This window comes from Ochotona curzoniae, unplaced genomic scaffold (assembly GCF_017591425.1).
Source record: "Ochotona curzoniae isolate NIBS_2020 unplaced genomic scaffold, NIBS_Ocur_1.0 scaffold_4763, whole genome shotgun sequence".
In the NCBI taxonomy this organism is placed as follows: domain Eukaryota; kingdom Metazoa; phylum Chordata; class Mammalia; order Lagomorpha; family Ochotonidae; genus Ochotona; species Ochotona curzoniae.
Window position 1 is genome coordinate 10,392,630 of NW_024467123.1, and position 60,948 is coordinate 10,453,577.

A 60,948-nucleotide genomic window follows, 5' to 3' on the forward strand; every position below is an offset into this window, starting at 1 on the left:
TTCTTGAGTGGTTTTCATAGTTCTAAGAAGTTGTTATTTCGCTGCTCCAGAAAGAAAAAATCTTTCAAAGGTCTGTTGGTTGACAAAGTCCACCCTAGTGCATCTACACACTAGGAACATGCTGCAAAGCTTGGCCAGTTTTGCTTTCCATTCTCTGATGAAGCAGTTAACATCACCTGCAAGCCTAGATGAGCTGGCCATCATGCCCTCTGTGGGCATCAGGACATACTGTTCACCAACTAGGCATCTGCAGCTGAGGAGGCCCAGTCCCACTCCAAGCACTCCAAGGTCATCTCACTATAATTTTTAAGGACCTACTTGTGATTTTTACTTTTTTGCTTTTGCAGTCTTAAGTTGTATGGGATTCACAGTACTTTTTTTGTGGCTAGTAGGGGAAGGATGATCCTGGTTCCACTGAATGTGAAATTACTACTAGTAATCTAGCCAGTTTGGACTTTTAAACTCAATGGACTAATAGGCAGATATAGGGATTATCATAAAAGTTGCCTCTCTAGGTTATTCAAAAGAGCTAGGATTAATGTTGGATAGTCAGGGAAGGAATATACCTGAAATTAAGGTTTTTTTTTTAGTGTTTCCATGAACAATTGTCAGCTACAGAAATCAAGATCTAAAAAGGAAAAGGAGGCAAGGGATTCAGTCCTCAGACATGACAATGTGGATCATCCTATCAGGCCATCATTCAATACTAATTGAAATGCATCCAAGAGTAAGAGAAATATAGATATAACGGCAGAGAAAATGTACCCAATTACAGCCAAGGCCCAGTCACACTAAGAGTCTGTGCACTTGAGACAAGCCTCCAAGTTGGTGGAGTTGATTTAAACCAAGTCACAACTGGAGCCAAGCAATGGAAAAGGAAGACTAAATTGCCTTCAGACTGGGTCCTTGCCTCATATCTCCCTGGCTTATCTTTTTACTCTATTCACTGCTGCTATTTACTCCATTGCATTGCAGATATGACTTGAAAACACTGTTCTTTGCCACTGCGCTAATTTCCTGTAACTAGCTGCTATAATAAATTACCACAAACTTGTTGGCTTAAAATACCATGAGATTTCTCTCTTACAGTTGTAGAGGCCAGAAATCTGAAGACTTGCAGGGCTAACTCAAGGTGTTGACAGGACCACACTCCCTCTGGAGGCTCAAGGGGAAAATTTGTTTCCTTGCCTTTCCATTTCTTTGGCTACTTTTCTTGGCTCATGTCTCTTCCTCCGTCCTCAAAGTCAATGGTGTCACACCTTCTCTCTCTGTTTTCATTATGTTGGCAAAGGTCTCTCTTCCAAGGACACCTGTGATTGTATTCTGGGTCTGTCCAGACAATCCAGAACAATCTCCCCATTCTAAAGTGTTTCGCCTAATATCATCAGAAAATTCCCTTTTGTCATGGAAAGTAACATTTGTAATTTCTGGAGATGAGGACCTGAATATCTTGGGGACCAGTCTTCCAAGATGATCATTGTGTGAAATGCCCAAGGGGATCTGCCCAGGCCTTCTGATATGCATAGATATCTGAAAATGGGAGGGAACTAGTGACCATTGGGGATGTGAGTTCATGGCTACTCCTCTAGGTCTCGGGAAGATGACTGCTTACACACAGCTCCTCAGAATAGCTCTAGCAGGAGGGGCCTGGTTGACCACAGTGGTTACCCAGTCCAATAAAGCAGTAAGTTGTAAGCCCTTAAACATCATCTCCAAATCTCTCAAGGTTCTTTTCAGTTTGCACTACTTGCACAGTCTTATACCTACTTTACCTCTTTAGCCTGTCTTCCTGGAGATTGAATAGAAAGCTTGAGTCCAGCCTGTCCCAAGACAAACCCTGATTCCTTCTCTCCCAAAATATGTTTCTCTTAAGTCGTTCCCATTTCAGTATAAGGCAACTCCACCCCCATAATAGTGCAGAGAAAAAAACCTTTGCATCTTTCTGGTTTCTTATGTCTTTCTCACGCCCTACCACTTTTACATCAGAAAAATCTTGATTTGGGGGCCAGTATTGTGATATAGTGGGTTAACTTGCCTCTTGTGACACCCCCAACTCATATACCGCAATGCCAGTTTCAACCCTGCTACTCCACTTCCAAACCAGCTCCTTGCTAATGCACCTGGGAAGACAGCAATGGATGCTAGCCTACACTTTTGGACCCCTGCAACCCATGTGGGAGACTTGAATGGAGTTCTTGATTCCCAACAACAGCTCTGGCTATTGTCGCCATTTGGGAAGTGAGACAATGAATGGAAAATATCTCTCTGCTTCTCTTTCTGTCCCTTACCCTGCCTTTCAAATTAAAAGTCTAAAAAGAAAAAAAGTTTATGTCTTCCAAACATATACTTTCTATTCTTCCGCTTTCTCAAGTCTCAATAACTCAGCTGTATTACTGTGATAGCCATCTAACCTTAGCATCCTTGACCCCTTGCAAGCTGTTCTCAACATGGAGGCCAGAAAATTCTTTGCAAACTTAAATAAAGGAGTGCTCCTCCCACATTCATGGCCTCTGGGATTCTCTTTTCTCATTCCAAATAATCCAAAGCTCATCTAGAAAATCTTACACAACCTGACCCTCACTACCTCTTTACCCTCTTGCTCCGCTGCAGCCACACTGCTTCTTTGCCGTTCGTGAAGTGTTTTCCAGCCTCAAGGACTCTTCTCATACTGCTCCCTCTGACCGGCCCTTTCTGCAGATAGCCAGGTGGCTGTCTCTTCCTTCAGGCCTCTGCTGAGCTGTGCCTTTATCAGCACAGACTTTCATTGCCCTGTCTCTTGAGTTGGCGTCCTTCTTGGGCCTCTCACCATGCACGATGGCACTGCCATATGCACACATATATTGCTTATTTTTAAAATCTCTTTGGCATGAAAGGAGCTTCCTGAGAGCAATGCTTTGGTTTCCTGCTCTCCACCAATGACAACACTTGGCATCTTTCTAACACGTGAATAAAGAGCACAGTAGATACTACGATATACCTTATTTGCAGCAAAGGAGATACCTAAGGCAGCTCAGGAGAAGAACTTAGATCCTTTCACTCACTTCCGTGATTTCCTGTCACCCCCTTAGAAGGTGGCTGCTGTGCTTGAGGCAGAAGCTCCAAGATAAATAAGATTAACACCCGTGTTTTCCCGGACTTTGCAGGTACCCCCAATCATTGTGAGAGTGGAAACAGCACGCATCTGTGGTTAGGCTATGGCTAAGAAGTTGGGTACCCTGGCAGGAATCAGAATAGTGATACAGCACATTTCTTCCCAGGTTCATCACAGAGCAGTGCCACTCTGGTACCAACGTGAAAGGAAGGACTGAGCTTTTGGAAGCTGCTTTTATATCTTGTTGAAACTTTAGGCTGCCAGTCAGCACAGAATTCTGGAAATTAAGGTTTAGAATGAAATCCAATATGAAATGAGGGCACTTAACATAATATAATTGAGAATTTTGGTTTTACTAATTATTTGATCTCTTAAATGCTTGGTAAACATTACTTGAGGGGCCAGTACCATGGCACAGTAGCTTAAGCCTCTGCCTGCAGTGCTGTAATCGCATTTGGGTGCTGGGTCAAGTCCTGACTGCTCCATTCTAGATCCAGCTTCCTGCTAATGTGCCTGGGAAAATGGTGGAAGATGGCCCAAGGCCTTGGGTCCCTGAACCCATGTGCAATATTTGGAAGAAGCTCCAGGCTCATGACTTTGGATCAGCCCAGCTTCAGGCGTTGGGGTCACTTGGGGAATGAACTAGCTGATAGAAAATCTCTCTCTCTCTTTCTCTCTGTAATTCTAACTTTCAAGTAAAAGAAATAATTTTCTAATTACTTGAAAAAGTTTCAGTATATGAAAAAATACTTTGAGAAATTTGATTCTCATATTCTCCATGCATTAAAATATCCGCTGCCACCACTACCACTCACACACACAAAACCAGACTGGCTTTGTTTCAGTTTCCCATTAAAACTTTTCTCTCAACTGAAAGCCAAGTGTTGTCTAAAGTTGTTTATTGTTGCAAAACAAACCAGCCTTTGATGTAGCCACTTAATGCCAGGACTTCACTTGTGTTAGGATCTGGGTCCATGAGCTGGCTGGACAGTTCTTTTGCCTGTCTCCCTTTGCTCACTCTCTCAGTGCCTTCAGCTATATAGCTGCCTGCGCTTACATCAGGGGTTAAAAACTTTCTCTGTGAAGGGCTAGACATTCAATATTTTAGGTTTTGATAGCAATATATTGTCTCTGTTGCAAATACAGTCATCCTGCAGGGCCTGTGGAGGACTGGTTTCAGTACTTCTACAAAGCCCCAGATCCAAGGCTCCTTGACTTCCGTGTGTAAAATGATACAGTGTTAGCATATAGCTTATGCATTCCCTCTCAACTGAATCTTCTCTAGATGACTTTCTTACTGCCTAATGCCATGTAAATACTATGTAAACAGCTGTTCTTCTGTAATGGCAAGAAAAATTGTCTGCACATGTGCAGTACAGCCTTTTCCCACATTTTTTCAACTGTGGGTGATCAAATCCATGGATGCAGAACCCATGGAGTCAGAGGGCTGACCGTACTCAAGTCTGCATAATAGCACAAAGCAGGGCCCTGCGCAGTGGCGCAAGTGGTTAAGGTCCTCGCCTTGCACCCACTAGGATCCCATATGGACACCGGTTCTATCCCGGCAGCCCCGCTTCCCTTCCAGCTCCCTGCCTGTGGCCCAGGAGAGCAGTCGAGGACGGCCCAAAGCTTTGGGACCCTGCACCCATGTGGGAGACCCGGAAGAGTCTCCTGGCTTCAGATCGGCATAGCATTGGCCGAGCATTGGCCATTGCGCTCACTTGGGGAGTGGATCATCGGACGGAAGATCTTCTTCTCTGTCTCTCCTCTCTGTATATCTGCCTTTCCAATAAAAAAATAATAAAAAATAAATCTTTAAAAAAAATAGCACAAAGCAACTGTAAACAACAGTGTGACTGCAGTCAGTGCCATCAAGCCTTATGATGACTTGTGAACTCTGAAATTTCAATTTTATGCGAGTGTTACATGTCCCCAAATTTTCTTCTTGATTTTTTTTCTAACCATGAAAATTATTTTTTAAAAAAAAGATTTTATCTTGTAAACCGTACAAAAAACAGGCAGTGGACCCCATTTGGATCACATTTGCCTATCAGTTTAAAAAAATCAAGGGTGGTCTGACTCTGGCAGTTGTTGCTGATGTTGGTGGGGGTACCCAGCTCCCCTCTGCTTGACCTCTCTTCCCCTAGGAAGCTGGGCAGCTTCTCCTGATGGCATTCTCAGGACAGCACTGTAAAAAAGAGAAGGGACCATGCAAGAAGCTGCGAGACCCTGGGCCCAGGCTGCTCCCTTGGAGTCGTCACATTCCCTTCTGTGAGTCAGAGTAGATCACAAGTCCTGCCTGAACTCAGGTGGGATTGACCCCACCTTTTGACAAAATGAAGCTGTCGAATACTGAGGCTGGCTATTTCAATCTAGTGCAAGGATTAATCTCCTGAATTGCCCCACCCGAGATTACTACATGGAAGTCCTGATCCCCAATGCCACAGAACTTAAGTGTATTGGAAAGCAGAATCAAACCAGATCTGATTAGTTACAATGCGCAATAGGTTGGGTCCCTATCCAACACGCCTGGTGTCATTATCAATGGGAAGAGTACAGGAACCCAAAACTCTATCAGAACAAATGTTAATTCTTAAAGCTCTGTGGCTGGCACCTAGGGCACACTTTGGTGGAAGAACTGCCAAGGACTTGGGAAGCCACATTCCCACAGCTTTCCTGGTCAGAGTTCACTCTTCAGTTCTCAGAGGTTGGAAGCTCATCTCCACCAGACATTGCCTTGGTGGGGGCTTTCGGTAGAGATCCACCCCTATGCCAGGACTCTGCCAGGGCTCCCACGTTGTGCAAGACATCCCTAAAAATATAGGCAGAGGTCTCAGAGGCAGGGATATCACATTAGCAATCACTCTCTCCCAGGGGTATCCACATCAGCTTCATTATGCATTGGCCTATCAGGGACTCCAACCCTGCCTGTGGCACAACATGGCCTGAATTTCCAGGCTCTCCTTTGAAATCCTGGTGGAAGCTGTCATGACTTCGTAAGTCATGCATTCCAAACACCTACAAAGTCAGCATCACATGGATGACTCCCCATGGACTGCCACCAACACAAAGTATGCCTGGACCTGCTTGAACCAGGTCTGCAGTCGCCTTGGAGCATGTCACCAACAAGCCAGAACCCAACAAGCTGTTTGGCAAACAGCATGTCCCAAGGCTCTTTCCTGAACAGACTTTTCCCTGAAAAGTTTTTGAAACAAATGTGTATTTCTGAACTTCTGAGCCTTTGATTGGAACAGGTGGCCCGAAAGATCTCTGAAATGCCTTCAGGGTCTTTCTCCCATTGTTTTGTCTGTTAGCATTTAGGCTGATTTTAATTGCACTTTTTCTTTTTAAAGATTTATTTATTTTTATTGTAAAGGCGGATTTATAAAAAAGAAGGAGGTAAAGAAAGAAAAATCTTCTATCTGCTGGTACACTGCACAGGTAATCGCAACAGCCAGAGCTGAACTGATCCAAAGCCAGGAACCCGGAGCCTCCCCAGGGTCTTCCATGTGGGTGCAGGGACTCAAGGCTTTGGGACATCCTCTACTGTTTTCCTAGGCCACAGGTAGGGAGCTAGATGAAGTGGGGCAGCCGCAGCCAGGACACAAACCAGCGCCCATATGGGATGTCAGAAGTTGCAAGGCAAGGATTTAGCCATTAGGTTATTGCACTAGGCCCCTTCCTTTCTTTTTGAAAGCAAGATTTACCTAACCAAAATGCAGAGTTACAGGGAAAGAGGCAGGAACACAGACATATCTTCCTTGCCGTGGTTCTCTCATCAAACGGTTGCAAAGGCCACAGGTGGGCCAAGCCAAAACCAGGAGCCCGGAGCTCTGTCCTAGTCCTGGGGCCCAAGTGCTTAAGCCATCATCTATTTTCCCAGGTGGATTAGCAGGGAGCTGGACTGGAACTTGAGAATCCAGGGCTTCAAGTGGCACCCATATAAGTTATCAGTGTTGCAGACAGCATCAGTGTTTCAATGCTATCCCTACACTCATGTCTTTACCAAGCAGTTTCAAAACTGTATCCTTCCAAATTATGATTTTTATTTGCTCCCTCTCTGGCCAGGCTGAGAGCTTTCCAAATCTTCCATTTTGCTACTGATCTTCAGGGTAAAACTTATTAAAACTGGTTAACAACACCAAATTCTGCATAGTGAATGCTTTTCTTTCTTCAAATCCCTACCAAATAAATGAATCCATCTTTACCTCTAAGCTTAGCCTCCCCAAAAGTATCAGGACTGGGACCCAAAAAGGCCAGGTTCTTTGCCATGATGTAAGAAGGATGATCGTCCGTCTTGTTCCCAATAGGAATTGCACTTCTGCCCGTAACCTCCTTCAGCTTGCCATTCTTATCCACATTTTTACCTAGCTTCTAACATCTCACTATAATCACCCCCAATGCTATACAAACATAGGTTTTCTCTATCCTGCTCTTCCAAACTCAGACTCTTATTTATCCAATCTTCTCCACATCTTCAGATATACAATAACAATGCCATTCCTCAGTGCTGTCTTTCTGTATTAGCTTCTTATTACTTCAATGAAATACCTAAGACAAATTATTTATGAAGGAAAGAGGCTCATGGTTTTCAGGGTCTACTGCCCAAGACTAGGTCAGTTCATTGACTTGGCTTCTGATGAAGACTGTAGGGATGTAGCACAGTGTGAGGACACAGAAAGGAACACATGGCATGCCAGGGAGCATAGAGAATGGTTGGGTCCAACTCAGGCTTTCATCACCAATCCTGTTACAAGAATTACTTTTAACAGCTTACACTCAATGTCTTAAGGGTCTGACTAACAGGTTTCACCTATATTATTATTATTATAGTATTAATATAATATAAAAGGGCAGTTTCTGGGCCTGGCGCGGCACAGTAGCCTAGCAGCTAAAGTCTTCTCCTTGCATGTGCCAGGATCCCACATGGGTGCTGGTTCTGATCCTGGCAGCCCTGCTTCCCAGCCAGCTCCCTGTTTGTGGCCCCAGAAGACAGTCAAGACAGCCCAAGGCCTTGAGACCCTGCACCTGCATGGGAGACCCAGAAAAGGCTCCTGGTTCTTGGCCTAGGATCAGCTCAGCTCCAGCTGTTGTGGCCACTTAGGGAGTGAATCAGTAGATGGAAGAATCTTCCTCTCTGTCTCTCCTTCTCTCTGTATATCTGCCTTGCCAATAAAGAAATAAATCTTTTTTTTTTAAAGGCATTTTCCACCCTTTTAGAACCAACAACTTAGAACTTTGTGACTTAACCTCCACATAAATTTTGGAGATAAATTTACTTAAACCATAGCACAGAAAAAACGTGAACACAAGTCTTCAAATTCCACACTCAATCTACTTCCTACTGTGCCTCAACTTTTTCTCTAATATTGAAGGAATGTTTTCTCAGAGGTTCAAGCCTGATGGACCACAGAATTGGGGGATTTAGGGTTAAAAGTTGTAAAATCAAAGTTTCATGGTGAGTGTCATATTTTGCATTTTCAAAGCAGTGAGATGGCACTAGTAGGCTAACTACTCAGGTAGCTAGAGCATTCCAATGTTAGCTCAGGCTAAGCTGATATTGTCTGCATTTTCTCATAGATCATTCTAGACTTAGGTTTGGTCAGCCTTGGAATCAACTGACATGCTTTCCTTTAAAAAAAAAAAAAGATTCATTTTTATTGAAAAGACAGATTGAAGAAGAGACAGAGAGCAAGCTCTTCCATTGCTGGTCCACTCCCCAAGTGGCCACAATGGCCAGAGCTGAGCCAATCCGAAGCCAGGAGCTCCTTCTGGATCTTTCCTGTGAGTGCAGAGTTCCATAGCCCTGGGCCATCCTCCACTGCTTTCTCAAGCCACAAGCAGGGAGTTATATGGAAAGTGGAGCAACTGGGATGTGAACCAGTGCCCACATGGGATGAACCACAGTGCCCGCTGGTGCTTACAAGGGGATGATTTAACCATTGAGCTATCGTACCAGGCCCCAGTCAACCTGATTTCAAACCCCAGTCGTACCATTTGCTAGCATGACTGATACTGTTTTGTTATTGAATCTTGGTGAGTCTAGGGTTTCCATATATGAAATGGGAGTGATAATAGAACTACTAGTATTGTATTCAGCATATAGTGTCTGAACAAGTTTTGGTCATCAATTATTATTAATCTGAAGTATATTTTTATTTGGAAGGTATATTTACCCCCTTGTAACAATGGAGTTCAGCAAGCACGAGCAAGGAAAAGCACAAGCCTCATATTTAAAATGTAGTGAGATTTGGATACTGTCATAAAGTGTGGATTTTCCTGACTCTCATTAACAGGCTCAGAGAACCTGGAGAAGTCTCAGGATTTCTGTGTGACCTCTCCTGGAGTTATTTGGACTGGCATGAAGCAAAGCAAAGGTGACATAAAGGTGGGCACAGTACTGCCATTCCTCATTCTGGTGGCCATTCAGCACGCTGAACCAAACAGAATACTTTTTCTTTCCCGGACTACTGCTCAAAATGTTAAGCCCATCATGATCAATGGACCAGAGTTGGCCAAAGGGAATACGTTCCAACAGCACTAAACAAAGGTTCAGACCCACTGTGGGCCTGAGTCATGGCTCTGTCACTTGTCCACCTTGGCTCCTGGTCTCTTTTTCTGTTCAAATGGAACCAACAGCCTCTAAGTCAGAGTTCTAGAAAATATGCAAGAGCTTAGCTAGCAGGTGTCACAAATGGTACAGGCAAATCTAAATAGTTCACGCTCTGGGGAGGACAAGTAACGTGTCCATCTTGGATATTTGTCACCAGCTCTCGGAGCTAATTTTCTCTCTACCAGGATCCTTATTTTGGCAGCGTTTACAAATCCAGATGTGTAGGAGAGAATGTTTCCTTCTCAAGTGTGTGACTCTGAACTAATGACTGAACCCATGGGCATAGTTTTTCTCTCTAACCCAGGGAAAGAGTAGATCTTTAAAAGGTGATTTTAAGATTTACTTAGGCTAATTAAGCATTTGTCCCAGAGCTTGACATGTAATAGGTTTTCAACAAATACTGAATGGGTTGGGTTGAGGGGAAAGTCCCATTACAATGCTTGCTTTAGGTAGGTTTTCATAACCAATATTACCATTGTACCATGTTTTTCCTTTAATCAATTTTATCAGACAAGAATTTTATGGGAAAAGCATCCCTGCTTTGGTGACTTGGATTCTTGACCAACCCTTTACCTTGCAAAGACACAAATCACAAAAAGGAAATGGGAAAAAAAATGAGCTGCTCCCCTAATTATCAGGGTCTTTAGCCTGCCTCCTCTGCTCTTTACCTGCAACCATCAGCGGTGTTGAAGTTGGTGCTGCTCATTTTGAAGATTTTCTGGGGTTCTGGGAGGATTCAGCAGAAGTAAGTCCCCCTGAAAACAATAGAGAAATGCTCAATTAATTAAAGCTCGTTAATAAAAAGGTTATGTCTTCATAAGTTGACTGAAGGTTTTCCAATCAGCCTTTTGCTCAAGGATCACCCTTGAAAGAGATTTCTCAGATGGATTAAATCTCAGGTAAACAAAAATCATGCTTCATTCTCCACTCTCAGGAATATGAAAGTGAAGCGTTTCAGAAGGTTCCTGGTTTAGCCACAGCAGGAAATGATAGGCATACTTGGCATTTCAGAACTTTGATGTGGCAATTTTTTTCAGGATGGGTTTTTAAAGTCTTTCAATAGTTTCATTGTTGTACTTGAGCTTTTCTTATCCAGTGGATTTACTCTAATTATCTAAATGGTGCTAAAAAAGAACGTTTTCTTTCAGCGAAAGCACAGCAACAGTGATTCTAACAGAGACATGAATGTAAATTGCTATGGGGTGGAAAATTGACTGTACTGTAACAAGTGGCAGCTGCATAAGCTGCCTATGATAAACAGGATTCTGACAAAGTCATTCTGCTTCTTTCTAACCTTAAGCATCTGCCTGTAAGGTGTTCCAGTGTTTGTGATGGTCCTGAACTTCCCAAGCGATATGCTGAGTTCAAGTATCGCCTGGATACCTGGTCTCACCATGACTGAAACCCATGACCGTATTTGGGCCTCCTGAATGTTCGCTGCATCAACAGAAAATGCATCGCAGCAGCCGGGCCAGCAGTCACTGCCAGAACAGAAGGAAGGAGAGAGGAAGTGAGGGAGACAGAGGGAGCAAGAAAGAGGGGCAAATAACCTTACACTGAGCGATCGCTCAGAAAGACAAGACCTGCAAACCGCAAGATACAAACAGCTGCACACACCAAAGAGAGGAGAATGAAAAAATACTTGGAATAGAGAGAGACAGACTTGAAATTAGTCGGTAGCCATCTCTTTGCAAATGCGCACACGAGTGTGCACACATGCACATGACCTTAAAAATGTCAGCAATGTGCAGACTGAGAAAAAGCTATGTATGGGTTGCATGCATTTTTGCATTGAAATAAGACTTACCTCTTGCTGACAATGACCTGGTAGGGTCTCTGTTCCTATCCCCACAATCTTCAGGTATTTATTTGATTTGAATGTAGAACAATATCGAGAGCTCGGCACAGCAGCCTAGCAGCTAAAGTCTTTGCCTTGCATGCGCCAGGATCCCATATGGGCACCAGTTTTAATCCTGGCAGCCCCGCTTCCCAGCCAGTTCCCTGCTTGTGGCCTGGGACAAGACAAGCCCAAGGCCATGAGACCCTGCACCTGCCTGGGACACCTGGAAGAGGCTTCTGGCTTCAGATCAGCTCCAGCTATTGTGGCCACTTGGGGAGTGAATCAGTAGATGGAAGAATCTTCCTCTCTGTCTCTCCTCCTCTCTGTATATCTGACTTTCCAATAGAAATAAAGAAATCTTTAAAAAGAAAAGGAAAGGAAAGGAAAGGAAAGGAAAGGAAAGGAAAGGAAAGGAAAGGAAAGGAAAGGAAAGGAAAGGAAAGGAAAGGAAAGGAAAGGAAAGGAAAGGAAAGGAAAGGAAAGGAAAGGAAAGGAAAGGAAAGAAAAGAAAACCAATTCATTGTCTTTAGTTTTTATTAAAAGATATGTTCTGAATGAATGCTTAGCTGATTTTGCCTTTACTATCAAGTCGAATTGTATCCTCTAGAGATTGTTTTAAGAATCCAGGAGTCCAGCTTATTTTTTCCCCGACCTTCCTGGGCCCTTCCCTCCACTAACTCAGTCCCTACTGCAGAAGACATCCTCTGTTTAAGACCTGAGTGCCTTTGACCCTTCTCTTTGCTATGGATTTCTCATCACCTGAGAGATGCTCCAACCTTCATTGTTACTCTCAGGTCTAAAATGAGTTGAAATTAAGGTTCTGGAGCTCTTGCTATCTTTATTTCCATTTCTAGCTGAAGGAGTTGATTTTCCTTGTACATACTTCTTCCCTGGATTCACGTCTATGACCCTGGACAAGTTAAATATCAATCCCTTACAAAGTTTGGTTGATTTGCCATTTTCTGATATTGGATTGAGTATGTTAGAGGAAATTTACGAACACATTACCCTAACTGGCGAGAACCTTGAGTTCTTGAGGATTTCCTGTAGAGACACTCCAAGAACCTTCTGTGGCTTTTTGTTTTTCCTTTGGATGTGGTGTGATTTTTTTTTTCATGGTCTATTTGTTAAAATGCCTCCCTGACGTAAAATACTCATGTAGCATAAATAACCTCTGTCTGAAATACTTCAAATCTTTCCAATCTGGATGTCTGAGCTTGAGCTCCCTGCTTTAAATACACTGCAGACAAATTAGCCAAATGAAGAGACAGCAAGTTCCCATTTTGTCGTTGGGTGAAACAGTATTTTTTTGAAGCTATTTTTACCCGTTCTTAGCATGCCTCAGTACACAGATTCAGTATTCAGAGACTTTGGGGCTGTGCTGCTTCTTGCACAAAATCATTAGAATCACTCCTTGGATTGTGTCTTCCTTTTCTCATTGTCCCACCTGGTGCTTTTTGCTCTGGATTGTGTCTGATGCAAAATATTGCCCCTTCTGCAATTCCAGTGGCATTTCCATAGTACCACTTTGTTCAGTCCTTTATTTGTAAAGTTCACGTGTCATTCTGATGTCAGCATATCTCTTATATAGAGCATATTGCTGGATTTTGGTTCTTTTTACACGATATAAGAATTTTTTTTAAAAAGACAATTTCTTTTTTATTCATTTTTAGGATTCTAATTCCTCCTTTCTCATCACTGATTTTTGTAGTAGAATACATATATCAAAATTTACCATCTCAGCCATTTTAAATGTAAAGGTCGATGCGATTAAACACATTCATAATACACAATCACCACCATCCATCTCCCTAACTCTTCCCTCTTTACAGAACTGGAACTTCTTTCCCATTAATAACTGCCTATTTTCCTTTCCCCTGAAAATCACCTTTCTCCTTTCTGTCTATAATGTTCACTACTGTAAATGCCTCATGTAAGTGGAATCATATGGTGTTTGTCTTTTTGGTTTACTTCACTTACATGTCCTCAAGATTTACCCATTTTGTTTTCTGAATGCGTCAGTTTCTTTCTTTTTAAGAATGGATGATATCTGCTTGCGTGTAGATACCACATTTTGCATATTCATTCACTCATGGATGGACATTTGGTGTCACCGACACTCTATTTTGAATACTACTATCATAAGCGAGGGTGTTCAAGCTCCTGATCTGAGGTTTGTTTTTTTTGGCTAAGTAGAAGAATCATTGAGATAAAAGAGGCATTTAACTAATATCTGTTTATTGATTTGGACATCTTCCTGCCACTTAGTTTCATATTTATCGCTGTTTATTTACTGGTATGTTCAGCAAATATTTTCTAGGCTTGCTTGGTTCTCAGATATGGGGTCTTTGCAAATTACAGATGAGTTGTGGTTGTAGCCGTGGTGGTTGTAACCATGGTGATGTTGATGAATACCAAAGGGCGCTTTTGATAGAACATCTTGTTCTGAAGTTAATGATGTCAGAACTTGGTAAAGCCTCCTGATAGAGACTGCAATGGGCTCAGTTTAGTTGTGATAGGGTTTAAATCAATTAAGGTGCTCTGGATTTGCGGTCGAACTTGACTCCCAACCCCAACGCACACACATAGGATACTGCCTGTATGATCGTGGGCATTTAATTAACCTCTGCACCCAGTGATTCCCTCATTTGTCAAACTACCAGTGTGATGGAGAGGATTAACTGGAGCTGCATAGAAAAACACCTTGTACAATTCTGGGCTTATTGCAGTCTTAACAACATCATCCACATAAAAAGAAAACATCTTTCTTGGTTTGCTGGTTTGTGGTCCGTTTCCCTTTTCGGAGCTGGGGTCTGGCTGGTATGCAAGAAAAGGAGAAGGCATGTGAGCTATGTTATCTGCTTGTCATCACAAGAGCCAAGTGGCAGGCCACAGATTGGAGCACATCCGGAGCGCTGGGGTGGGCCTTGGAATGCTACGTTGAAGACTGCTAGATAAGGAAATGCCAAGGGTGGGGGATTGCAGAGTGGCTTGTACTTGTGCTGCTGGGAAGTCACATGAGAATGGACGGTGGCTCCCAGAGCCCCCAAATAAGGAAGAACATCATTTTCCTCTGCTTCATCTAGGTGTTTATGTTGGCAACCAAGGCAGCCCATCATCCCATCCCATCTCTACATCAATCCGGCATCTTGCAAATAGAGTTTGGAAAGGACCAAAGTGTCAAGTTGAGTGGCACCATCAGGAAAAGCAGACAGACCGTACATTCCCTTCACTTTCTGACTTCTAACTTCAAACGTTTTTCCCCTTATCCTCTTTTGCCACACCTCATTCACCTAGATGCAAGGACAGCTGTCCTTGAAAGGCAGGGAAGGTCCCCAATATCCCTAGGTGCCTGCACTCTCCGTTCCCATGTGGTGCTCAGCCAGGTCGGTGGTTCTGTTGCTAACCCAAACTGACTCCACAGGGAGCTGCTCCCCTGTGCCTCCACAGGCCACTTCCTTGCCAGACATTCCTTTTCAGTGAGAGGACGTGCTGGGCCCCTGGTAAACAATCCCAGCAGCAGCCGCCTGCACACAGCGAGGGCGGAGGGTGCCTGTCCCTCTTCACGCTGCCCCCTTCATCCCAAGCCGATTCTAACCCCAGAGGCGTCAGTCTGCTCTATAAATCCCTTTGTGAAATCTGAGCTTTGCTCGGAAGGGGAGCAAAGATCTTGGAGAGGTTACAGTGCCTCTCCTTCCCCACAAGATCTGCTTGTCTTGGCAGCAGCAGAATCTGTTTTTCCAAATAGCCTCTTCAAGTTCTCTTGTGAATTAAGTTGAGAAAGCTCCTTCTGTGAGGAAGAAGAAAGATCACCTCTCTACCAGGGAAAAAGATGACCTGCCTGGATGTGTGTGGATGGGGTTAACAGCCTCTGAGTCTGTTCCTCAGGCTGCCACACGATGGGCAGTGGCCTGGCTCCACTCTCAGGAGAAGGGGAGGCTAGCTCGCAGCCTCCAAGCCAGCCCTGGAGGCTTGCAGAAGCGGCAGTCACCCAGAGCTTCATGTGCTTTTACTTGCAATCATGGTAGCATTTTAAAAGAGACAGAGAATTTTAAAATAAAGGAAAAAGAGAAGGAAAGGAGATGTCATCAGAAAAACAGTGAGAAAAGAAAATCTTTTAGTTAACTGAGCCTGTGCTGTGAATTTCCCTGCCATTCCACTAGCCTCCTCCTCCATCAGCCTACTCATACTTTAGCTACTTCTTAATATGTTGCATTAATTCCTAGAGTGTGAAAAAGGGGTAATAAGCTATCAGCTTCTTAAGACAATGTATTGTTTGGGTGGCATGCCAGTTTCATCTTCTCAGGATCTCACAAAAAGCATGCTCTATGGGACCTCACCATCCTCCAGGTTTAGCAGAGCCATTCCAGCTTTCCCTTGAATATATGGGATGGCTGAACCAGTGCTTGCAAGCCGGTGCCTTTGTTTCTAGAATAGTGACATCTTCGTGCCTTCCCTGGTTTGATCTTAACCATGGCAAGAAAGCAGATCACAAGGAATGAATCTTCCTTCTCCAACTTTCTGTCCAGCACCAAGAGAGGATGCAGCTGAGAACACACTGTTTACCCAAGCTATCCTGCGACCTTCATGTGGCTCCAGTGGGACCTCTCATGAGGCTGAGAGTCTGGGCATCAGGTCAGGTAGAGCTGCCCACACTCTGGCTTCTGTCCCCTTCATCTGGCCCCAAGCTTGGGCCACATTCTTTTTGTTTGTTTTGCACTAGGTACATAGTTATTGAGCAACTATTAGATGCCAAGAACTGCTCCATCAATGAGAGATGCCAACATCCCTTGCTTCCTGGAAAGTACCTTCTAGGATTCCTGATTTACAAACACATTTATTTTACAAAATTTCAGACACACAGAAAGCTGAAGGAATAGTACAGTGAGCACCTTACTCACTTAGACCCATCCCTTGTTAATGTTTCAGAGTTGTGCACACCTTCGCCATAGTATGTGTGTGACGCACCATCTGAAAGTATGACATCTCATTCCTAAATACAGAATATGATTTTCCTACATTCCAACGAAGCCATCGTAAAATAAGAGAACTATCAATAAGTCATTAATACTGTCTAAAAGAATCACCTACTTTATATGAGTGAAAAAAAAAATGCATGTCTACAAATTGTCCCAAAAATACATCCTCTGGCTTTTGTATTTCAAATGTCAGAAGCCAAATGAGGCTCATTTCTTTTAACTTTAGTTTTCTTAAATGTAGAACAATCCCTCACTTCTTTTTCATGTTGCCCCCTAGTCATTGACCTTTTTGAAGATCTTGTTGCTTCATTAAATCTCCCACATTCTGGATTTGTCTGAGTATTGCCTCATGACTGGATTGAGGTGAAACATTTTTGGTCAGAGTTCTGCATGACCAGATGAATAAACGACATATATGTACAGAACCCATTCAGATGCTGCTTGTTCCCAAGTGTATTTAGGAACAGGAACATCTCTACATTCCAAAAGTCTACATTCTAAAGCACTTAACAGTAGCTACTTATGAAAACCGTTTTGGACTCGTGGGCAGGCAGCTCGTATACTATTTCAATGGCAGGAACTTCACCTTCCATTTTCCTCTGGACTAGTCAAAAATCATTGTGAAAACTACTAAATAGATGTTTTTGATGGTGATGATCTTTCCTGACGCTTGAACGAGACAAACAGATCAACTTTCCAGATGTAGAAGCTCTCTTGCCTTGAATGTTTAAGCTTCTAAATGTTGACAAAGGGAGGTGCTGATCTTTAAAGTAAAACGCCCTGTAGCTTGAGCCTTAACATCCTGTGAGTAAATGGGCTGGTCCTCGATTCCTCAAATTCCCAACGAATTCAGAGTTAAGATGTCTTACAGCATTTTCTCTTTTATTGGGAAACTCCAAGCTATACCAACAGCATGCTTTTTTCCCCTCTTGAAGTTAGAAATTTCATTTTAAAAATAATTCCCCTCTGCTTTAATAAGTGCCTAAAAAGGTTAAATGGATTTTTCTTTCTATGTTTGCAGTCACAGAAGCACTTATCTCTCACCCCAAGAGCAAGCCCTGTGTAAATGGCTGTGAAGTAATTCCAAAGTCACATCAGAATCTTTTCAGTGTGCTACTATGACAATCAGACTTCATTTTAAGAAATCACTTTGATGCCAACTGTCCATCATTTCTCTGTCCATTCAGTGACATTTCATCTCATGAAATAAATTTGGCTTTTCATGGAGTTGGGGGTGTGGGGTCGTTATGCATTCGCATTCTAACTGATTCTCCCCCACATGTACATTCTTCTGCAAGTTGTACTGGACAGTCTCCCCTTCCTTATCGCAGCCTCAGAAGGCAGACAATCAGACGCTCTGCCTTACTAAGACAGGGGAATTAGTGCACGGGCCCTAAACAAGAGCCCATTGTGTGAGCAAATAAGAATTTTAATAGAAACTCAGGGACAGTCTTCTGGCCACTTATCATGCCTTCTCCACAGGGACGGATGCCAGTGAAGGTCAGAGCTTTTGCTGGGGCTTCACAGGGGCCAGAGAGAAAGCATGAAGCTTATCACTCTCTCCGGAAGCATATTCATCACTGCCACAGCTGGGGTTTGGACTTCGCCCCCAGCTGATTTTGAAATTTCTATTTACGTTAACAGAAGGTGTGAGGTTTGCATGTTTATCAAATGGGTATATATCTGAAAGATAATTGAAATAGACTGGGTGAGTGAACGTTTTAAGGACCATTTCCTTTTATCCAGGGCTGGAGGAAGGAACTTGGTTATATTCCTAGTGTGACTGTGTATTTCTACCTTTTGATTCAGGGATTCGGAGATCTCAACAAGACTTCAGAGCCCTAGAAATCGCTTTGTTCAAAGCTTTCCTTTTCTAGCGTTGGTAGCTGAGATGGTTAAGGGGTGAGAGAGGACTTGCTCATGCGGATACAGAGCACAGCCAGAACTGGCCGCCAGATTCTCCGATTCCACACTCCTCGTCCTTTGCACGTCCCTATCCACTGCCTTCCCTCTACCTCTCTGGCAGGGGCAACATGTGACACTGTTTGCTGTTGCTCTTAAATGCTTTTCTGAGGCTGTATAAACCCCAGGAGGGCAGCGGCATTTTTTGTCTCTTACTAGCATTGGTCTATTTCAGCTCTAGAAAAGGGATTTGACATCTTGTTGGACTAAATACTCAATGAGTAAGTTTTATGTGTTTATTTCCCTAGTCACTGGTAGTAAAGGCAGAGTCTTAAACAGCCAAAAAGGATGGGGAGACTATCTCCTATAACTTCTAGAGTATACACACATATGATTACATGTAAATTCATTTCAGACTCTACTAGGAAGAGATTGGAACCAGATGGAAAGTATTTTACACCCTGATACTGCACCTTAGAGCAGAGATTTGGGTTTTATTTACGTGGGATTACTTTCACAGAGGAGTTTAACATGCACATGGCCTTGAGAACCACTACCCTAGGAAATGTCAGTTCACATCTGAGTAGCCATAATGGAGAGATTACACCGGAACAGGAAGCATTTAAAAAAATGCTCACAAATCCCAGGGAAGGCAACCATAAGCACTTCAACCTCTTATCAGTATCTTGTTAGGATTAGAAATATTTATAAATTATTTCTCATCGAAAGGAGAATTCCTAAATGTGGTTTGCTAGAAACACAAAGAATCCTGCCAAGTCTCAGCTTGAAGATTTATGTAGCCCAATGTGTCAGACATTTCGGCGTTGTTAGCCCAAAAATCTCAGGCTAGGACTAGGTCAGACCTGGTGTTAAGATACACACGGAAAGAACTGTGTCTGAGGAGACTAGAAAATCAACTACAATTTGCTGCTTCAAGTGAGCCTGTCTCAGTGGGCCTGTTTTGGTGGCTGAGCCCTGTTTGAATGTGTGGCAGAATTGTACTGAGACACATTCGTTTGTGCTGGGACACCTGCTATAAGGTGTGTGGGAGATGCATGGCCTTCACTTCCTTCTAATCATTAGGTGGCTGCCAATAACTGCAGAAAGGAACCTTCTCCTGGGGGTGGCCCAAGTGGCTTAGGGCAATTTGCATGCTTCCTGTCCAGGGCCATGGGCTGAAGGACCTTAATCTTGACTTTGTTCTTTGAGAAGAGGTGAAGACAGATACCACAGTCAGGCTCAAAATGTTCCCAGTACTTTTTCGCGTTCCAAATACAGGTGATTCAATTCCTGGTTGGCAGGGGAGAGGAAACAAACTTGAACCTTGTTTATGACCTCCCTTTGGCATTTTCAAGTGTGTAACTGAGCCGTGGCTTGGCTGTAGGGACATTTGGATTCCTGGTCAGGCTAAGTCAGCCATTTCTCGGAGCCAAGGAAGGATGAGTAACAGCCAGGACCGGGAAGGCTATTCAGGATGGCACAATGAGCAATCACAATGACAGAACATGGGGTCTTCCAAGGTAGGACCTGGCTACAGTCCTTGGAGTGCTGCCTTTTAGTAATCAAGGTGGACATCCCAAGGAATGTTAATGTAATAAAACTTGGTATAAGATGCCATTGGTCGTAACAAATAAAATTATCATCTTGTAAAAAGCCTAAATGTCCATCAACAGGAACACAGTTAAATAAAAACCAGCATGTCCATACATGCCATCATTTAAAATAATGAGATTCTGCTAATGAAAGACCATCTCCAAGATACTACTAAGTAGGATAAAAAAGTCGTTTCAAATCTCCACACAGTTATGTTTAAGCAATATTTTGTCATTTACAAAATAAATGTGTATATTTCTTATATAGTTAAAAATATAGTGGGCCCGGCACGATAGCATAGTGTTAAAGTCCTCGCCTTGAATGCGCCGGGATCCCATATGGTTGCCGGTTTTAATCCCAGCAGCCCTGCTTCCCATCTAGCTCCCTGCTTGTGGCCTGGGAAGCAGTCGAGGATGGGCCAAAGCCCTGGGACCCTGCACCCGCATGGGAGATCCAGAAGAGCTCCTGGCTCCTGGCTTCGGATTGGCTCAGCTCCAGTCGTGGTGGCTACTTAGGGAGTGAACCATCGAGTGGAAGATCTTCCTCTCTCTCCTCCTCTCTGTACATCTGCCTTTCCAATAAAAATAAATAAATATTTTAAAAAATATATATATATAGTAAGAAGAAAAAGTGAAAAGTCAGGTCCAAGTAAAAACAAAACTGCCCTTGGAGCCTGGCTATGGCACACGAACGTGACTGGTGTCCAGGCACCTCTTTCAATCCTTCCATGAAGGTAAGAAGAGCTTTAGGCTCTATCTGTCTGCCCATCACTTTCTGCAGTTTGAAGTAGGATTTAAGTTCTGGTCTGTTGTCGTTCGCTCATCGCCTGTGTGAATCCTTAGGGAGGTGGAAAGCTCTGGAATCATCCCCTAAATCGTTCTGGTTGCAGATGGTTGATGCTGAGTTCTGAATAAACCGGAGGGCCAACCAGGAGACTGCCGTTTTAATTCACATTGGTAAAGAGAGTTTATAGCTAGTTTGAGGCTATGATAAAGCCAAATATACATGTTTCGGTATTTAGCCCACTAGATGACCTTCTATGGGGAAGAAACTTCTTTAAACAAAAACGACAGGGAAAATTGCTGGAGTGAGAAGTTATGTTCTTCATTTTGATGAGTACCAATATTTGAAAATGCAATCTGTCTCACGTGTTGGGAGGGAGCTAAACACCCAGGCCATTTTCTCAATGCTTTTTCTAGGCCATTCACAGGAAGCTGGATTGAAAGTGGAGCAGCTAGGACACAAACTACCACCCACACGGGATGCAGGCATCAAAGGCAGCTGCTTTACGCACTAGGCCACAATGCCGACCCCTACAACCTCTTACTGAAAAGCAGAAGCTCTCCTGTTCAATCATGACGGTCTGGGTCGCGGCCGGCAGGGAGTGCTCTGCCGTGGCCCTGTCTAGGTTACCCACACAACCTGTCCTTCGGGGCTTCAGAGCTACTTCTCTTTTAGTGCTACAGATCACAAAGTTGTTTTTCCGGACTTCCTGGAGCTCCTCAATAGAATCAATCAGGTTTGAAGGGATAATTAAATGACTGGAAAGAGGAAAGGGCTGGGTTAGCCTCCCTACCCACTTGCTTGCATTCTTGGAAGCAAACCTTTTAATCAATCCTGTTTGAGCCCTGAGTGGGTCTAGGAAGTGCTCCAGGAAAAATGCTCTAGGCCCAATAATTTTCTATTTCTTCATGAATACAATCAAATCTCTTCCACGTGGCTTCCGCTACAAGTTACCTAATATTTCGATGCCTCTCTGTGAAAGCAGGACACTGTTCCTGCTCAAATTTGAGGGCACAAAAGCTGAATATTCAGATTTCTTAACCCAAGATCTTTCTTCAAACTACCACCTAGTCAGGCATTTAGTATTGTGGTTAAAACAGGTTAAAATGCCATTTCCTGGACCCAACGTGGTAGCCTAGTAGCTGAAGTCCTTGCCTCGCATGTGCTAGGATGCATGTCTTTGCTGCTTCACTTCCCATCCAACTCTCTGCTTGTGGCAGTAAAGGACAGCTCAAAGCCTTGGGATCCTGCACCTGCGTGGGAGACCTAGAGGAATCTCCTGGTTTCAGATTAGCTCAGCTCCGGCTGTTGCAGCCACTTGGGGAGTAAACCAGCTGATGGAGGAACTTCCTCTCTCTGTCTCTCCTTCTCTCTGTAAATCTGCCTTTCCAATTTAAAAACTGATTAAAAATGAATAAATCTTAAAAATAAAAAGATGCCCAGGTCCCATATTGAAGTATCACCGATCTCTGGCTTCTGATTCCAGCACTCCTGCTAATGCAGTCACTGGGAGGGCAGCAGTGATGACTTCAGTAACTGCCTTCCTGCCAGCCATGTTTGAGAGACGTGGATCGAGTTTCCAGCTCCCAGCTTTGGTTCCGCTCAGCCAGTTGCAGCTCTCTCTCTCTCTCAACCTCTCTTTCTCCTAGTGTCTCTGTATATCTCTTTCTTGGATGTCTCTTAGATAAATAAATGCTAAAAACATAGATATGCCACTATGTTTTGGTTAGGGCTAAAAAAAGACCATATCTCATGGCTATTCCCCATTGCTTTGATGAAGAGCTCAAAGAAAATAGTGTTAGACATATCCATCTCAAAGGAAAGACTAGGATGTTTTCTTTAATTAATTTCCTGTTAGAACAGAAAATTAGGAAATCAGAACATGATACAGAGCTGGTGCAAAGGTCCCTCACTGTCAAAGTTTTGGGAGAGGGGCATCAATTTCTCATCCAGAAAGTTGTAGAAACACCACCTATGTTCGTGTCACTTCAAAAAGGGAAGACAAGAATGACAGCTTTGTTTGCTAAAGAGAGGGTCTGAAGAGAGACACAGAAAAGTCAATGGAACATTCTAACCAACATTCCTTCCAGTAATATTCTTCTATTCCTAAAAGGGGAGGGGGGTTGGCAATGACTGATAGGAACCCTAGTATCTCCTTGAACTATAAGGAAACCTACATGTTTTTCACAATTCAACACCTCAGAGATGCGAGCTTAGAAATGCAAGTCTTTGCAAAGCAAGGCACATTGCTGCCTAGCACTGTGTGTCCAACCTTGATGTGGCAGAACCCTCTGGATGCTTTGAAAAAGACAGATATCTAGGAGTCAATTAAAATGGACAAAGCCCCTGGAGGGGGACCCTGAGGTATGCCTTTTTGATAAGTTCCTACAGGGACCTGAGAACTCCTGGCTCAACTACCTGATCAAGGTCATGCTGCTGCTAATATCTGGTCTCACGTAATCCAGCTCTGGACCACTCTGATCCACTTTGAAGTAAAAATGCTCAGTTAACTGTGCTACTTTAGAAACACAGTGAGCATGTCATGTGCTAATTATGGCCAGTGACACCTTAAAATAAAAGTGCATTACTGACTGCTTTCAGTTTCTTGTAAGGATGGGAAGGTGGCATGTCATGAGGCCTTTTTAGCCCCAGACATCACTCCAGAGAATTCCAAATAGATATAGATAGAAAAGTGCCATTAGGACTTAAAGCTTTTCCTCTCAGGCTATTTATCCAGCAGAATAGGAGGTCCTAAATCAACACTTCCCCCCTAATCGAATTGTTGATAAGCCTGGTTATCAGAAAGATATTACTGGGGGTGTGATATGTAGGACATTCACATTTTCTTGATAGGTTGGTCATATGAGAGCTGACAAAGAAGGAAAAGGAGCAGTGATGTGGTGCAATATTCACAGACAGCTGTCCTCTGGCTTCACGATAAATAGGATGATTCGCATTGCTGAGCAGTGTGGTCACTGCCAAAGGCATGGCCCTCTCACATTTCTTCCTGATTCACATATTCAGGGGGAGGTGGTGGAGCTTGTCATCCCCTCCCTCTTGGGCTTCCCAGACACTGAGTCTGGAATGAAAATTCACCTGCCTCTGAGTTGGCTACTGGCGGGGGCAGGGCTGTTACTTGGCTTCCCAGGTTGGAAGATTATCTCACCCAGCTCCAACTATATAAGCCGAGCAGTGCGGAGGGATTCAGTAGGGCCAACTCCAGGGACTCATCCCACAGGAGAAAACCATAGAGGCACTGCAGCCAACATGATGATGTTGAAGGTAGAGGAGCTGGTATGTGAGATGCCTTAATTTTATACAATGAAAACGGTTGTCTTTGCTTTTCTTTGAAAATTGAAATCGCCTTTTTTTTTTTCAGGCATCATGCAAGGTAACTTAAACAATGTTATATATGGAAAAATTTGGTTTACATGATGAACCAAGTGAAACCGAAAAAAAATTGGAGGAGATAGAAATAAGTGTATAGTTCCTATTTATTATTTCCTCTTTCGGTTTTATTACTATAACATGGACTCACATGTACTTACCAAAATGTCTTAGGTAGATATTTTATGGCAAAAAGATATTTGGAAAAATCTACAATTCAAGGTCAAGAGCTATCAAAATTACCTCATGTGAAAAAAAATCTTAAATAAGCAGAGGAGTTTGTCAGTTTCCTCAGAGAAAGGTGATTAAGCAAATAAAGTAGATTGAAATATGTGAACTCAGCCTAAGCCTTGTTCTAACCAAGAGGTCAGGTAAGCCCTTGGCGGTACCTGAGTGTACCTGGAGCCCCATGCTGCATCCTGAGATCTGACAGTGCAGCACACACGACGGCTCTCACCCTCCACAGCATCTCCAGGGTGGACACCACCGCTTCTGACGCAGCCACATCCTTCCCCTGCAGGTCACAGGGAAGAGGAGCAGCCTCGAGGGGACAGGGGAATTCCTTCCTGCTGATTTTAGAGATGGAGAGTATGAAGCTGCCGTTACTTCAGAGAAGCAAGAGGATCTCAAGACACTCCCAGCCCACCATGTGATCCTGGCAGAGCAACAGTGGGAAAAGGAGAAGCAGCGGGAGGCAGAGGTAAGACATTTTCATAGGATCTGCTAATGGGAGGTTGGGGTTGATATGGTGGAGAGATGGAGAGAGGAAAGAAACCAAACTACATCCATTCCGAAGGCATTCCCTTTATACAGTTCTAACCACAGAGACAAGCTTTGTGGAAGCAGTTTAGAAAAATAATTATTTGATGAAACTATGACCTCTGAATTCTGAATCAATTATTTAATGTGCTGTGATAATGCTTTGAGAGACAGATTTCAAAAGTAAACATATCTACTGAATCTGTAATGTCACACACCATCTAGTTAATCCCTCTTAATAATGTGGTTGGCAGCCTATGGGTCATTGCTGCACTGTATCTGCTTTCTGTGTTCCTAAGTAAATTCTCATTGCCTACTAACATATATAACATGTGCCTTAGTTAGCTGCAGTCCCTGGGTGGTCTGTTTTAGAGATCCTACTTGGTGGGCACTGATATGTCAGAGTTTAATATGTATTATCAGACTCTTTTGAGTTAACAAAATTTAATTCTTGAACATGATTACAAAGACTACAAAAGTCTGGGGCTTGTTTGTAGAATTAATCACAAAATCATCACTTAGAGACCCAATCGTGTCTCCGGTTAGTCAAGGGCTGGAGAAATAAAGGAAGTATACTTGAAGCTAATTAGTTGAAAATTTGATTCCCCAAAACTTAAAATCATTAAGTCTAAGTCAAAGATATATTTTAAAAGTTTGATTTTTTTTTTTTTGCCCAAACTGTTCATACTTATCTGAGACAGTATGATTTTGTTTAGACACCATCAGGATGCTTGTCAGAACTCACCACATTTTTTTTCTGAAATCTGGATTTCTGTTTTTAGCTCAAAAAGAAAAAACTAGAGCAAAGATCAAAGCTTGAAAATTTAGAAGACCTTGAAATAATCATCCAACTGAAGAAAAGGAAAAAATACAGGAAAGCTAAAGTTCCTGCAGCAAAGGAACCGGAACCGGAAATCATTGTAAGGCCTCCTTGGTTTTTCATTATCACACCCCCAGGGTTGTGCTACAAGGGAAAAAAAGGTCTAGGCAGGGTTTGGTTGAATGCTCATGGTAATTTTTACATTTTTTATTCCTTTTTCTGCTATAGACAGAACCTGTGGATGTGCCTAGCTTTCTAAAAGCTGCTTTGGAGAACAAACTGGCAGTAGTAGAGAAGTTCTTATCAGACAAGAACAACCCAGATGTCTGTGATGAGGTAAGGCTCATGCTAAGCATTGCAGAATCCATCTCACTGACTTTGTGCTTCTTGTGCTTTATAGCACCTTGCTAATATACAGTGCCAGTCTTGCCACCTGAAACAGTTCCCCCTCCCCAACCCAACTGTTGTCATACCTGCCAGGGACATAACAGGAGAATGTAGAGGTTAAAAAAAAAATGTAGATTAGTAGTACGGATTATTTGTTTATTGGTTATCGGTACTCACATACTTATGGCTGATTTTCTTGTTTGTCTTTAGCTTCTTAGGTCTTTGGGATAAACTTTAGTAAGGAAGGATCAGAGAATCATGTTTGATTAGATCAAAATATACTGGCACTAGATGTAGATTCGAGAGTGGAATTCAAGGACCAGCTCTACTACTGTTGGGCTATTTGATTTTGAGCAGTTAATGTGTGCTCTCTAGGCCTGCCTCTTCATCTGTAAGCACAGGGAACTGAATGAAAGGAAGCCTTACTTGTTTCAGTTCTGGTATTAACTCATTCATGCGAAGGCAATTCACCAAAAATTGCTAATCTTGTATGATTTTACCCATTAGCTAAAACTGGGTCAGGGGAAGCACTTCTGAGTTTACATGCGAAATATGAGCCTCCTATTTCTTTAAACACAATTGAATACTTTTGAGAGTCAACCTAACAATCACCCCATATAGGAGAAAACCGATCTGTATAGAAAACACTACAGAAAGGTACTAAATATAAGAATAGGAAATGTCATCATTTAGGTAATTCTGAGCCTCTAAGTTCCCATTTGACAGTGCAAATCTTTGAAGACTTAGAAATGCATGTTGCAAGAAGTTCAAATCTTAGTTACAGGATATTTGTTTTAATTCTGTAACTGTAGTTAAGGTTGACACTCCTAATTCATAAGGAAGCACTTGCTTTTCTGTCACTTGGGTCATCACTGTCACCAACTTCATACCTCTGAAAGAATTTATGCACATTTTTATATGCATTGCTGTCTTCTCTCTTTTTCAATCTCTATTCTGACAGTATAAACGGACAGCTCTTCACAGAGCATGCTTGGAAGGGCATTTGGCAATTGTCGAGAAGTTAATGGAAGCTGGAGCCCAGATTGAATTCCGTGATATGGTAAATATACTTCTTTGCTTGGAAATAAGCCAAAATAAGTAAACCATATAGAAACTCAAGAAAGCCAACAATGAAAAACTGGGATGATTGGATTGAAAATTGATCTGAGAGGAGTTGGCAAAAGCTCATTTCTCCATACAAAGAAAGTTGGGAGATGGGACTAGATCATGTGGAAAATACTTTCCATACATACAGAAAAAGAGATGAGGGTTTCAGGAAGAGAAGGAAGCAAAACCTTCTGAACAGAATTCAATATCCTGAGCAAGTTTGGTCATTATCCACTAAGTTGCATTTCTGAGAAGTAATACAGTTTACATTTGCCTTTCAACACTCTGTTCTTCCATTAAACATGGAAGCCTGCTCATGGCCCCTGGGCTACCAGTAACTATAAGAATTCCTTAGCTATGTACTTTATGTGATAGATGCCGATTGCCACTGACGAGGTTGTGGGCAGACTACATTCTAAATGAATTGCATTTAAGGAAAGTAGCTGCTATGCAGACAATAATTCAGCCATTGTGATTTCTATCAAGACCAGTATATAACATATTTTATCAACTGAGCTGTGAAAAGGCTTTATTTATTTATATGAAGCTTAATTTGACTCAACAGCAAAGTGGCAAGGGGGTACCATAAACATCCAAAGGATGTGGGCTAAAATCAAAACCAAAGAACACATTGAAAAAGATTAAGGAAACAAATACAAAGCTTGCATGAAAAGACTGAAACTGAGTGTGGGATATGGGAGCCTAGGGATATACCGAATAGAGCAGTGAGAAGGAAGGTACAATATGCAGTGAACACAGCTAAGAGACAGGGCTGTGCTAGGCTCCATGACAACAGAGAATCAGAGAGCAACAGGGACCCTGGAAAAGGTATCAGATCCAGATTAGAATGCTCTTCTAAGGAACTGCTTCTACTCTGCCAGCAGTTTTGAATATGTGTGCCTAGATTTTTTGAGCATATTTAATAAAAGGGGTTAAAAGTTTCAGATGTTTGAATATCTATCCTGCCTCTTACTAGTTGTGTTTCCTTGGGCAGAAAAGTAGAACTTTCTGGATCTTAGTTTACTTTAACTGCAAAATGAGCCTAGTAGCACTTACCTTCCTGAAGTTGCTGGGAGAGTGTATGGCGTACTCTGGGGGTATTTAGAGTATATAATATGTACAGTGTACATGTAGAGTGTATAGTGTACTCTAGAGGTGTGTAGAGTATGACACCAGGCTGGCAGGAAGTAATTGCTATTTTACATGATTGTTAAATTAATAGCTCAATGACACACACATATGTGCATACATGCATGAATGCATATGCACATATACTGACAGAGCCTAGCTAAAACATTTGGTAAACAACTGTGCATTAGAATTGGTCATGCAGATGAAGCCAACCCAGGGCTACCATGTACACCCTAACAAATCTGGCTTCTGGGCTTGAGAAATCAAGTATGGATTCCCCTGCCCAGATTCTTATCCAGGTTGTGTCCTTTCGCCTTCCTGTATAGCTTGAATCTACTGCCATCCACTGGGCATGCCGTGGAGGAAACCTGGAGGTTTTAAAACTGTTGCTGAACAAAGGTGCAAAAATCAGCGCCCGAGATAAGGTACCTGTCCTTCTCCTTCCCCTCCCCTTCCCAGCCTCACCTCTCCATGACGGTCATCTGGAAGCCCCTGCTATGTACAGACATCCTGACCACTTCTCCTGCTTGCACATGCCTTGGGGTCTGGGACCGTGCTGTCCTCACTTCCAGAGCATCAGCAGCCTTTTCTGATTTTCCAGTTGCTCAGCACAGCATTGCACGTGGCAGTGCGCACAGGCCACTACGATTGTGCAGAGCACCTCATCGCCTGTGAAGCAGACCTGAACGCCAAAGACAGAGTGAGTAGTTCATGCTGGGCGGCCTACAGCTGCATTGCTCATTTGGACTCACTCCTGCAAACTGGGGGATTCTTTCAGGACCCACTTCCAGGCTTCAGACTCACTGTAGCCTGCTGTTTATTCTGCTTCTCTAGGAGGGTGACACGCCCCTGCATGATGCTGTGAGACTGAACCGTTATAAGATGATAAGACTCTTGATTATGTATGGTGCGGACCTCGGCATCAAGAACTGCGTGAGTACTTCAAATAAGGGGCACTGAAGGCAGGTTTTCTGATTTCTAGAAGCATTTCTTAAATGCTTAAGGCTACCCAAGGAGATAGCATTTTGAGAAGTCCTCTGGTGGTGTCAATGTCCCTCTCCATTTCCATAAGGACAATGTTAACTTCCACAATGATGCAGGTTGCATGGACAGAGAGAGAATTCATGTACTGCTATGACTTTGATTTAATAATTCTCTAGAAAACCAACCTTTCCTCATGGTACTAATTCCAAACACCATGCAATATAAGCTTGAAAATACCATCCAGCTAAAGAGGGATAAATGACTGAAGAAATGATTTTGAAGATTTTAGAGAATTACCTTACAAAAAGGGAGGAACGAACCATGCCATCTTATCAATATGAGTATTTTTTTCCTTGTTTATGTTACTAGAGACTGAGGGGAGCATCTTATTTTAAGAAATCTTGTTTGGTGATAAGGGCAAAGAGCAGCAGTAGTAAGTGATGACCCCTTGGGTTGGCAAAGCGTTAGCAGTAGGGCGCTCTCCTGTACAATTCTAGGATTGTCTCACCAGGTGACTTTTTAAAGCAATCAGAAGGATAGATTCAATGCAATCTCCATAACTGTAGAACACCTGAAGCTTTTTAAAAATTTTCAAGCAGTAGAACACTAGCAGCAGAGATAAACAGCATACACATTTGAGGGGACTATGTAAGTAGCCAGAAAATCAGGAGCTAAACTTCAACAGAGAAGATGGCAAGAAATTTGTGGAAGAATAACCCAAAATACACAGAGTGCTCATGGCTCTGAATTATCAGTTAAACTTCAGCCAACAGGTGGCTCTCCCCACTAGTGTACAGATAGCACATACTATTCTATTGTTGTCCAAACTCTGTCTTCCTGTCTACTGAGGGCTGTTCCTCCAGAAAGGCATTAGAGAGATGGAAGTTCTCAAATACTTACAGAGATCCAGGCAGGTCACACACATGGCTTCAATGGGTCTTTGCAACTCTTCTAAAAAGGTGATAAATCTTCCTCAATTCAGTTCTTTGTTCCTCTTTGGCCCAGCTCTACTGATTTTCTCATAGAATCACAGATCCAGTTGGGAAATGTCTGGACAACCAACTGTTGTCAATTAATTCTAACCTTAAAAAAAAAAAAAAGCTTAAGCTGTTTAGGCAACACCAAAATAGGGGTATAGACGGATTTGCATCTCCAATCTGTTACTTTGCAAATTCTGGGTGAAAGAAACGCTTCAGAATGCGCAGAGATGTAAAACATTAGGACTTCTATCTCAGTGGTTTTAGTATTTGTAGATATCTGAAGATGTGTGCCTAATGGAAATCATTTAATCCCAGAAAAGTATTTATTTACACATCATAGGCATCAACTCTGTGAGAAATAAATTTGCCAGGAGTTCACAATGTAAATTCTGAGAACTGAAAAATCTGCTCCCAGAACAGGGCAACGCCTATTTAAACCAAGGTGCTGAAGCAGATCTTTAAAAGAAGGATGATTTGCTCATTTATTTGAAAGACAGAGAGAGGGAGATTGTCCATACACTGGTTCATTCCCCAAATGGCCTCCATGGCCAGAGCTGAGCTGGTCCAATACTAGGAGCCAGGAGCTTCATCCAGGTCTCCCACATGGATGCAGGAGCCCACTGAGATGGGCCATCATCTACTACTTGCCAAGTGCATTAGCGGAGAGCTGGATTGAAAGTTCAGTAGCCAGGTTTTGAACCAGCATCCTTATGGGATGCCAGCACTCCATTGCTCTGACTCTGGAAGTAGCTCATTTACCACCAGCCCTTATCAATCACAAATGATTTTACAAATTGATAGGACTTAGTTTTTGACCAGAAGGAGCACCAACACCTTCAGGAGCCCATTCTTCAGGATACTGGAACTGAAGAGGCAGTTGTGAGTTTAAAATGACTTGGGGTGCTTCTGCTGCTTATTGTGTAGGGATCAGCTATTTTATCAACACCTAGGATAGTCCCATAGAGGAAAAGATGGATGCTAATCTAAAATGCCCAAAGCATTCCAGTGCTAAATGAGGATTGGCTTGAAGATAAACTGCAAGTAAAACACCGATAACATACACCCAGCCCTTCCTTCATTAAACATGCAGCAAGAATGGAGTTTAGATGCTTCTTGCCTGGAAGTCAAATTTTCATTCTTTTTTTTTTTTTAAATTAGGCTGGAAAGACCCCAATGGATCTAGTGTTAAACTGGCAAAATGGAACCAAAGCAATATTTGACAGCCTCAAAGAGAACTCATACAAGACCTCTCGCATAGCTACATTCTAAGAAAATGAGACAATCAGCAATTGCTTATTGGCACTTTGAAGGCATGACCTGAATGAAGGGCAACTTGCCAGAGTCCAACATCTGTTCATCAACCTGCTGTGAAGATGCAATCAACAAAGTTTCAAGGAAGCACGGGGTTATAAGGTGTTTAAATTTTCTTTAGCAAAACCCAAACTATTTATTTTAATTTATTCCACTTTATTTATTTACTTTGATGATACTGATCTCCAGACCTTCATGAACACCCATTTGGTAAGCAAAGCACTTTCTGTATACAGCATTTCCCAAGCTTGATAGTTCAACTGTGGGAAACGAGCGATGTTCCGAGTGTCTAGTCAGGTGTCTCCTCACGCGTGTCAAGATTTCTTCAAGGTGTTTTTAAATGAAAAGGGTGACTGTTACAGCTCTCTTTTCTCCTGAACTTTTAATGCTGAAGTTCAAATGATGAAGCAATGAAAGGCATGTAGCGACAGGAAGAGAACAAGACAATGAAAGTAATTCTGTGAGAACCACAGGAAAGCCAACCATTTCCCCCTGAGGCCTGGTTTTGTTTTGTTGCCAAACGATACAGAGTTCCAAGGTGAAGAGAATGTGGTGGATGTAAGTGCAGGGTAGGGAAGGGGTGGCCTATGGGGCCACCAGGACTGAATGTGCTTAAAAAAACATCAAAAACTCAACCCAACCAACCAAACACAGAAATGCAAGCTGTAAATGTATAAATGTATATTGTGCTGTATGTATATTTTATATTCATAATAAAAGGTAACAAACACTATGTCTCTTTTCAAGTTCTTAAATATGGTGAAAATGTCCTGTAGCAAAAGGCCACTCGGGAAGGGTTCTGTTCCCAGTGTTCCAAGGCTTTAAGATTAGGGCTATCCTGTACAGCAGCACCCTTGTTGGTACTTAATTAGAATGCAGATTCTGATCCTGCCAATCTTATAGGCAGGGCCCGAGATTCCTCACTTTCTGACAAGTTCCCCTGGTGCGGAGAGACATCTAGTGGGCACAGGGACTACTTCAAGTTAAGTAACTGCTCCCTAATTAGTCCCCCAACAGGATTTGACCAGAGGAGCTTGAATAATTCCGGTGGTGTGTGTGGGGATCCCTGGTGCTCTCCAAGGCCACACAGAGAACACACTGCTTCACTGATTTTTGGTCTCCAATGGGAGACTTCTTGCCAGGTACTAAGAGTTGTCTCTGGTAAGAAAAACAGTGTCCCTGCCTTGCTCTCCTGGAATGGATAAGCACTGAAGAAACAGATGCAGTTATCAGCCTGCGGTACGCAGAATGGAAGGAAGGAATACAGGGTGCTGCATGTCTGTGGTGTGGAAGCATATCACTGGATAAACAGGAGGAGGGTATCCAGAAAGTCTTTTTGGAAGTGGCAAGATTGAATGCCAAGTCTCAAACACATGAAAACTCTTCATTTCGTAAGAATGAGCAGGTGCATTCATGGTGGACAAAGTTTTCAAACAAATGCTTCACGTTCATGATCCCATTTCTTCAAACTTTCACCAAAAGCTGTTTTGGTTTGCAGCTGATTTGGAGGCAACAGTTTTGACACCCATGTAGCACAAAGTTTGCTCTATTTTAATTTTTTTGGAAAAGATTTATTTATTTTTTTATTGGAAAGGTAGATTTACACAGAGAAAGAGATACAGAGAAAGACCTTCCATCCACTGGTTCACTCCTCAAGTGGCCACAATGGCCAGAGCTGAGCTGATCCGAAGCCAGGAGCCAGGAGCTTCTTCTGGGTCTCCCATGTGGGTGCAGGGTCCCAAAGCTTTGGGCTGTCCTCGATTGCTTTCCCAGGCCACAAGCAGGGAGCTGGATGGAAAGTGGAGCAGCTGGGACATGAATAGGTGCCCATTTGGGATCCTGTCACATGTAAGGTGAGGATTTAGCTACTGAGCCATCAAGCAGGGCATTTCCTATTTTAATTATTTTGTTCAGAATTGTGTCAGCTCAACAATTGAGACATCTATGGTGCTGGCTATGTTTCTGCTGTTAACCATCAGCACCTCCTCAATTAGGGTGTGGACAAGGCTAACTTTGTCCTTGCAAATTCATGTGGCTGGTCTGTTGCTATTCATCCTTTTTCTTTCTTTCCTTTTTCCTTCCTTCCTTTCTTCTTTCTTTCTTCACTCCTTTTAAAAAAATATTTGTTTTTATTTGAAAGGCAGATTTACTGAGAGGAGAGACATACAGAAAGATCTTCTATCCACTGCTTCACTTCCCCAAATGGTCACAACAGGTGGAGCTGAGCTGATTAAAACCTGGGAGCCAGGAGCTTCCTTCAGATCTCCTATGTGGGTGCAGGATCCCAGGGACTTAAGCCATCCTTCACTGCTTTCCCAGACCATAAGCAGGGAGCCTGATCAGAAGTGGAGCAGTTAGGACATGAACTGGTATGTATATGGCAGCTTACAGGAAAAGGATTAATCAACCGAGCCATTGCACTGGCCCCATTTGGGCTTTATCGTAAACAATGTCTTCCCTGGTTTTAAAATGTTATCCACATATAAATGGCTGATTTTGGGGGACATTATCTCCATAAACTTCATAAAGCATCAACAATTTCACTCTTCTTCCATCTAAACTTCACCATCAATTTGATGCTTGTTCCTGCTTCAAATCTGGCCAAACTCATTTCACCACCCATATGGGCAACTTGTTATTTAATTTTTTTTTTAAGATTTATTTTATTGTCGTTACAAAGTCAGATATACAGAGAGGAGGAGAAACAGAGAGGAAGATCTTCCATCCAATGATTCACTCCCCAAGTGATCACAACGGCTGGTACTGCACCGATCCAAAGCCAGGAGCCAGGGACTTTTTCCAGGTCTCCCACACAAGTGCAGGGTCCCAAGACTTTGGGCCATCCTTGACTGCTTTCCCAGGCCACAAGCAGGGAGCTGGATGGGAAGTGGAGCTTCTGGGATTAGAACTGGCACCCATATGGGATCCTGGCACGTTCAAGGTGAGGACTTTAGCTGCTAGGCCACGGCGCCGGGCCTACAACTTGCTGTTAATATTGACTTATTATTTGAACAGCAAAGAGGCAGAGAAAGAGAGGGAAAAAGAGAATTAAAAAATGATCTTCCATCTGTTGGCTCACTCTTCAGATAGCCATAATACCCAGAACTGGGCCAGATCAATGCCAGGAGTTTCTACTGGCCTCCCAGATGAATGGCAAGGGGCCAAGCACTTGGGCATCTGCTTTTCTAGGCATATTAGCTGGAAAAGGAGCAGCTGGGACTTGAACCAGCGTCCATATGGGATCCCAAATCATAGGCGGCGGCTTAACCTACTACATTATGATGCCAGCTGAGGGCCTCTTTTCAAACCAATGCCTTATCCTTTCTAGTATCTCAAAGTAGATCCTGTTCAGATATGTTAACTTAGAGTTTATTTTGGTGCAAAAATTTTCGAAATCTGCAGTTTTTTCGCAACATAAATTCCCACAAACTTTAAGAATCTGTGTATGAGGGCACACTTCTATTTATATTTTGCCACAAATTTTTATTATTTTTGTTTTGTTTTGAAAAGGGGAGGGAACGAAAAAAGAGGGAAAATTCCTATCACTGGCTTACTCTGTAAGTGTCTGCAATGGTTGGGCCTTGAACGGGCCAAAGCTGGGAGCCATAAAATCAATCCAGGTACTCATGCAGGCAACAAGAATCCACTTGATCCATCACAACTGGTTGCTGGAGTCAGTATTAGCAGGAAGCTGGAGTCAAAAACCAGAGACAGAGCTGAACTGACATCCTCCAACATGGAATACAAGTGTCCTAACCAGTAGGCTAAAAACCCACTCCCTACAGTGATTTTCAAAACTAGGAGGTATGAAATTTTATCAATGCCCTTTTTAGCTCTATTAAGAAGCTTCTGATTTTTCTCACCTGACCTATTAAAGTACAGAGGCCCAAAGCTCCATTCCTATCTACTACTTGGATGGCTGGGGTTCAAGTACTAGGGCCATTATCTGCTGCCTCCCAAGGATGTGTATTAGCAGATCAGAAGCTAAGCAGCTGGGATTTGAGCCAAACTCTCAGATTGGAGCTGCCAACTATCCATTCCAGGCTTTGATAATTTTAATACAGCTAGTAGGAAATCAGCCTTAGGCCTTCCAACCAAAGGGGAGGAATCTTATTTCAAAGATATCATAAAATGAGCAGTGAAGGAAGAGGCCAAGTCTAATTTTATATGTACATCTTCTCTCCTTCCTGTAAGAATGCTAACTTGATAAATGCTTGAAAGAGGAGTTTGAAACAAAAATAGATTTATTAAAAGTCTTCCTCTTTATATGTTCTAATGATCCTCAAACTTATTACGAGTGGTAAGATTGGGAAATCAGCCACTGTATATATCATGTAGAGAGGCATTAGTTTGGGAATGAACAGTTTGAAAATATCTTAAAATATGGAAAGACTCAAATATTTTTGCTGTTATTTATCACACACACAAAGGGTGACTGGACCGGTCCCTGCTTTCCTGTTCAAGCATACCTAAATCTATTAAGCTGGAAGCTTTTAGAAATGCTTCACTAGGTTCTGTTTATTGTCTTAATGACTTGACTGTAATATTTTTATAAGCTATTGATTTTCAGCTTCAAATAAAAATTGTAAATGACTAAAACAGTTTTATTTTTGTTGAGGCTGATTAGCTAGAAAAGGGGTGGGGGTGATGCACTTGAGGAGGCTCGGGCTTGCTTGTGAGCCCTCACACTTAGCCTTCTTGCATGCTGGGAGAGAATCTTCCTCCTCTTCTGCTGCCCGAGGTTTTTTCACCGTGGAAATGATTCCAAAAGCAGTTTTTCTGGTTTCTGTAAAACAAACGGGAAAACCACAGTGCTTGAACTCAAGATACAATTATTTTAAAAGATTTATTTTTATTGGAAAGTCAGATATACAGATAGGAGGAGAGACAGAGAGGAAGATGTTCCGTCTGTTGATTCACTCCCTAAGCAGCCACCAATGACTGGAGCTGCGCCAATCTGAAGCCAGGATCCTGGAGACTCCTCCGGTCTCCCAAATGAAAACAGGGTCCCAAGGCTTTGGGCCGTCCTCGACTGCTTTCCCAGGCCACAAGCAGGGAGCTGGATGGGAAGTGGAGCTGCCAGGATTAGAACTGGCGCCTCTATGGGATCCTGGTGTGTGCAAGGCAAGGGACTTTAGCTGCTAGCTATGACACCCCAAGGTATAACTTTTTAAAAGAGATCGCTTAACAAATACCACCACACCGACTTACACTTTAAAATAATAAAATCAAAGTGGAATTCTATGGAAGCTGACATCATTCACTGTCATCCTATTTTTTCTTTACACACACAGGTATCAGTGTATTATTAATATATTGATATATAATACCTTGCTAAGGGTTCTCTCCAGGCTAACATTCTATGGCAAGCTATGTCTCGACTGTCTGTCGGCAGTACCATGTGTAGCAGACACCAAAGTTCCAAACATCAGTGCAGCAGAGGCTTTCTGTATGGCGGAAATGCTGACAAACTGAGAGCGTCAACATGGCAGCCGGCTGCACTGATCCCATCACCAGAGGAGTGCCTGCCTCATCTCCACAGCATGTATCCGATTCCTCTCAGCAGACCATCAACGCACCTCTGAAATACCGGTCATGCCGAACTGCCCAAACCCCGCCACAGCCGAGTTACGTACATGTGTTCTTTAAATACTTGTCGAAACAGTGAGTCAGGTCAAACTCACACATATGTATTGCTTTTATATACTCACGACAATGGGCAAGGTAAGAAGAGGATTACTAGATTCTTACATCCAGTTGGCAGAAGAACTTAAACTCGGCAGATTTCTACTCTGAACCACAGTGTGTCACATACAGAGGATATGACAACATCTTACAGGCCTTTTTGCTATAACACACTGACATAAGCATGTTAAGACCAAGTATGGAAGGAGCCGAAGCATCCCCCCCCAGAGTTAATTGCCTGTATCGATCAGTGAGGCGTCACACAAAGGCGATAGATAACTAGGCAAAGGAAACCAGCCGCCAGGGGAGGGCAGGAGAAGAAAGGGTGGTAAGGAGGACCCCCCGAAGGATGGCTGGAGGACGTGTGAAGTAGTAACAGAGGCTGGAAGGGTAGCTTAGGAAAGGTCCCCCCCCCCCCCGGCATGAAAAACAAACATGTCAGGTAAAGAGTCAAATCTGGTCCTTAGGACGGTGAAAGGAATTATGGAGAAGAGATACTCACTACCCACAAAAGGGGCAGAGCTGCGGTGGCGTTGTGATGCAGCACGTTAAGCTACCATTTGCAATGCCGGCTTCCCACATGGGCACCAGTTTAAGTCAGGGTCACTCGGCTTCTAAATCAGTTCCTTGCTAATGTGCCCAGGAAACCAGTGGAAGATGTCCAAAATGCATGAGGCCTGGCACCCATATGAAAGACCCAGAAAAAGCTCCCTGCTGAGCCCAGTGTGGTAGCCTAGCGGCTAAAGTTCTTGCCTTGAACGTGCTGGGATCCCATGTGGGCACTGGCTCGTGTCCTGGCAGCACTGCTTCCCATTCAGCTCCCTGTTTGTGGCCTGGAAAAGTAGTTGAGGATGCCCAAAAGCCTTGGACCCTGCACCTGCATGGAAGACCCGGAAGAAACTCCTGGTTTCAGATCAGCTCAGCTCTGGCCGTTGCAGCCACTTGGGGAGTGAATTAGTGGACAGAAGATCTTCCTCTCTATATATCTGACTTTCCAATAAAAAAAAAAAAGAAAGCTCCTGGTTTTAGTGCAGTCCTGCCCTGGCAGTGGAAATCATTTAGAGTGAAACAGGAGATGGAGATTCCTTCTTCCTCTCTCTTCGTAATTCAAAAAAAAAAAAAAAAAAAAAAAAAAAGGCACAGTTAAAAGAACTTGATGAATAGAAACTTAGTTAAGAATTTTCCATTTGGGGGAAGCTGGTGCTGTAGCTCAACAGGCTAATCCTCCACCTTTAAGCGCTGGTATCCGATATGAGTGCCAGTTCATGTCCTGGTTGCTCCATTTCTGATCCAACTCCCTCCTTATAGCCTGAGGAGGCAATGGATCAAAGCCTTGGGACTCTACATTGCGTGGGAGACCCAGAAGAACTTGGCTCCTGGCTTCAGCTCAGTTCAGCTCTGGCTTGTTGTAGTCATTTGAGGAGTGAACTAGAGGATGAAATATCTCTCTCTTTGCCTTACTTTCTCTCTGTTAATCTGCCTTTCAAATAATGTTTTTTTTTTTTTAAAGAATTTTCTTATGTGAAGTAATAGAAGTGAAATAAATTCTGAAAGGGTAAGCATTGCCTTTTAAACAGCTTAAGTGAGTTTATCAGGTGCACTGAATCTGCCAGTTGTTACAACACCTTAATTCTTAATTAAAATGCCTACACAATAAGAACCTCAAAATAGAAATTATCTACGATTTCCATTCCACTAACTGAAAAATGCCACATGTATAGGTACTATTTATAGAAATGTGACTCTGAGAATGATCCACAAATCAGCTGAATGAAAACCAATTACAAAAAATGTGAAGCCAGTTCTTTGTTGTAATAAAATGCTTCCATCTGAGTTCTAGGGATGGAATTCAGCGTAGCAGTTCAGACTCTCCTTGGGACTCCTACATTCCAGGCTGGAGTGCTTGGGGTGGATTCCCGGCTCCACTCTGGATTTCAGCTCTTGTGGACGTGCCCCCTGGCAGGCAGCGGGCAACGGGCGATGGTCCCAGAGGCTGAGTCTCTGCCATCCAGTGGCAGAGCAGGACAGAGCTCATGGCTCCTGGGTTCAGGCTGGCTCAGTCCTGATGACTGCAAATATTTAGGGGAATAAATCATTGAGCAGAAGTTGTGTCTTTGTCTCTGCCTTATAAATATATACAATTTTTTCAAGTTAAAAAAAAAAAATCTTAGCTCCATTTTATAAATGTTCTCTTATGTTTAGCTACTCTTTAAGCTCAGCTGACAGGATACAAGGGCGATCTGGCTGTGACATCTGTCACTCTCCCTGATAGCCAGGGTTGACACAGCTGATCAGGTCTGTCCCACAGGTGTCCCCCTCAACGCCACGCGCTTGACTGAAGAGGACGACCTTCGCTGCTGGAGGAAGGCAGGTTTTTGGTCAAGGGCATACAGCAGCTGCACCCTCCACTGCTAGAACCTCCGAACAAGCTCCTAAGCAAAGCTGACAGATTAAAGAAGTGAATGAGACTTTTACAGTTATCAAAACCACTCTTTTAAACAGTAAATCTGTGATTGTCTTTTGTAACAGCAAAAAGTTATATTTAAGATGTCAGCTTATAAGGTGTTTTCATGCACAACGTTTCCTTTAACAATCCTGCCAAGAAAAACCAGTTCTACAGTTACATTTTATGAATGGACCTATTTTGTTCATAGGGTATTGAGGTGCTGGAACAGGTACATTTTGGTGCAAAGGCTGCTGGAGGACAGCAAACCTCATCAATCACAGACCAAAGACCTGATGACCTCAAGCTCTTCCTCTATTTTGTCCCCGAAACTCCTTCTGTATTGCTATTCATGGGTTTTTGGAACTCTATAGGATATAATTCAGATTCCCTGTGGCAAGCCAGCTGCCTATTACACAGCCCAAAATGCATGTTTTCCAAGTAACAATTCCCATACTCCATTCAGCAGCCTCTCTCAAGATGAGACCCTTTAGAGAGCCAGCAGCAGCTTCTGGTAGTGCTCCAGTGCATGGCCACCCTTAAGTGTCCAGTAGATGATGTAGGAGCCGGCTGAGATTTCATCAGTAAGAATAACAAGAATTCGAATCCTTTTCCTTTAGAATCCCCTCCTTTTTCTTTTAACGTAACCTAAGCTCAATCAGCAATCTTACAAAGGCATCAAAATCCTGCCTCATTCTGATCTTAATGTCAACTAAAACCAGGGTAATTGTAACGTGTTATCACGAGTGAGACACTTTTCAGGAAATAAGAGTGTTAATTTACAGAAACAGCACAAGTTGTTACAGAAACAAACAAGCTGGACTAGCTCAGGCAAGCTGTGGTGGATGGAACGACACCTCTAGTCCAAGGTCGTTTCTAGTGTAACTTCTATAAAAACCTGACTTTATGAATGGTTGAGGTTTTAAAACCCAAATTCAGGATTTCATATCTACCCCTACTTTCTTTTCTTGTTTGTTCTATTTTGGAACATCACTAGTTATCTAAAGTCTTTTAAATAAAAATAATGGGAGAACTTCCAAAATGTGAACCAACTATGCCCTAAAGAAATTTTTTAAATCCCGAATAATTTTATCTTTCCAAACTTTAGTGGCAACGTCTACATAATGCAGAAATTTCAAGCTAAAAATGTTGAAACCAAAATTAAAACATCTAATTAGTATAAATAATATACTAATAGAATAAACGGTTCTCTTAAAATCCAGGCACATTAGCCCTCAATAACCTACCTATTTTTGTGGTAAATAACAGTTCTAAATGCAGCAATCTCTCCTTAGTTTTTTTTTTTTTTTTAAGAATTTATGTATTCACTTGAAAAGTAATGTAACAGAAAAAGAAACAGAAATTAATCTTCTATTTGTTGGTTCACTCTCCAAATAGATGCCATGGCCAGGACTAGGTCAGAATGATGACAGGTGCCTTAAATTCCCATCCAGCTCCTTCATCTGCTAGCTTCCACCCCAAATGGCCACAACAGCTGGAGCTGAGTTGATCTGAAGCCAGGAGCCAAGAACTTCTTCCTGGGCCTTCCATGTGTGTGCAGGGATCCAAGGACTTGAGCTGTCCTAGGCTATTTTCCCAGGCCATAAGCAGGGAACTGGATTGGAAGTGGAGCAGCCAGGAAATTAACCAGTGCCTACTGCTGCTTGCAGGTGGAGGACTATCCTGTTGAGCCATGGCAGCAATGCCAAAATGACAGACTTGTAACATGAGCATTCAGTGTTGATCTGAACATTCACTCACCTCCATGGAGAAGCACTGCTCGGCAGTTGGTGGACACAGCAGCCTTGCCATCACTTTCAGAGAGTCCAAACAGCAACCCTCTATGAAGCCATTAAAGATTTTAACCCAGAGTTGGTCAACTTCACAGGATGGGCGGAGATAACGGAAACCGCCAGCAATCTAAGAGAGCTTGATTAATTCCACAACAGCTCCTTGCCCTGTGGGCAAGGAGAAACTGATTTAACTCTAAGCTTTATATTGTAGAGTGCCTTATTGCCCCCTTCTAGCTCAGGCTTCACTGAAAATTAGAATGAAGTCCTTCGCCAACTGATGTGTTTCTAATAACTGACATGAAAAAGCTGAGAAAAACAATGTGATAAAATCTAACAACATTTCAAATTCCAAATTTCCTGAAAATGCCAAGAACTTACTCAGAAAAGGATACAAATTTGCTATGTCATATGGTCCTCTTATTTCTAAAGGCTAAAATAAAGGAAAAAATAGATATGACAGGTTATTCATAACATTTCCTTGACTTAAGTTGCATACTCCAAAATAACGAAGTCAACTGCACACATTTCAGCTTTTACCATTTTTATGGATTTTATAAGCTTTCAAAAATATAAATGAACCTTACGAAGCACTATATAGCAGCCTTAAAGAAAACTAATTTCTGAAAAGGCCAACCCAAAACAAATGGGCTAAATTCCATTCTTTAGCAATTATAATGAGCTAATGTACAGTTGGAATAGAGAATACATTACTGTTGGCATTTCTCCCTAGAAAATTCTATAACTTTAAAAAATTCCAAATATGTGTTTCAAGCTAGACTTACCCTTTCAGCAGCACTGGATATAATTACATTCTGAAAAACAGAGAGTATTTAGTATCAGTCTTAGATAAATGTAAAAGAAAACTGACAAGTGTCGTGGTATGAGTGATGAATACCAGTCAGTGAACTTTCACATTTTAAGGCTGAAATCCCCACTGCTTTTAAAGATAAGGTAAATAAAGTGAAAACAAAAGAGATTTCATGACAGAAAATCACAAGAGGCTTTCCAAACAAAGCCTGGTGATGATGAATTAAGTTTAAAAACTAGCCACAGTGGTTAGCCACTCTAATTCAACTCACTGATGACAAACAACTCTTATCTAGATTATTCCTTTCATAGTAGTTAAATTTAAGATTCCGTATTAAAGGACAAAGGCTTTCAATACATCCATCTCATCCATCTTATTTTCTCCTTGACATTTTTTCTTTTAAAGTTTACAGTGCTCATTGAAAGAACAGGTTCCCACGCCTTTAGAGCTCTCTGTTTCAACTGATCAGTTTCACACTTCCAGTACATTGATAACAGTAAACTGCCACACAGAAAACCCGTCCTACAGGTACCATACCTTTCCTTTGCAGATCTGCATCAGATTGAGTGCATTGGAAATCGTGTACCTTCTTATTGTGGAGTCTTTGATAGCAGGGCCATAGACAAGCTCAAAGGCCAGGCCTCGGTCAATCGCCTTCACAGGAAATAAAGAAAATAAATGGTCATGGATAAGCATTTTTCTATTTCATCTTCACTCACTTCCCTCACCCGCTACATGTCAAAGCACAGCTTTACACAAAGGCAGATTTACACCTAAATGCCATTTATAAAGAAAAACAGGCCTTGGGCACTACTGTATCAAGAGTTTTCCTTAACGTCGGGGAAATTGTCTTTATTTGACAGGAATGAGGGGGAGGCTAAGGAGGGCTGAGTTCATGCAGGGTGGCAGAGAACCCACTGCTCTTTGAGCTACCTAAAGCAATGGTGGGGAACTTCCCACCAGCAGGCACTGTGAGCCCTGCAAAGCCATTTGGTCTGGTCATCATAAGGCGACTGCAGGTACGACTCAAAATCTAACAAATCTATAGCAAGCTAATGTTTAAATTGATACATGACTTGTAAATTATGGATCTTTAAAAATTATTTACTTGAAAGAGTGACAAAAAAGGGGAGAAACATAGAAAGACATTTCCCATCCATCGGTTCATTCCTTTTTTTTTTCTTGTTATGAAAAATTTATTCAGATGGACACAATAGCACAGACCTAAAACATCTCTCTTTATGTGAAAGTCTGTGAGATCAGAATACCAGGCCTACAAAAAGTGTGGAAATACAAAATGTAACAGTGGTAACTGACAAAATGCAAAGCTCTGGAAATGGTTTATTCCTCAAATGGCTACAACTACCAGGCGGAAGACAAGATCCTGAAATTCCATATACGTCTCCTAAGCTGACACAGGAGCTGAAGCACTTGGCGCATCTTGCACAGCCTTCCCAGACACATCCGCAAGGAGCTGGACCGGAAGTGGAGTAGCCAGGCTTGAACCAGTAAGGGACGTTGGCATCACAGGTGAGGACTTAACCCACTGGCCCACAATATCAGCCCTGTAGAATGTTATAAATATCCAAACTCCCCCGGCCAGGAAAAAAGTTTCCCCACCCCTGACCCTGAAGGAAAACAGAGATGTGCTGCCTATACTTGGGGAAGCTGTATGCAAGAGAGCAAACCTGGAAATGTGATCTAAGAAAGAAGAAAAAGAAATGAAGAGCTGGAAAAAGCCTGAAGTAGGTAAGTACTAATGGCATATAAGGTCAACAGAACAGCCACAGCCTTGGTGAACTGGATATGATCAGGAGCTGAGGCATTATGTATGTAACAGTGACTCCTTGAGACGTCTTAGCAGGGGGCGTTAGCTTCCCAGTTACCTGTGCTTCCCCTTTTCTTTAGTAACAAGCCTTTGATTTTTAGCTGGGTTTGCAAAGGAAGATGGAAGCCTGGCCCTGGATAATTTTGCCCAGGTCACCATAAAAGCATGGACTTTCTGATGAGGAAAAGAAACTTCTTATTTAATGTATGTTTTTCTTTAAGAATTTTGTTTTTAAATTTAATTGGAAAGGCAGATTTGCAAAGGGAAGGAGATACAGAAAAGATCTTTCATCTGCTGGTTCACTGGCCAAGTGGTCACAACAGCCAGAACTGAGCTGATCCAGAGCCAGGAGCCAGGAGCCTCTTCCAGGTCTCCCATGAGGGTGCAGAATCCCAAGGCTTTTGGACTGTCTTCTTCTGATTCCTAGACCCTTGTGGGGACCAGATCAAAACAAAAACTCATTTTATTATTTTGAAAGAAACAACTTATTTTGATGTTAATATCTTTTTTTTTTTTTTTTAAATTGGAAAGGCAGATATACAGAGAGGAGAGACAGAGAAGAAGATCTTCCGTCTGATGATTCACTCCCCAAGTGAGCGCAATGGCCAGTGCTATGCTGATCCGAAGCCAGGAGACTCTTCCGGGTTTCCCATGCGGGTGCAGGTTCCCAAAGCTTTGGGCTGTCCTGGACTGCTTTCCCGGGCCACAGGCAGGGAGCTGGAAGGGAAGCAGGGCTGCCGGGATAAAACTGGCACCCATATGGGATCCCGGGCATGCAAGACGAGGACCTTAACCACTTGCACCACCGTGCCAGGCCCTGATGTTGATATCTTAGCAAGTTCACTTTGAAACTGCTAAGAAAATTTTTGAGAAAAAATTTTACCGAGGGTTGTGAATATTCTTTAACAGCACCTTGTATTTTCAGATGGTCCTACTTCTAAGACCATTTTCATGGAATGTTGCCTTGCCATCAAAAGATTGCTCAAAAAGCAGACAGAGCTTGCCTGATTGGCTTTTGTTCCATGTCTGATCAAAGGTTCTAAAACGGGCGGATCGCCAGGTTTCTTTACTAATGGGAAGTAACAGTTTTAAAGATGTTGCCAAGAGCAGGTGTGTGACACGTGAATCAAGAGAAATTGGAATATAAAATTCCAAGCACTATTCAAAGCTTCAGAAAAAGAAAATAGGGAGTTGATTACAGGACTTCCTGCTAATTTCTTTAAAAATTAGTGTATCAGTTTTGAAGATAGGTGATTCATTCCCACGATTCACAAATCAAAGCATCATCAACAAAAATAACAAAAATTAAGGAGCTTCACGTGCCCTGTCCTTATTTCCATAATTATTTTTGTTGATTTCTTGTGCTTTCTTCCAGAATTGCATCTTACAAATATAAGCAACAGAATCATCACCTAGATAGCTAAGATGAGCTTATATTGGAGTACATTAGTCCTCTTCCAGTGTGGATGGTGTCCTTGTCAGAAGATGGCCATGTGAAGATACAGAGACACTCAAGGAACAAAGACAAACTGGAATTATGTGGCTATAAGCCAGAATCACAAGACTGCTGGTAAATCACCAAAAGCTAGGCAGAGACCAGGAAGGACTCCCTTACAGCTTTCAGAGAAACATGAGCCTGCTGACATCTGACTTCAGAGTGAAACAGAAAAACTTGAGTTCTTTTAAGCCAATCCAGGAAACCAATATATCATGCAGGGGGGTCAATATATCTGTATTTTAATAGTTGCTGCCAAATTATGCCACAAGATTTGTCCCAATTTACCGTGTTATAAGCAAAGCTAACAGAGTGACTGCCTTCTCACTGCCTTCCAACAGAGTGCACCTCCCTTGAGGAGAGCAATTTTGCTTTTTAAAATAGTACACGGGCAGTTAATGTTATATAGACAGCTGGCATATTTTTTCCCCCTCATTTTATTTGAAATGTAGAGACAGATGAAGATGAAGGGACATCTCCCATCAGTTGGCATACTTGCTAAATGTATGCAGCAGCCAGGGCCAGGCCAGGAAGACACGAGGAACCAACGACTGATTCTGGAACTCTGCGTCACTGGAAGGACTCAACTATTTGGGCCGTCATCTGCTGCTTCCTAGTGTGCACTCTGGCTGCAGGCTATGATACCAAGCAGAGCTGGAATTTAAATCAGGTATTCCATTGAAGGAGACGTGAAATGTGGCTATTCCAAGCGACATCTTAACAACAGTACCAAATGAATGCCTGTCCTTCCGATGGGTGGTTCTGATATGAATTTGTCTTACTATACATAAATAAAGCACTTTTTGTATATTTGAGGATCACCTGTATTTTCTTCCCTTTGAAATATCTTCTTAACATTATTGACCCCTTTCTTGGTATTGCTCATCCTCCTGTTCAGCCAGGAGTTCTCTAAATGTTGAGGGGATTAACCTTTCGTCTGTGATGTAAGTGCAAATGTTTTCAACAGCTTGTCATTTGTCTATTAATTTTGTTTGTTTGCCACAAAGAAGTTTCTGATTCTGGCAAATACTCTGGTACTCATGGGATCACTGACAAAATACTTAGCGCATGTAAGTTCAGGATCCATGTGCTGAAAATGGCAGTTTATAGAAAATTCACACTCAGATCAAGCATATACTTGTGCAGTGTTAATTCCTGGAACCACTGTGCTGCTTTACACACTACTCACTAGACATTTCTCTATGGGGACTAACTGGACCCTGAAGGCAGAAATAGGTTAAGGTTAAAGGAAGTGCTGGGCGAAATATAAGAGTGTGAAGCACAATCACTGGGCCTGGTGCGGTGGCTCAATTGGCTAATCTTCCACCTCCTCCTGCTGGGATCCTATATGGGTATTGGTTCATGTCCTGGATGTTTGAATTCCCACCCAGCCCCCTGTTTGTGGCCTGGGAAAAGCAGTTGAGGACGGCCCAAAACCTTGGGACCCTGCACCCGCGTGGGAGACCCGGAAGAAGCTCCTGGTTCCTGGCTTTGGATTGGCTCAGCTCTAGCAGTTGAGGCCATTTGGAGAGTGAATCAGAGAATGGAAGATCTTTCTGTCTCTCCTCTTTATAAATCTGACTTTTCAATAAAAATAGATAGATTTTAAAAAATCACTCAAAATAACCCTCAATAAACCTACTATCACTGTTGAAAGGAAATGGCAGTATCCACAGAAGCAAAGTAAAGATAAGCCCCTTTTGGAGACAGTCCTTCTTAATATCTGAATTCATAAAATGATATTTTTAAGCATGAAATTATCCTGCACTTAACAGAGTTTTATTGTAAAGCCACCTTGAATAGCATTTCCAAACAGGAAATGAGAGTAAATTAGGAAATCACGCTTGAGTGCAGATCTCTAGCCAATCCTTAGGGACACTTAACTGGGAACCATAAACTACCTCGGACCCAATTCCATGGTTTGTATACGGATATAAGTAACATCTACTCCACTTCATCATAGATCATAGCAGGTATAAATATACTTGAACTACAAAGTGGTAAATATTTAGAAATGACTCCAAAAACAGGAGCTGAATCTAATTCTTTATACCCAGCTATCACATGATTTGGTTGAGATTTCTGCATTAGCTACTTCAAACTCTAGAGGAAGGATTGTAGAAACTGTATAATTCAAAATACGGTGCCCTGAGTAGGTGGTAGAGATGACAAAAGGTGTGAGTGCTGTAAATTATACAAATGGAATTCTTTGGTTTTGCCCCAGCTCCTGTGCCCCATATTAGCCCAGTCTCCTGAGCTGACAGTTAACAGTAACTTCTGACCTAGAGGCAAGAGGCTAAGTGAGTCACTCCCACTACCACCACAATACAAGAACAATGCATATAACAATGCATTGTATTCTTATGTGCCCAAATAAGTGATCCTCATGAAACCAACCCATCAACTTCTAATGGTCAAAGACAAGTTTAACTCTAAAATCACCGGAGCATGCAAGAAACAATTAAGACTGAACAGGTCCAGCATGGCTCAATGGCTAAATTCTCACCTTGCAAGTGCCAGGACCCCACAAAGGTGCCAGTTTGTGTTCCGGCTGCGCCACTTCCCATCCAGCTACCTGCTTGTGGCCTGGAAAAGCAGCAGAGGATGGCTCAATGCTTTGGAACCCTACACCTATGTGGGAGACCTGGAGGGGTATCCTGGTTTCAGATTGGCCCAGCTCCAGCCATTGCAGCCATTGGAGAATGAGCCAGCAGATGGAAGATCTTTCTCTCTGTCTCTCCTTCTTTCTGTAAATCTGATCTGCCTTCCTAATAAAATCAATTTTAAAAAAGAAAGACTGAACTGATGCATTTTCCATACTTGCATTGTGATTACAATGATACTTCAAAAAGTTTGTGAAAAAAAAAAAAACTGAAAAAATGCACGGGATTCAACACCTTCTCCATCAAAATAAATTTATCTTTCCATTCATTTTCCCTCAACTTTTAAGTACCCCATACATTCCCATACTTAAGTACTCATACACAGAGCCATATTTAGAATATTATTATCAATAATACCTACATAACCATAAACAATTATCCTGCCTACTAAAGAACAAGCTGGATATATGTACGTTTCCAACTTTCTTTTTTTAAAATGAAAAACAGGTAAATGAATTCACAAGGACTTCTGCTTTCTGTCCAATTCACAAAACAGACTGTTTCAATCTTAGGTGAAAATTAAAAATAGTTCTTCCTTCCATTTTATCATTTAGCCTTTATTAAACAAAATAGATTAAACATCCACTCACACCAATCTTTTTTTTTTCAAAAAAAAAAAGATTAAATACTGCATATTCCTCCCACTTATCATGTTCAGTCAAAAATGCCCATCAAACAGTAGCTTTCCTGCATTGCCAGGTGGAGTAGGGGATGGGATGCTCTAGCGGGGCTGTCCTGAGTGCAGACATACAGTGAACTGCCACATCTTTTCATGTGCTCAAGGATGCCTGTACAATCCACTGCACAGGCTTCCTGCCCCAATGCTGACAACCAGTTCATGATTAACAGAAAGGACAATTTGGTGGCATTTCCCAAGCTGTACCTTAATGAGACAGACATATACTCAAACCAATTGAATGATTTTAGGGAGCACTCATTGTACACAAAATACTGCAATCACTCAAAGAACTATGACATAACTGGTCCCCTCCAGAAGCTCACGTTCTGATTTGAACAGTTAGACACGTTCACAAGAAAATCCAATAAAACCCTCACCAAAAAGCCACTGAGAATCTTAGCACCGTGATGGGATATGGCAGGTTGTGTGCTGTGCACAGCTGTCTGTTTCTGCTTGGCTTTAGCAGCGCTTGTTACTATCTCCTCCCAACCAAGGACAGAGTATCAGGTGTGGACTTACTCAGGCCAAGCCGTCTAGACAAAGATCTTCCTAGTTCATTAAGGTGAAGAAAAAGTCATGTACTGGGAGCAGTAGCCTAGTGGCTAAAGCCTTTGCCTTGAACGCACTGGGATCCCATATGGGCACCGGCCCATGTCCCAGCAGTCCCGCTTCCCATTTAGCTTCCTGCTTGTGGCCTACAAAAGCAGTCAAGGATGGCCCAAAGCCTTGGGACCCTGCACCTGCATGGGAGACCTGGAAGAGGTTCCAGTCTCCTGGCTTCAGATTGGCTCAGCTCCAGTTATTGCGGCTGCTTGGGGAGTGAGTCACTGGACGGAAGATCTTCCTCTCAGTCTCTCCTCCTCTCTGTATATCTGACTTTGTAATCAAAATAAATAAATCTTTAAAAAAAAAGTCATAAGTAGAACAACCATCTGTTGAATGGCTGCACTGCATACCCTGGGGATGCTGTTTATTTTAAAACCCAGGTTAGCATTTGAGGCTGGTGAAAGCTTTGACAAGCTTCTGAGGACAAGAGAGTGCTGCTATTTCTGGACAGGAACACAGGGGAAGACCAAAAGACAGTCACACATGTGGGTACTGTCTTCGTTTACTGCTTTTATCAATAGGCACGGTGGGTGTATCAGACATCTATCTGACAGTTAATCAAAATTGCCTTAATCTTCTATCCAAGGAGCTGAATAACTTCTTGGTAGTCTTAATTTCCAAACACTTGCTAACTAATTGTTGAACAATGCAGATCTCTAATTCTCGAATGTGAGGATTCAGGCACTTTCTATTATTTACCGATTTATTTCGAAGTCCTGGCAACAACAAGGGGAAGCAATGACTGGAGCATCTGAACATTGGTATTTGTTCAGTAGTAATCTCCATATTTACCAGAAAAGAGCTGTTTTAAGTTTTTCCTTTAAATGTATAACTGTTTTTGGCACTTTTCAAGCATGATTTTAATAGTGCATCCATACTGAATTCAATTTTTATGCATCATATATGTCAGTTTTCTTTCTTCACTGCCTTCACTTAATTCTCAACATTGATCCCTTAGCGGCAGAGAAACAAAAATTTAGGTTATGATTCCATATAAACAAAAAGCGTTTTCACATACTTCCATACTTCAAAAAGTGTTTTCACAGGTTTAATTTTCCAATTCTGACAGGATCAGGCATGTAATCTGAACCATGCTAAACTTCTTTTCCTTGGATAGTAGGTTCTGAACAGGAGACTCAGTAAACCATTCCGGAAGCGACTGTTCTGAAATGGTACCCTAACAGCTGCTAGGATCTGAGTGGCAAAGCAAGCACTTAACAGCTATAGTGACCTCATAGCTACAAAAATCGTCACGGGTGTGAAATACTGTCACCTTCATAATACACACGGAAGGGAGTGCAGACTTAGAACAAGGTGTGATGGATGGAAGATGAAAGAAAGCTATGAAGGAAGGTCACGAAAACAACACAGCAGCGGGAGACAAGCCTCCCTGGACACATGGTTGCCCACGGACTTGTGTATGAACCACCATGCTTCAACTCAGATTTTAGTCTTGCACTGAGCATGCCTAAGTGATTACCTGTTTTTCCACATTCTCTCCCTTCTTAGTACGTGGAAGCCTCAGAGAACTTTCCGTGTTAAACTGCTCTTTGTATCTTCTTTTGATTATCTTCTTAATGCCCAATGTAAGAGTTGCAGTACTCATCATTATAAGCTATCTCTTAAGAAATACCCTTTATACAGTTAAAGTACCTGTTGGCATTTGGCCCAGCAGTTAGGGCACCTGTGGGCGCTCTACACTGTCACACTGGTGTGCCTGGGTATGAGTCCTGGCTCCATTCCTGATTCTAGTTTCTTTCCAGTGCACCCCTTGGGAGGCAGCAGTGATGGCTCAAACAGTTCCAGACTGCTGGAGTGGGATCCCAGCTTCGGCCTAGCCCAACCCTGGCCACCGTGGGCATTTGGAAAGTGAATCCAGTAGGTGGGAACTGTTTATCCCTGCGCCTGCTTCTCAAAAATAAATAAATAATTAAAAAAAATAAATGTCCTTCATAAGTTTTAGTTTCTAACGTCTTTCAAAGACAAACTAATAACTTATTGGATATTTCTTCTTTTAAGCTTTCATTCTCTCTTCAGTCAGTTCATAAAAAACAAACTCTTTTCTAAGAAGATGCCCCATCACTCAGCTTTTACTTTTCCCTCAAAGAACACTGGTTCTTTCTGCTCATTTTCCAATTTGCTCCTGCAAATCTCTCCAGATCCACAATAAGATGGAAAGTGTTAACACTTACCACATTAATAGGGGGTCTTTTGAAGTAAAATGGTAGTTTCTCTGCCACAGTGATGCAGACCAAATCCACATCCAAATGTGTGCAAGCCACCTGTCAACAAGAGAAAATAGGTAAGGCCAAAAGGAAAGCTGGCACAAGATCGATGGAGAGAAACACGAACAGGCAAGGGTCCCTATGCAGGTGTCCCGTTGTGGCAGTGCGGTGCTGAAATCCATCTGAGCCTTTACAGACTCAGCTGCCAGTCTTCCTTCAGGCAAGGTCTGCAGTCTGACTGACCAAGCTACTGCAGACTGACATGTCTGTAGCCTTCTCAAAGACAGGAGACTGTATAACTCCCAGGGTCTTACAGAGGGATGGATTGATGAGTGAGCCTCAGTTTCAATGACATGACTTCGGATGGTTCCAGAATGAAGAAACTGACTGTTCCGAAATCTAAGAAGTCAAAAGGAATTGTTGCAGGGTCCGCTGGTTCCACAAACTACTGAGCACCTTTGTGCCAAGAACTGTCCCAGGCCCGTGCAGCTGAAGAGAAATCAGCACAAATGGCATTCTATGCAAATTCTAATAGTCTACACAAAAGCTAAAGCAGTCATTACAAACCATGCAATCAATATGGGTTTTTTAAAATTCATCACTGCCCTTTCCTTGGCTCTATTTTTTGCCATTATTTGTTGATTATCACTCTGCATCTACTTCTAAAGGACATCTGAGTTAAAAAGAAAAAAGACATAAAAACCAAATAAATGGAAAACTAGGGAAGCAAAACAAAAGTGGGGAAAGGTTTCTAGCATTCAGTGCAAACCAGAAGACACAGCTAGAGGTATCTCCGGCTCTGATTCTGCCATTATTCAACTTACAGTGATAAAAAGTATCAGCTGCTTTGTATTGTATTAAAAAAATGTCTTCCGGGGCCCAGTACAATAACTCAATCAGCTAATAATCCTCCACCTCCAAGCGCAGGGATCTCATATGGGTGCTGGTTCACATCCCAGCTGCTCCACTTTCCATCCAGCTCCCTGCTTGTGGTCTAGGAAAGCAGAGGAGAATCACCCACTGCCTTGGGACCCTGCACCTGTGTGGAGATTTGGAAGAAGCTCTTGGCTTTGGACTGGATTAGTTCTAGCTATTGTTGACACTTAGGGAGTGAACCAGTGGATAGAAGATCTTTCTGTCCTTCCATCTGTAAATCTGCCTTTCCAATAGAAATAAATAAATCTTTAAAAAGTCTTGGCAGGCCTGGCACAGTAGCCTAGCAGTTAGTCTTGGCTTTGCATGAGCAGAGATCCCATATGGGCACTGGTTCATGTCCCGGTGGCTACGCTTCCCATCCAGCTTCCTGCTTGTGGCCTGGGAAAGCAGTCGAGGATGGCCCAAAGCCTTGGGACCCTGCACCTGCATGGGAGATATGGAAGAGGCTCCAGGCTCCAGGCTCCCGGCTTCGGATTGGCTCAGCTCCAGCCATTGTGGCTGCTTGGGGAGTGAATCAATGGAAGGAAGATTTTCCTCTCTGCCTCTTCTCCTCTCTGTAAACCTGACTTGGCAATCAAAATAAATAAATAGTAAAAAAAACCCCAGTAAATCTTAATGAGCTAGTGAATACAGGCTCAATGAAGAAAGTTACAAGGCAGCTAAATAAGGCCCGTAGGATTGGTGCTGACAGCAGCCATTACAGGGTTGTCACATCTTGTTTCTCTTCTTTAGAATCCCTGTTACTGGTACTCACACCCAGGGCTCAGGAAGCAAGCAGCAATCTTCACATGGCTGGCTGGGTTTGTTTTTTTTTTTTTAAGATTTATTTATTTTTATTGAAAGGCAGATTTACAAAGGGAAGGAGAAACAGAAAGTTCCTCCATCTGCTGGTTTACTTCCCAAGTGGCTGCAATGTCCAGAGCTGAGCCGATCCAAAGCCAGGAGCCAGGAGCTTCTTCTGGGACTCCCATGTGTGCAGCACCCCAAGGCTTTGGACCATCTTCTACTACTTCCCCAGAGCAGAAGAAGGAAGCTGGTTGGGAAGCAGAGCAGCCAGGACACAAACTGGTACCCACGTGGGATCCTAGGCTATGGTGCTGGGCCCTGGCCGGCTAGCTTTAAGACAGTCATAGTAACTTGGTAAGTCTGAGAAGTAATGGTGTTTTGGCAGAAATACTTGACTTATATAGAATCTGCCCCATTTCAATTGTTACTGCTGTTAAACTCATGAAAGATTCATTAAACAATTTATAAAGGTGGATTAGGAAAAGTTCTGAATAGTAGCTACAACACATTCAGCTTGCTAGTCATTTTTAAACTATAAGAATAAAAAAGATTAAAAATTGAATAACACACTGTAACATGGTGATGAATAAATATGGTTTCATGGGGTGTTGAAACCAGTCCAGGGTTTGAATAGGCCTCAGCAATAGCAATCAAAAACTTAAATGGACACATCAGCACACAAAATAAAATTCTATAGCTATAAACCCTACAAAAGTTCATCAAGATACCAATCCCCAAAGACTAAACACATACACTAAATCTGTTAAACAGAGCCCATTGTATGCCAACTGGGATAAAGAAGGAGATAAACAAGTGGGATAAACACAAACCAAATGCCACTGAAATATTTGAGTACCCCAAAGATAAATGAAAAATCTTCTAAGCTTCTAGAAGGAACAAAAGAGAGCACCTAGAAAGGCATAACATCACACTTCTTCACTAAAGTAATAAGCAATATTCTCCTGAACACTGTTATCTGTTCACTTACATGAAAAAGTTTCTCAGTCTTTGGAAAAACAGCAACAATATCATACAGCCGAACCCTTGAAGAAGTTGCTCTCTAGAAATGCAAAAATAGTATTAGGATGGAATAGCAAAACACACACACACACGCACACAGAGGGACTTCTGCCTGCTGACCCAGCTATGCTACAGTTCGATCGCCTGCCACTTTAAGGTGCTGCTGACCTTGCCGCTTTGCTTGGCATGCTGGCAGGACAGACACTGCAAGCATATGAGAATTTAATCCTGAGATCCAACCTACCAATTGTCCTCCTTCCTTCCAACACTTGGTAAGTTTAACTGCATATACCAAACATTGTGTTTGAAAAATAAAAATCAAATCAGGCTGCTCTTGAAGGAGCTTGAGGTTTGTTTTTGTTGTTATTGTTGTTTTTTTAAGACTCATTTCTTTTTGAAAGTCACTGTAACAGAGCGTAGGGTGGAGACAGTTGGTTTCTCCCTAGATGGCGATAGTGACCAGCAGGCCAAGCAGAAGTCAAGAGCAAAGAGCTCCCCTAGGGTCTCCCAGGTGGCAGGGCCATAAATGCCTCAGCCACCTTCCACTGCTTTTCCCAGGCCATTGGCAGGGAGGTGAATTCTAAGCAGAATGGAAGCAGAGCAGCTGGAACACAAACCAGCACCCATACAGATGCTGGCATCACAGGGGGTGGCTTTATGTGCTGCGCTACAACCTTGGCAATGCAACTTGACATTTTTTTGAGCACCTGCTGTATGCAAGGCAGTAGGGACACAAAATCAATTAAGTGACACATATGGTCTCAATAGAATTCACCAATTTTGGGGAGGGGGTACAGACAAAAAATACACATGACTAAGTGTGACGTGTTGTACATAGTATATATGATTAAGCAAGTTGCAGTTCTGTTCACAGCAAGAATGCTGTAAAATTGAGGGTATATCAAACAGTGGAAAATGGAATTAAGAGGTAAGTCTATTTTGATGTAAAAAAACTGAAATTCATGAACAACTTTCCCCCATTATCCTCATCTTTTCATGAACTATTTGAATGACCCCCTAAACGCATGGATTTCAGTTTTTTGGTACCAAAATACTTTTAATTCCTTTTGAAGTACTCCTGTATAAATCAAAATGACAGATATGTGCAAGAAGGTATTTGAAAGTCCTAGCACACAGAGAAACACAGCAATTCAAGACTTAGTTTTAAAAAAGAAAATCCTGGCGCCAGCATTGTGATGTTGTACGTAAAGCCACCTGCATTGCTGGCATCTCATATGGGTGCCAGCTGTTTGAGTCCTGGCTGTTCCACTTCATCCTTCTCCCTGCTAATGTACCTGAGAAAAGCAAAAGGCAGCCCAAGTGCCTGGGCTCCTGCCACCCACGTAGAACCAGAGGAAGCCCCGGACTCCTGGCTTCAGCTTGGACCATGCCCAGCCATTGCAATCATTTGGGAAGTGAACCAGCAGACTAAAGACCTCTCTCTATATATATACCTAAACCCTGAGATGAGAGAGAGAGAGTGTGAGAGAGAGAGAGAGAGAGAGAAGGCAGTAGGTGCCATGCTTATGCAGGTAAGAGAATGTGCCTCCTGTCCCCAATGAAAAGGATCCAAAAAGGGGACACCAAGATGGCCATGATAACAAGAGTCTAAATGAAAGTCTTTACAACCCATTGAAAGGCCCTCCTTTCATGCCTACCCACACCTAGAGAAACCGAGCACTGCCAAGGAACTGTATCAAACATGAACGGTGGTTTTTCACAACCTTGAGCAATACTAACTGCACTCCAGGAGTCAGGCCCTTCCTTGATTACTCTTGTTCTGATGGAGATGCCCAATCCAGCTAAAGATGGAAGGGTTTCCCTCCTCACGGATTTCTCCTGTCTCTCATGTCCAGCACATGGACTCAAACTGCTCCAAGTTAAGAAACAAACTTTCTTGGGACTGGTGTTGTGGCACAGTGAGTTAAGCATCTCCTGTGACATCAGTACCCAAATATGGCCCTGTTTCAAGTCCTGGCTGCTCCACTTACAATTTAACCCCCTGGTATTACACCTGGGAACAGCAGAAGCTGGCTCAAGTTCTTGCAACCCTGCGACCCATGTGGGAGATAGAACTCTTGGTTCCTGCCTTCACTGTGGCCACCTGGGGAGTGAACCAATAGATGCAAAATCTCTCTCTACGCCTATTTCTTTCGCTCTCTCTCTGCAACTTTGCCTTTCAAAACTTTTTTTTTTTAAAGAAATCTCTTTGTACAGTAGGATTTTTCTGTGCTTTCCCTTCTCTTACTGGGGTCAAATTTCTCAAGCAGCGTTGACAGCACGTGTTAGCTGCATTTTCTCAAATCACTTTCCTATCCACTAACGTGGTTTTTGCTTTGGCAGTCAATGACTTCCATGCTAACAAATCCAATTCTCATTCTTCTCATCCACCCTCCCTCCCTGTCCAACTTGATTACTTGATATTGCTACTGCTGACCTCTTCTTCACCGTCCATCTACTTAAAGGACAGTCCCTCCCTAGTCACCAATTCTACCCCACCCTTTGTGCACCTAACTTCCTACACTGTACTTTGGTCAAAGAATCTTGATTTACTTCTATAATCAGCTGGCACTTTCACAATAACTGACCACCTTAAAGATCTGCCTAGCTTTGTATGTCTCACCTCAGCAAATGCTGCCGCTATTTACCTACCTGGATGATTAGGTCTCCCTCAAAGTAATCTTATAAGCAATCAATTCCCCAAATCACATCAATCGCCCCTCCTGGATGCCTCTCAAACTACCTCCCTTATCTCTTCAAATCCCTCCTCTGTAATTTCATCCTCTCCACTTTTCTCCCTTGGTTGAACCTTCGGAGGTTTCCCACTGTCCTTGGCATCCTCTTCCAGTCCTGTCTCCCTAAACTCATCCTGAGCAGCCAGCCAACCAATGCTCAGCCCTGCGGGGCGTGGTTCCCTTCCCAGAACCCACTACGTTTTCTCTGGCTTCAGCATCCTTGTTGAACTCTGCCTGTCTACAGGAACACTCTTTCACTTGACTCCTTATTTAACACTGATTCTACTGGTCTCAACTTCAGCAATGATTTACTCAGGTTGCACACTCCCAGAACACCTTATATTTACCATCTTCTTTTAAAATATTTCTCATTTAAAAAATTATTTGTTTACTGCTAGTCTTTCCAATTATGCCTTGCAAGTTTATTACTCACAGAAAAATCTCCCAGCACCAATGCTAGGCCTAGTTAACATGAATTCCATGAGTAACAGCTGCCAAGGAATTCTCTAATTACTGTACCCATGCTCTGCGTAGATTATTCATACGTTGTTCTATATTAACTCTGAGGCCAAGGAGAGCAGGCTGGTATCACGGGGTCAGGAGGGTAGGGGAAACCTAGGAATGGGGCCAGAGGAAATGCCACACAACTCAACTGCAACGTCAAAAGGAGAGATGAAAAATAATTAACTTACCAAAACATTACAGTGAGATGGATCTGAAACGACGATTGTTATTCTTGTCAAAATTTTAATTGGTCTTGATTTTCCCTATAAACAAAACATGCTATTAAAAAAGTTTGGACTATACCCATTTTTCTTTTTTTTACCTGACTAATGGAAAGCACACGAGACGTTGCTAGTCCCAAAGGATAGTGAAGAGGAGTAAAACATTGCCTTTATTGTCCAGACATTTACGATACAACCAGAAGAAAGCACATGTACATACACGAAGCTGCACACTGACATCATTTACAAGTTTAGGGCTTCAGGAAAGAAGAAATTAAGTACTGCATCAACAGTTAGAATGTTTCACAGAAGAGCTGAGCCTTAGTGGAAAGGTATACCAGCAGGCAAAGAACGGTGCGGAGGAGGATAGCACACAGCCTGGGTGTACTGGAATGGAGTGAATGGTTACTATGTATCTGAAAGAACAAAACACCAACCTGTACAATTGGTAATGTTGTGAAGAGTTCAGAGACGGCTATTGGCTTGTCAATTTCCTACAACAAAAGATACTGGTTACCCAAGATGCCACTTGTGAACAGCACAAAACAAAACAGAATACTTAGAAGTAGTTTTATGGGGAAAAGAATGTTAAGTAAAACGGACAATAAAGAAAAAAAGCTAGAGAACAGAGGAGCAGCTGAGCAATCTGTGAAAAGGATGGAAGAAAACTGATTTTTAAACTGAAATCATCTACGACAGTTTTTTAATAGGGAAATCAGAGAATGAACAAAAGGACTAGGCGATTATATTTAATATGATGACACTTATGAAACACGTAAGAAATATGCCTGTCCACAGCTTTCATATTACCAACACAAACACATGACACGACAATTTATTAACCTGATACACATTATTTTACCTGTTTCTTTTCCTTAAAGTCCACCACATGATTGATGGCAACCACCGAATAGCCAACTGAAAAGAAACATTGAATACTCTTGTTAAACAAGGTAACCTCTTCCTCTAGTTCCCGCAGACTCGTGCCCATTCTAGAAGTTACGACCAGAAGGCAGTCTAGCAAAGCGGTTCCAGCGGCAAATTGTGGTATCAGACCTGAGACTTTCAAACCTAAGCCTTATCCTGGCCCAGTCCCCGCATGTTAAGTTTCCGGTTCCGCATCTGTCAAACGGTGGTGCCACCACCTCATGTGCCTGCCAGAATTCCAGCACAGTGCCTGTGCCTGGCTTATCGTGAGCATTCCGACCCATCATCATCCTCTTTCACGACCCTTTGTTCACTTCATCCAACCATACTGACACTTTTCCAATGCCATCTCTATTGTATCTATTTTGCTGTTTTGTTCGGCTTCCTTCCTGGACCCCTTACCCTAGGAGAAACGAAGCAAGGATTCCCTCACGCCACTTCCCACTCCCTCCCCACCCTGTGAGCCGCCCACCCCAACACAGGGGGCACTCTATGGGGCCTGGAATTCGCTTTATGAAGACGCAGGGATTTCAAGATGTTTGCACCCAAATATATCCTTGCATCCACATTCCTCAGGTAGCCATCTGTGGTTACCAGAAATCCACGCAGGTCATGACTCAGCTGCAGGAGGAAAATCTCAGAGCAGCTACCAAAGCCGGCTGGGCCTGTCCCAGCTCCTCGCGTCCCGCCCCCTCCCTCTCCTGACACGGAAAGCGTGCCCCGGGGAACACGGACCTTTCCCTAAAGACAACCTCATTAGGGCACAAGATGGGTGTGCGTTCCTTTGCCAGCCAGTGGTCGCTTCTAGCACCGCCTTTGAAAAGTTCAGAAACCAGCCGGCCCAAGGAGCTGAGCCCTCTCCGAGGGACAGACAGGGCAGCATGCACCTGTACTCTTTCAGCGTGGCATTCCCACACAAACGAGGCCCCGACCAACCTCAATGACCAGACGGGGTCTCCTCCCCAGGGCTTGCCGTGGAGCTAACCGCCGACCGGCGCCCTAACCTTCGGGTGCTGCTGCGCCCGCCCCCCACGGCCCCCGCACAGCCCCCTCCCCATCCTCTCCCTCGACTCGGAGCCTCAAGGCACTCCCTGTCTGGGCCGCAGCTCCCCGCACTTGTTCAGTCACTGTGTACAAAGTCAAGACGGGCTGACAGGAAGAAGCGTGACTTTAGAAGGCTGTCCGCGTGCGAGTCCAGCCCCCAGAGATACATCATCACGGACATCCCAGAAAACCCAGAGGCCCGGCAGGAACTATCCCTCCCGAGCGTGGTCAGCAGCCAGGCTGGGCAGGCGCCGCAACTCACGGTGAGCGGCGGTCTCCACCAGTCCTCGGAGGGACTTGAGGTCCCCAGTAGCTCGCAGGTCCAAGTCTGCAAACACCGCCATGCTGTAGTCTCGTGACCGCCTGCGCGCCCGTCTGCGCAGCCGCCGCGCCCGCCCCCTCGGGCATGCCGGGAGTTGTAGTTTATTTCCGGGCTCGATCGTAGTTTACCTCCCGCGCATTGACCCTGGATTTAAGGGGTCCGCGGGGATTTACCTTCACTTCAAGTACCAGCATTGCTTGAAATCAGCGGTCTGTCCCCGCAATCCTTTGTGTTCTTCCGGGTGAGGAAGTCTGGCTCTCCTTGGAGGAGGTCAAATCTTTCGGCTGCTATGAGAGGTGATTCTTGGAACATGCACTCAGCATCCACTGCGCGTCTCCCGTGCACCTGACGCTTCTGCGCGGAATTGGAAACGCTATTTAAAATCAGGGCTAAAGTATCCCTGTTTCTTTCCTTCCCTCTTGGAGTTTTAAAAGGACTGGCCGGCCAGGTCTGGGGAGTGGGGATGGGGTTGGGGGTAGGATTCGGGGGTTCTTTGGCTGAGTGGAGACCTGTTGTCTTGCAGCGGTCACTGCTTCAGCCACCAGAGGGCAGGGCTCGCTC

General features: G+C 43.0%; 2 protein-coding genes across 4 annotated transcripts; one reads left to right on the forward strand and one right to left on the reverse strand.

Annotated features, from left to right (window-relative positions):
* The first annotated feature begins 23,846 nt into the window (after positions 1-23,846).
* On the forward strand, positions 23,847-32,247 carry ANKRD1 (ankyrin repeat domain 1). Its single transcript, XM_040970311.1, has 9 exons — positions 23,847-24,095; positions 24,709-24,888; positions 25,730-25,867; positions 25,996-26,103; positions 27,116-27,214; positions 28,719-28,817; positions 28,994-29,092; positions 29,227-29,325; positions 31,515-32,247. Exons 1-9 carry the CDS (start codon positions 23,886-23,888, stop codon positions 31,623-31,625), a joined length of 1,143 nt encoding a protein of 380 aa, XP_040826245.1. The 5' UTR covers positions 23,847-23,885; the 3' UTR covers positions 31,626-32,247.
* RPP30 (ribonuclease P/MRP subunit p30) lies at positions 28,875-60,553 on the reverse strand. 3 transcript variants are annotated; one of them, XR_005882851.1, is made up of 14 exons: positions 60,328-60,553; positions 58,957-59,012; positions 58,532-58,588; positions 58,062-58,136; positions 54,603-54,674; positions 51,860-51,949; positions 42,934-43,050; positions 42,371-42,400; positions 41,981-42,018; positions 41,557-41,636; positions 36,355-36,453; positions 35,222-35,358; positions 30,277-30,459; positions 28,875-29,074 (listed from the first exon to the last, which is right to left on the reverse strand). XR_005882851.1 is itself a non-coding variant. In XM_040970312.1 (12 exons), the coding sequence occupies exons 1-12, from the start codon at positions 60,407-60,409 to the stop codon at positions 35,348-35,350; spliced, it is 807 nt and encodes a 268-aa protein (XP_040826246.1). In that variant the 5' UTR covers positions 60,410-60,553; the 3' UTR covers positions 35,164-35,347. The 3 variants fall into 3 exon arrangements, 1 of the variants encoding a protein (XP_040826246.1); XR_005882850.1 differs by lacking the exons at positions 28,875-29,074; positions 30,277-30,459 and having other exon boundaries at positions 35,164-35,358; positions 35,841-36,453; XM_040970312.1 differs by lacking the exons at positions 28,875-29,074; positions 30,277-30,459 and having other exon boundaries at positions 35,164-35,358.
* Positions 60,554-60,948: the final 395 nt, after the last annotated feature.

Coding starts and splice junctions, on each gene's coding strand:
- ANKRD1 (XM_040970311.1), top strand. CDS start 23,886: ATGAAAATTCACCTGCCTCTGAGTTGGCTACTGGCGGGGGCAGGGCTG. Junction 25,868..25,995: donor AACCGGAACCGGAAATCATT/GTAAGGCCTCCT, acceptor TTTCTGCTATAG/ACAGAACCTGTGGATGTGCC. Junction 28,818..28,993: donor AAATCAGCGCCCGAGATAAG/GTACCTGTCCTT, acceptor CTGATTTTCCAG/TTGCTCAGCACAGCATTGCA.
- RPP30 (XM_040970312.1), bottom strand. CDS start 60,409: ATGGCGGTGTTTGCAGACTTGGACCTGCGAGCTACTGGGGACCTCAAG. Junction 58,137..58,531: donor CAACATTACCAATTGTACAG/GTTGGTGTTTTG, acceptor TTTTGTTTATAG/GGAAAATCAAGACCAATTAA. Junction 43,051..51,859: donor AAAGACCCCCTATTAATGTG/GTAAGTGTTAAC, acceptor TTTCCTGTGAAG/GCGATTGACCGAGGCCTGGC.